The sequence below is a fragment of the Dermacentor silvarum genome, chromosome 4 (assembly GCF_013339745.2).
Source record: "Dermacentor silvarum isolate Dsil-2018 chromosome 4, BIME_Dsil_1.4, whole genome shotgun sequence".
Classification (NCBI taxonomy): domain Eukaryota; kingdom Metazoa; phylum Arthropoda; class Arachnida; order Ixodida; family Ixodidae; genus Dermacentor; species Dermacentor silvarum.
The window spans coordinates 1-59,999 of NC_051157.2; the positions used below are offsets into that span (position 1 = coordinate 1).

Genomic DNA, 59,999 nt, shown 5'->3' on the forward strand with positions numbered 1-59,999 from the left:
TCCACACGACATGCTTCCCCTATGAATCGTGATGTCAGTCCACAAGTTTTACCATTTTTAAAAAGTGAGTTACATTTTCGACTTGGAAGCCACATTACGTTCATAAACCGTTTGATAAGGACTGTGACAGGCGTTTGGAATTTCGCGAGATTATGCTTGGTTGGGGAGCAGATTATCCCGATCTGTACGACAATATCCGGAGGTCGGATGAAGCGGTATTTCACATGGGAGGTTTTGTGAACCGGCACATTGTCACTATTGGTCAGAGTCCAATCCAAATGTAACCGTAGCTAAAATGCAATAACTGCCAAGGTAACAGTCTGGTGAGGAATGACGTCTACGAGATTCATTGGTCCATACGTGCTACGTGACACCATGAATGGTGAACGATACTTGGAGATACTTCGAACGTATAGGTTCTTGACAAGAATCTTGACAAAGCTCCCATATCCCTATTGTGTTTGGCAGTGCAGGGCAGGAAACCAGAGTACATTGGTTATACAGCAGATAATTACAATGTCGTCAAAAAAAAAAACGAATGAAGCAGTACAGTGCGGCCAACAAAAGTAGCAATACAACCATACGAGACACTGTTATTAGTGCAATTTCGCTAACAATATAATATTGCATCAGAAAAAAAAGTTCTCGTATGCTTTTAAAAGAATAAGAAGAGGTGGTTGTATTTTACTGCGTAATTTTAAACTTATTTAAAATATATGGTAATGCATAACTAAGTGCTTGAAATCCATAATTTGTGCGCGGGTGTGGAACGTGCCAGTGTTTATGACATCGTGTTGGGTAATTTGTGGGATTTTCATGTAAGTTAGCGATGTCTCTAAGCAACATATTGTTTTGTTTTACCTGCATTTTATAGGACTTAAGAATACGGAATTCATATATTTTTTCTACTTCCATGATACGGTATTTTGAAAATAGGGAACTTACATGTGATGTAAAAGGTACATTCAGTATAGCTCTCATCTCAGCTTTCTCCAATATTAGAAGTTTGTTTTTACAAGTATTAGTTGTGGTTCCCCACACTAAATGACAGTAGTTAATATGCGATGTGAAAAGAGCATGGTATATTATCATCTTTACTTTAGTTGGTAATGTCTGTTGAAGTTTTTTTAATAGTCCTACAACTCGAGCTAGTTTGGTGGTTATGAAATCAACATGATTGTTCCACAACATGAATTCATTAAAGTAAACACCTAGTGTTTTCACGGTACTCACTATTGCTATAGCGTTTTCACCAAGGGTTAAGCTGAGGTCAGTCATAAAGTGCATATTTTTTGGTCTGAATATAACGGCTTTAGATTTCACTGTGTTAATTGCTAATGCATTTCTTCTGGACCACGCGTGAAGTTTTGCAAAGTACATCATTACCCTTACGAATTAAATAACCTGCATCCGTTCCTGAAAGAAATATTCTTGTGTCATCAGCGAAAATGATATAATCAGCCTGATTATCTATTTCTACCAAATCATTTATGTAGATATTAAACAGTAAGGGCTCCAGTATGCTTCCTTGTGGGACCCCGTGGCTAATTGATTTCCACTGGGAGCGAAAAATTTCCTAGGTGAACTGACTGAGTGCGATCAGTCAAGTAGCTGGAAAGTATACATTAAGCGTTACGTCGCGGACACCATACATTGAGAGCTTCGTAATCAGAGTGATGTGATGTATCCGGTGGAAGGCTTTCGAGAAGTCTACGAATACACCAAGGGTAAGTACTTTGCGTTCAATGTTATGTAATATTAATTCCTCCTGTTTTAGTAGGGCTATTTCTGTTGATAAGTTTTCTCTAAAGCCTAACTGCTTAGATGATATAACATTGTTTCTTTTTAGAAAACTGTTGAGCCCCCCCCCCCCGAATAAAAATTATACTCTCCAGCCCTTTGGAAAAGATTGAAGAATCGACATTGGCCTGTAATTGCTGAGCACGTTTTAGGACCACTTTTATAAATAACAATAACTTTCGCTTTTTTCATCGCTGATAGAAAAACTCCGGAGCTAAGTGACAAATTAAATATATGAGTTAGAAATGGGGATATGACATCAAGTACATGAATAACCGGTAACAATTTTAAGCCAAATGCATCTTCGCTCCTGCTCTTTTTCATATTCTTAAATACTGTTAGTACTTCTTCATTGCTTGTAGGCAATAATACGATGGAGTCGCACACGTGATTGCTAATATAATGTAGCGCACTAGAATCATGTGAACTGTTAACTAATGCAGTAAAATAATGATTAAATTTGTCGGCTAAATGAGCACCGCTATACTGAGTTCTGTCGATTTCGAGAGCTTCAGGTGTTTTATTCGAAGTTCTATGAAGTAGGCGATTAAGCTTAGCCCAGACTTGACTTCGATCGGTTGTGGCATTGAACATAGCGATATGGTTATCATCCTTAACCTTTCTCAAGGCAGAACTCACATTATTGCGGTACGCTTTGAAGGCTGCAAAGTGACTTGGATCACGGCTTTGTAAAAACTTCTGAAATAGTTTATTTTTATAAGGGATCATATGAAGGATGGCCGGTGTCATCCAGGGCTTCCGAGCTTTTTTCGGAGGTTTGACACATTTGTAGGGAATCTTATCTCGATATACAGAAATGAATAATCTCAAGGAATGTGTTAAACGCCTCACCTACTTCTGTTTGCTCGAGTACTGGCTCCCAGTTTTTATCTATGATGGCAGCCCTAAATGACCCAAGTGATTCACAGTTGACAAGCTGTGTCGTCATAAAGGGTGTTTTTTTGCAGTATGTGTTTAAAGCAGGAACTTGACACACCAAAACATAAGAAGGTGGTCACTTAATGCATAGTTTAAAACACAGGTGGACAAAACTTCAGTTGCCATATTAGTGATCAGAAGATCAAGAATTGTTTCTGATGTAGGTGTTACACGGGTGGGAACATTCACTACATTAGTCAAAAGATACAATTCAAGAAGAACAAATAATTCATTAGTTCTATTTGACGGCTCCTTATTATCGATATTAAAATCACCACTGAGTAGTACATGGTAATTATTAACGTTCGCAAACTGAAAAATTTCCTCTAAATAATGGAAAAATGACTGGACACAACCTTGCGGCGGACGATACACCACAATAAATAGGAATTTGCTATTTGACAAACACAACCCCTCATAATCAGGAGTAAGAACACTGAATAGATCAACATATTCGCAGTGCAAACTGTTGCGAACAAACAAACACACACCACCTCAGCGTCTATTTACATGATTGAGAAAAAATGAACTATAACCAGGCAAACTAAAACACTCAGAATGATTAGAAATCCACGTTTCTGTTAACATAGTTCCCGTGAAGTCAAATGTGAATTTTTGTAGAAACACGTGAAAAACATCAAGTTTTCCACGGATTGACTGGGCATTTATATTCAGTAAAGATAAGCAGTCAGAACCACCAGCCACTAGCTTGTTTATGTCGTCAGGCATGAAGTTTATCCCAGTCATACTTTTACAAGCCATTTCTAAAGGGAGCACTTTACTCGGCTAGTGTTCTCAAGTCCTCATTGCTTTGAATCAGATGGGCAGTTTCTCCAGTTTTCTTTCTCACTAGAACCTTGCCATTTCGACACCACACATACTGATGTCCTGAACGCTCCGCCCAGTTTTTGGCAGTTTGCATTAGCTGCCGGTTTAACAGAGTCAGGTTTTCTGTTACTGCTACTTTAGATTTTAGTTTTCTTAGGTCCTTATTTTTCTGCAGCCAAATATCTGGCATATCCTGGCAAACAAAGCGTACTATGATACCTGGGTTTTGTTTGGCATACAGGGAAGTCTGTGCATAGCGGAAACATCACTTGGAAGTTGGTCGGGTAGGCCAACAGACTGGGCAACCTCATTGACTTTGCAAATCAAGTGCTCATTTCGGGATTCTGTGACGCCATGAATAAGTATATTTTGAATGCCGCTTCTATACTCCAAGTCATTAAAAGTCCTTTTCAGGACCTCAACTTCCTCAGTGTCACTGCGGGATTCAACAGCCACAACGCGTTTTCCGCAGCTCTTTCAGTTCTGCGTCATGTCGCGACATGACATTCAACACCTCATAATACTTGTCCGACATCAACGTAATCGACTTCTCAATGTTGTCTACTTTCTCTGGGAGGCTTTCCCAGTTTTCTCTAGTTTAGCTTGGATAGCAATTAGCACTGCATAAATGTCACCGTCTGTTCGGTCGTTGCCTGAGCCTCTCAAACGGGATGAGTAACACTGAGGACAATTCCACATGGAAAAGAATGCTTATGTCTTATTCTTAGCCGCCGCTTCCGTAACACCTGAACATTTGCCCAGGTGATACGATTTATCGCATACCGAGCATTTCATGAGAAGGCTGCTGTCAGACACAGTTTTCATGCACTTAGGGCATGTCTTATCAGATACCGACATTTTCAAGCTCAAAAACGGACACCACTACAACAGTCAAACAAGCAGCACTTTGGCAGGGAGCGGCAGCAGATTAAAGTACGGCTGAGAGGACTAGGACAAGTTAAAAAGACCAACCTGTAACGAGTAGAAAAAGAGCGTTTTGATGCGTGCGCTTTCTGCCGCCGCTGCTGCCAAAGTGAGCAAGGGGGGCGTTGATGACCACGGCGGTGCTGGCTGGAAGAATCGCAGCTTGGTGACGCTAGCAGCGGACGTCAACTCGATGCAAATTCATGAGTAGCAGGATAAGCGTGTCAGCGGAAAGGACGCAGCATGAATTGGTGGTGGGTTCACGGGCAATTTCTTCGACGGGTCCCGCAATACAGACGAAGTCTTGAAAACTTTAACGAGTAGAAAAAGAACTAGAGGGCTGTGGGCGCTGCGGCACTATGTTTACGTTGCGCGCGTTTGCGTTGGGTTGTCTGTGCCATCTGTGCTTTTCGTACTCCATTTCGAGCTCGCGGATTTAGTTCGAGTCCTTCTAGGGGAAAGTTATACTACTCCGTGAAATATGGCAAAGTACAGGACGAAAAGGAAGCGTCAACGCAAGTTCTTAGGGAATCAACATGCCAATCGTGGACCCGCACGTGAGTCAGCTGGAGACGCAAAACGGGCAAGAAAAAGAATGCGTGCTTCATCTCGCTCAAAAGGAGATCGTGCCGCTTCCAAGGAGGGCCCAAGCTGTGAGCCTGGTGCATTTTAGATATATTGAATCTTTTTTTACTACATGGACATTCGGTTCCAATCTTTAAAGCCACTTTTCTCAAAACATGATTTTTTTTCATCCTACAGTTACGCAAATAGTGATAACTTTCCTTCTAATAATTATTTTCGCATAAAACGTTGTGTGCTATTTGTTTATATGCGGAACTGTGCATTCATGCAGAATGACTGAAAACGAGCAGCGACTTTTTACACTGTGGTCAATTGTGTGAAAAACAAACCTGCCGGATATCAACATTATGAGTCTTTTTATGATAACGCCTCTTAGCTTAGAGATGTGGTGATTGTGGTGTTTAGATGCACAGGTTATTGCCCTCATTACATACTTGCCAAGTTGCGTTTGAATCGCACCTACCATTCTGTAGTTATGACTGTTGGTGCAACATGCATATTTTGGCCCATTTTGGTTTACATAATTTTTTTTTACATTTTTAGCAATTTCATCATTTTAAACTTTCATACTACCTAAGCTTTACACGCTAAACATATAATTCTAAGTTTCGGACTACATATGTAAATTTTTTCTCGAAGCTGGTGAACAACCTTAATTTTTCCACTCGCGGCTTTTTCTTCACTTTCTACGGGCTTTCACCACCGTCAACGACGACCACTTCGGCTGCTGCCAATCGTCGTCAGGTAAACCCGGCTCCTTCCCCTGTGCCAACCTATGGCCACAGGTTGTAGAAAGGGGGCCTGAGGGGCAGGTGGTTTCCCGCCTCGTTTCGTCATTTATTTCAGAAAATTTTTTCGCGGTTGTGTAGTGTGAACTCTTCGCGCATTGCAGGAACAAGGGGCGGAATTAACTAAATGAACGCAGGAACAAATTTTGGCGTAAGAAAAATCTTACGAAAAAAAGTTCACAAAGTTAAAACTGTTCGTAAGATCAGCAACCTTGCGATGCCCGCCGCAGAAAAGACGAGTGGTGTAGTCGAAAAAATGCGTATATGTAAGGATAGCACAGGTGCGAACTTCAGTTCTTCCGTCAATAGTAAACATAAGTCCAGTCACAAAGCCTAAACAGCCATCGCAGATGAAGACTTACGAAGATATTTCTGAGTTGGGGGGGGGGGGGGGGGGTAGCAGTCTTACGAACATCAATATGCCTAGCTGCGCCGCTCGAGCTGACGCAGGTAAGCGTTGGAACTCGCTGTTGCGGCTGATTGGCCAGAGGCTACAGGTGATAGCCGAGGATGGCGCGCGCTTACATCTTGGTGGCACGCTCTGATTTATGACCTCAAAGTGCATTCATCTGTTTCAGCGCATAATTGTATTGAGCGTGCGCTGCATTGGAAGGCAGTAATATTAATGCAGTGCGGCGAATTTCTGCTTAATGTTTGATAGGCTGTGTTTCTGTATGCGCGCAGGAGCCTGAATTTTCGTACTCGCCATAACACTCTGTGGGGTGTTAGGGTTCCCGCGGTTCCCAGGGACGGACACACAGTGTCCGTCCCTCGGAACTGTCAAATTTGTCATTTATGTATTTTGAGCACTTCTGTTTTTTTTTTCAAATTTGATTTCAAAAATTATCAAAATGGGTTGCTATTGCACAATTCACTGTCATCTTCTGTGCTGTTAGCCTCAGCCTTCTATAGTTTTATTTCAGCACGAAGTTGAAGCGACGTAACCCGCCGTGGTTGCTTAGTGGCTATGTTGTTGGGCGGCTAAGCACAAGGTCGCGGGATTGAATGCCGGCCACGGCGGCCGCATTTCGGTGGGAGTTAAATGTGAAAACACCCGTGTACTTAGATTAAGGGGCACGTTAAAGAACGCCGGGTGATCCAAATTATCCGGAGACCCCCACTACGGCGTGCCTCATAATGAGATCGTGGTTTTGGCACGTAAAACCCAGTAATTTAATTAATTGAAGCAACGTGGTGTCCGTGCCCATGGTGTTGCACACTATATGGCCTATGGTGTGAACCAACGTATGCGTACGACGGATGGCAATCCTATCTATGTTATGAAGCGGGACGTCAATACGATGACTTAAAAATAAATGGAGAAAAAAATCTCGTACCACTATTGATACAAAACTCACGTGGACTGCTTGAACAAGAGCGATTGAAAAATTATCGCATGAGTCAAAACTCACACACACACGCACGCACGCACAGATTTATATTTATATAACCACACTGACGAGTATTACTGGAGACACTTCGTTTTTCGTAAAAAAATGCGCAGCATAACGCTCATAAAGACACCACTAATGTTTTGTTTTGCAAAGACAAAGCCAGTATTAGGCAACAGGCCATGTGAAGACAGACGACAAAGAAAAGCGACAGCTCACGACAGCCATCGTCGTCTTATGGTTGGCTGAAGATATTTATTCTAAACCCCATGACGTCACTCACGCCTTTCAGTCGCTTCGTGTTGTGTTCTTTCTGCAGTTTCCTCCTCTCACTTACTCTCGCCTAAGAAACTCTTCACAGGCGTTTGTGAATCCACCGCAAGAATTTCCGGCCAGCCGGCAACAGCCTTATGGTGCTCCGTGCCTTCTGCGTAGTGTTCAGGTCAGCGTGACGTCCCAAAAAAAAAAGCCGGCCACAGTGGCCCGGTATCACGAAGTGAAGGATGCGGAGCGTGCCCGACGCTAAGCGCGGTCACTAAAACGCGTCGTACCTGCATGATCGGCATTGACGTCGCTCGAATTATGCGGCCTTGTGTGCTCTCCCGGTGGCGCACAGTTCGATCACTTAATTCTATGCGTTTGGGACATTTGTATGTTTTAGCGGTGTAAGTGCATACCGTATATAGATTGTACTGAAGGACTGAACGAGCTTCACATCAAGGCCGTGAAGCTTGAAGCATAAGGCTGACAACTTAATAATTATTTCATTTATCAGTAAGTTCCATATTTGCGTTCAGCCACTGCGCACGTATCCGCAACTTCCCAGGCTTCGACTCGGCGTCAGTGATAGTTCTGGCTTCACATGTTTTAATTAGCCACAAGACAACTGAAAAAATACTTATCGAGAAAACAGTCAGGCAAGGAGACACAATCTCTCCAGTTATAATAATAGCATGCTTAGAAGAAGTATTCAAGCTATCAGACAGGGAACAATCAAGGGCGATGATCAATGGTGAATATCTCAACAAATTTTAGCTTGCCGATGACATTGTCCTGTTCAGCAACGCTATGGACACATTGCAACAACTGATTGACGACCTCAACCGAAAAAGTGTAACAGTAGGTTGACAAAGGTAATGTTGAATAGCCTTTTAAGCGAACAAGAATTTATGATCGACCTTCAATCTCTAGAGTATGTACATGAGCAAGATTATCTTGGTCAGTTACTCACAGGGAACCCTAATCGTGAGACGGAAATTTACAGAAAGATGAAAATGGGTCGGAGTGCATACGGTTGGCATTCCCAAATCGTGACCAACAGGTCACCGCTGTCGTTGAAAAGAAAAGAGTACAATAATTCCAATATTCATGTGCGATCATATGGGGCTGAAACTTCTAGGTTAACAATGAAGCATAAGAATAAGTTAAGGACCGCTCAAACAAGCGATGGAACGAACGATGTTATGCCTAACGCTAAGAGAGAGGAAGAGAGTGGTGTGGATCAGAGAGCAAATGGCGGTAGCGGTAGTTGATGCTAAGTAGAAAACATAGGAGCTAGCTAAGCCACGTAATTCGTAGGGCATATAATCGGTGGTCCATTAGAAATACAATGTGGTGCTAGGGGAAAGGAAGCGCTGTCGAGCATGGCGGAAAATTAGGTGACGTAATGAAATCCAGAAATTTGCAGGCATAACTTGAAATCAGCTAGCGCGGGTCATGGATAATTAGAGATCGCTGGGAGAGGCCTTCGTCCTGCACTGAACATAAAAGTACGCTGATGACGTTTTAGAACGTACAAAATTCGTGCGGAATTTTAATGGACTGTAGCTCTTGAGCCGCAGTTTGCTTCGTACGGTGAGGCCGCATTAGCATGTTTCCGGATTATTGGCATCGTACTACTCGTATATGTGCAGTGACTGCTCTGAACAAAGTGCGTCAGTGTCGCAAGATCGACGGGTTGAAGCGATTTGATCCGAAACCAGCTAAAATATTGAACCGCTATGTGCTTCGAGCCCGGTGCTTTGCAGAATTCTGACATGGCTTTGAGTGTGAGGCTGGTAAATTTATGGCAACGTGGGCATGGAGCATCGTGGTGACGTTGACTGATTAGCCTTTACTTCGTTGAAGTGCCGCCTGGGCTATGGCAGATAGTGTAGTTAAGGGCTCCAGGCCCTGACATCAGCAACCTATGATTTATCACTGGTCTCCAACAATGATGTGTACGCCCCTTTGTGCATTTCGCGTCTGTCGGGATGAAGCCGTCTGAACCTGCAAGAACAAACTCTTGACCTGGTGCAAGGTATCATCGTGTTTAATCAGCTGAGGAGAAGCCAAGAAGAAGCGATGAACACTGATACGATGTCAAAGTGTGATAGGCAGCGAAACTTACAGGTGTGGATATTACGTAGTGAAGTTTTCTGTCATAATTTGGGAGTGTCGATAGCTACGGATTATTTCTGCATTTCTTTTTTAGGTTTGCTTCAATACCTCATTGTGCCCTCGACAGTGATCTTATGCGAAGGGAGCGCCTGTTTCGTCGTTGGTTGGCGCTTGACGACGTCGTCGATCAGCCCCTTAGACGGTACGGGCTGCCGATCAAGCTGATATTAAGCCTATGCGGGACATTAGAACCGCATTCGCTACAGTGTGCCGCGCACATACCGTCCCGGTGAACTTACGGCTGTACAGTGCCCCATGCCTTGACGCCATACAAACTGTATATTATGGAGATTTTTATTTTCATTTGCGTGATTAGTATCGAAATAAAGACATCTAGTAGCTTTGTAATAGGGTGGTGGTGGTGTATACAGGCAGGGTGAGCTTGCAGACCTGGCCGGCAATTGCTCCGACTGAGCGTCTCTTTCAGCGCCAAATCTGTCACCACGTGTCCATCCGCCTTGTCTCTCGCAGAAATGTCAGAACAATGCGTAACACTTTCACTGCAATTCTTTTGATGGTGGTGCGGTGAACGGGCGAGCGCGGTTGAGCTTGTCGGCGCTGTAGCAGACCCCCGGAAATGGAAGCTGTCGAATAGGAATGTGCAGTGATTCGCAGTAAGAATATAGCCTCATATACATATGCATGATACGGATCATGCTATCATTCGACTGCACTTCTATCGTTTCTTGTTGTTTAATCAAGCTTTGCTTAATCCTCGCTCCCATACGACGCCGTAAGTTTATCAGCGTAAGAACTTTTTGGCTAAGAAATTGCGTACGAACAGCGCAGCTTGGTGAATTCCGCCCCGGATGAATAATTTTTTCTCCCCTCTTTTTTTCTTTGGAAGCCTAAACCAAACGAACGTCGCAAGAGCACTTAAATATAAACCGTCTGTCGTTTACTTCTGCAACAACGTGCGCCACTTATCGTCTGCTCAGTCTCTCTCGTCAACTACGTCCTAACGCTCTCTTGATCCAGTGCCACTCTCCGGGCAACCAATTTCAGTCAGGAAGCGACGAGAAACCAAGCTAGACTTTGGTTTTCTTAATTGCGCAAGAAAACTTCTGCGTTTCTCACCAAACTAACGCTGCAAGACCGCTCAACTATAAGCCGTCGGTGGTCAGGCAGCGTCTCGACAGTTAAGCGTTGCACTATGATTTCTTCCGAGCAAAATAGAAGGGGCGCGTTTTCTGCAAATACAGCTCGTTTAAGCAGAAGTAGAAGAATGCTCTGGAACGCTTTGGCTCCTAACACACTAAGCGAGCGATGAACTTGCCTAACAGGTCAAGTTTACCCCTGAAAGAGGGTGAGTCATCCAAACACCAAGGCGCAGAGAAACAGTTCAACCGCTGCTTTTTATTCTCTGGTGATGGACGGGAAAGAAAAAAAATTGCGCTTGAAGGTCCTGAAGAACTTCATTTTGATGAGTTGTGAAACGTTCACATTCGCAGTTGGCTGATATTTCGTCATTCTAAGTGACAAAATAGTGAGAGGCAATTGATTGCAGTAATCTTTGCTGGTGGCTTAGCCTGCAAACTTGAAAGCTCAACATGCTATAACCATGAAGCTGGTGAGACAACGGCAATGCTAATAACATCCCAAGCGTCGCCTTTTTCATTTCACTACGACTACTCTGTTCCTATGCAGCTAAGTTATGCGGGCGGCCAGCTTAACGGGAAATAGAAGCTAGCTTGATTACTATGTGAAATCGCAGCGTGCGACGTAAGCTAAACGAAGAAAAAGTATTACTACCCCCACCCTAGCCGAAATAAATTTTGTAGAATAGTTGTGGGAAGTTGGTGGGTAAGCGAAGACAAACTTTGAGCGAGAGGGGTTAGGTCGTACGTTGATTTAATGCGACGGTAGTCCCGTATGACGAAACTAATGAGAATGGTACAGTTGTTGACTGGTGATATTATATTTAGCCTGATTGGTTTGGACGGGAAGATTTTGAACTTAACGCGTTGCACCATGACGAACCGCATCGCCACAAGTATGCTTCAATCCTAAAACAGGATCTGCTTACCTTCTCGGTATAACAGTTATAACAAAACAACGACTACATTAGTGAACAAAAACATACAGCCCATATTACCTGCTATAGCATAAGATGCTTACTATCACACACATAGGAAAGCTGTCATAAACTTGAACAAAGTATTTAATTGCTAACGTTACGCGTTTATATGCGCGCCTTAATACCTGTCTTATGACGGCGCATGTCTACGTGATTCCGATGACCCGACTGGCTTAAATAGACTTTTTTATTTTTTGTTTCAAGCCACTAAAATAACCTCTCGCCAAATCTGAAATTCAGGTCCCATCGTGCACACAATGAAACGCTGTTGGAACATGAAAATAACCTGACTTGAATTGAATGTCACAAAAACCTGAGAAGACTGACGCAGTACGCTGGCAGCATAGAAGAGTCGCCCAGACGTTATATTTGATAGTTATCTGCCTGTACCAATAGCGTTTGGTTACTTACGCTTACAGCACCGCCTCCTGTTTACAAAGCACTTCCTGAGTGCATGCTGTCTTCGGCAAAAGTTTATTCACCCGCCGTGGTTGCTTAGTGGCTATGGTGTTGGGCTGCTAAGCACGAGGTCGCGGGATCGAATCCCGGCCACGGCGGCCGCATTTCGATGGGGGCGAAATGCGAAAACACCCGTGTACTTAGATTTAGGTGCACGTTAAAGAACCCCAGGTGGTCCAAATTTCCGGAGTCCCCCACTACGGCGTGCCTCATAATCAGATCGTGGTTTTGGCACGTAAAATCCCATAATTTTAATTTTAAAAGTTCAGTAGGACGAACAAACATGGAAGCGTTTCCTTATTATGAAAGCCAAGTCTTTGAAAGTCGACGTACCGCCGCCACCGCGAATTCTGCGCGAGGGCTCCGAAATGCGTAGCGCGCCGAGCGAACGCTGAGAATTGTTCCGTCGCTTGCCGCCCACTCAGTGCCAAATACTCGGTGACTAAAGTTGGCGAGAGGTTCATTGAAGAGGCGCCCACACCCAACGGCACATACCTTGTCACCCAAGATGCATAAAAGACGTTCATTGAACACCGGCACAGACCGAATGGCACACACCCAGTGCTTCAAGCCGGCGTCAACGACTTTCTTCCACCAGCGGTACCTACGCAGTCCCGCAACTACGGCGACCCATGTCGGCGTGAAAGTGGTTCGTTGAAGAGCGGCACGTACGCAGTGAGCCAAGTTGGTTCGATTGTTGGTTTTGAGCCCCGCCCTTACAAAAAATTTTAATGTGTCTTTTTAGAAAGTCTTTTGAACTTGTTCGATAGAATTCTATTGTGTTTATTTTTACTCCTTATAGAATTTTCCTATAGAGTTCCAACAGTTATTTGGCCACCGCATTCTTATATGAACTCTGAAGACACAATTCTATAGAACATTCCTACCGAGTTCCTTTTAAGATCTTAAAGACGCAATTCTAAAGAACATTCCTACGGAGTTCCTTTAAAGATCCTAAAGACAAATTTCTATAGAACATTGCTATGGAGTTCCTTTTAAGATTGTAAAGACAAATTTCTATGGAGCGTTTCTACGGAGTTCCTTTAAAGATGCTAAAGACCAATTTCTTTAGAACATTTCTCTGCAGTTGCTTTACAGACCCAAAAGACAAATCTCTATAAAACCTATGTCGATGTTTGTAATGTGTTTGTACTTTGCTGAGGTTCTAGAGAACTGTACTGTAGGCATTAACGATTACAGTAAATGCAGTGTCAAAAATAATAGGCACTACAACCACAAAGTGATCTGTTTTAAATGTTTATTGCACTTCAGACTAGATACATGCATCATACATACTACATACACACTTCAGAACAGTCTGCATACATGCTTCAGCCTAGAACTTGCAACTGTAGCTGCCAAGGCGCTTCACGGATCAAGCTGGTGGTGCTAACATACGAATACAGGAAAAGAATTTGTGGCAGACTTGACTGGAGTTGAAATCTGAGAAAATCAGGCTTGTCTAAGACAAGAAAGCTTCGCATTAAAACTGCAGAAGGACCTGCTGTTCCAGCAGTGCACAATAAATGGTTGGATACTAAAGCCTGAAAGTAGATTCATATGAATGTGCACAAATATATGTGCACTGCAATGTTATGCGTCAGCTCCGCAAAACCATACTAAACTTATAAAACACAGCATTCTGGCCTATGTTGAAGTGTAAAAAGAACACTGGCAGTCCTTGTAAAAATGCAGCAAATAGTGGTGCTCCTAGAGAAGTGCATCATATATTGTACAAAGCTTAAAAAGCTTGAATGTTGTTATAAGGGAAGTTTTGAGATCAGGCCCAATATTCAAAAATTATGGTGGGAAATACAAACATGACTGATGCACACAATACCTAAGAAAACGATTTAGCGCAGGAGCTCCTATGCATGTGAATAGTGAAATCGTTTTTCTCGGCAACCACGGTACTAAACTTGATGATGTTTGTTACATTTAAAACATTTTTAATTGTTGTTACTTACATTTAGGCCATCAATTTTTATTAAGAATGGTTGAAAATTGCACAATTTGAAAAAAAACTAGCAACCACAATTCTGTTCTGCAAGTGGGAATTGGCCTCGAGCTTTAGCTAAGGACCAACTCAGATTTCCCTCCTTAAATACGTGTGAAATTCCTAAGTGGCTTTGAGACAACCACAGGGCTATTTTGAATTAAATTTGTAGCATTTGAGAAAGTTAAGGTCTAGCGGTTGTAGGAAGAATTTCAATTCAGAGCCTAAAGTAAAAATTATTGAAAATAGGCAGGTTTAAAGAAAAGTAAAAGCACGAAGTTTAATAATCCCCGACTCCTCAATAAAAACACATATCGCAGTTCTGCAGACTGGATCAGCTATGTCTTAAGTCAAGGAATTTGATATATGAATTTACAGCTTACGTGAAATGCTCCAATGTTTATAAGCATTTTGCACGTCCTACTCACAAATTAATGATTGTATTTTAGAGCAATGTACGATAAGTCAATTTGGCCAAGTTTAGTTATGGATTAGGTGCAACTAACAGAACTGTGATATCGTTTTTTTAGTAAGAGTTGTTAACTTAATGGCTTCGTTTCTTGAAATTTTCGTGGATTTGTATAAAATGTCACCTGAATAAAAAATGTTACATCATGCTTGTGCTATGCGAATGGCGCTTTTTTTAATAACGTGTTTACTTTGATGTAATAATGCTTTCTCATTTTACCTAATTCCTTCCTGGAGGCATAAGGCTTTAGTAAGGTATAAACAAAGAAATGTAAATAATTTATTACGTAAATAAATAAATAATGTCGTTTGTCTCAGCATTCCAGCATACCACCAGCATGACCTGTATGGAGCTTTGGCTACTGCTCACATGTTGCAAGTTCATTCTTACATGATCGCCCACTATTTTCACTTCCCGGTAAAGCAGCGAGGAAAGGCTAGTTTTTAACCTCGTTGGTTCCGCCTGGTACTCCGCCATGGTGAAGCCTGCAAAATACAATTGAAAATCATTTGTTTTTTGGTTTTTTGCACAAAAATGGTGGATAAATATGATGGTGGATTTTTTTAGTTATCGAAACAATCACCAATTTCTAATCTACAATCAGTGTATGCACGCTCGTGAGCAAAAGTATATGGACCACAAGGTCGCCAAGATAACTGAATGTCTTTGTAATTAACAAGCACAAACTTGAATTGATGAGTATACTGAAAAGTGTGAAATGCCAAGTTTGGACTGCGCCCCCCCCCCCCGTTCTCAATTTCCCATTGCTTTCACAGGTAGAGGAAAAAATCGGCTTTATCACTCAACCCCTGGTCCGCATAATTTTGTCTCCAAGGCGCATGTTGAGGCACTGGCCAGTCTGCCCCATGTACGTTTGACCAAATATGCATATGATCACAGAAATAGACAACGCTACCCCTGACAGACACAAGACAAATTTAATGGTATCTTTAATAAAGCAAGTCTCACTGGCCAGGGTGCATTTCTTAGTTCACTTGTAGACTCCTATGCATATATATTTCTAACGAAAAATAAAGCAGGCAGGATATGCATGGCAGTCCGTAAGCGAACTGAGAAAGGCACGCAGGCAAGGGCGGCTTGCCTCGGTGAGAAATACCACCAAATCTGTCTATTATGTGTCACCCCAGGTAGTGTACTGTATTCCTTTCACATGTGGTCAAACTTACATAGGGCAAACTGGCCGGTGCCTAAACATCTGCCTAAGAGATGACCATATTTCACTCAAAAGACCAGTATGCTTGTCCAACTTGGCCATGCATTGTCACAACAGGGCATAATGTAGGATTAAGATTGTTCATCTCTTTTCACCCACACTGAAAAATTAAACAGAGAAATCAGTGAGGCATGCCACATAAATAAGAAGACATGTGTTAGCCAGCTCTCATTAATAATGCAGGAAAAAAAGATATCTTTTCTAGATGACAAGGGATGAAAATCAGTCTGCCTATTTATTACTGAAGTAACTGAGCAGAGCGAATACTCACCTTCATATTTATTTTCAGCGAATTCAAGCTAATCAAATGTGTATTTGCCAGACACAGTTGTTCTGGGAACAAGACAGAAATACCTGGCAAGATATTAATGATAAACAATGGTGTCCACGCTGCGTGCGACTTGTGACATATTTGGCAAACTACACTACAAGGTCTTACATGCACAGGTAACTGCATCAGCTTGTAGCACAAACAGGAAAAAATATGGAAATAAATGCGACAGCATAGGAAACAGTTTTAAGACAATATAACTAAACTAAAAAGCGATAAACATACCGTGTACTAAGCAAAAATAAAATTTATCTTGCAGGCAAGCAATTTATGCAGGAAAAAAATACTAAACACCAGGACATGTTAGGTCTAGTTTTCTACAGAACATGATAATGTGTGCATAATCTTTACGCACTCATGTAAGTTGAATACAGTTGCACAAATATTTATCCTTTTCAGTAAACTGCGTAATAATGTGTCGCTAAACTGAACCATGAATGATACCAAGATACAACTTTGTTGGAACATGTACATTTCATACATACCTGACATGAGCATCCAGCCGTGCTGCTGCAGGCACTCATATGGGGTCTGCATTTCTGGGGGCTCCTCCTTTTAGTGGACACTGTTGCGGGCCACGGCCTCACCACTACAAAATGAGTTCTGTGTTAGCTTATAGCAGCGGAACAATAAAGCTGCCATATCATGAACACATGCAAGGAACACCTAAAATGGTCACGAAAACAATGTCTGCACTAGTACAGGATGGCAAGAGAGCAAAAGGTCGAAATTATTGAATGTCTTGATAATATTTCATCAAAGTAAAATTTTGGGCACGTCGCACCTGCACATTACAATGTATTTTAAAATTTTTAGAGTCGTTTTTTTATTATTTAGATTAAGCAACTTTCCTCTGTCATGTTTATTTATGTCAAAGTTATGTCAACACAGCTTGTCATGAAAAGAAAGCTATACTAGTAAGTAGCAAGCTGTGATTGGCTTACATTTTTTTTCCTGCTGCTCGTAAACCTAAAACCTCGTAAGCAGAGATTATCCACAACGTCGAAGCATTTATAAGCAAGGAAACGTCATTGAAATAATCGGTGAAGACGCAGGTGGATCGTTACTACACAATTGGAGCCGGGAGCTCACGCACAGGTTCGCAATATGAACACGATGATTTCCGAACGTAACCTATCTCAGCGGAAGAAAACGCTTATCAGGATTATCAATTCCGCATTGTGGCAACAAATTTGCGTAACCAAATTCTGACAACCAGCGCGCCGCAAGCATCAGCACAGGTTTCACTGTTGTCGTGGGTGTTCTATTTCCTACGTCCGCAAGGCACTCTATGCACACGATAAGCACGCACAACACACGTGTAGTTACCAAGTACGATTGCTTACCTTTTGAACAGTACGATGAGATCGAAAAGAGCTCTCCGAGTTGCGAGTGCTGCGTCGACGATTTTGATCCCAGCATACATGCCGTTGCGTAATGGACGAGCAGAGGCACGCTAATAATACACATTTCATTGCGACGTCTATAAAACTTTCCACGACCACCCAAGACAAAGGGAACACACTCCACGGCATGAAAATCGTTGGTCCGCATTTGCCTGGCGCGCCACGCATACGGCGAGTTTGGAGCCAGACGCAGGATATCTTCCGGCACTTTCGTGCACGCGAACTACACCACATTTCCTTACGGCAAACCTAAAAAACGTTGCAGTGGCTTAGCTCGGCTATGCCAGGATATACGTAGCGTTAGCAAAGGTTCAGCTGATTATTCTTAGCTTTCCTGGTTGTCTAGATTGTCAATGATTAGCTTGATTGTCATGCTTACTGCTGCTCCAATGACACACACAAACGCCAGTCAGAAGCGCAGCGGCTCCAGCGCAGTGTCAGACGGCGACTGCACAGCGAGCGCGCCGGCGCCAGCAGTGATGTTCCGTACTGCGCCTAAAAATTCCCTTTCCGAGACATGAAAATTCCCTATTTCGGGCATTTTTCCCTGCATATGTCTAAAAAAATCCCCGGATTTTTCCCTGCACTAACGAATTATATCTTATTGCTGCCAGGTGTTTCGTGGTTTTAGCATGCTTCAGAAGATCGCTCTTACCGCACTTGATTGTCACGCCACAGGCTTTGCACTTCGCCCCGGTAGTCGTGTGCTCTACAAGCCATCCTTTAAATTCCGGCATGCTGAGCCACTCCGAGCGAAACAACTTCACGAACTTTTTTCTCGTTTGCTTTGCCTGTTTAGGATTTGATGGTCCGGAGCCGTCATCCATGCTGTCATCGGAGCCCATAGTTTATGACAAAACAACTGACGCAAGCAAAACGTTCAAATAAACATCCGATTGCCGCTCCTCTGCTCCTATTTTGATTATTCTTTGGATTGGATGCTTGTGGCTTGTTGCCCATTCATAACGAAACAATAAGCTCTTCCACTACGATGTCACGTAGCAATCTCGGAGCCCATGTGCTGTGAATACGTTGTGGAAATGTTGGTTCCGAATCAAACACGCAAAGTAAACAAGAAATCGCTTTATATAAGTAACAATAACGAATCTCAAAGGCTATGCTTTTGCCTGCTGCATGCGCCGGAAACAATTGCAGAATCCGAAAGCGCATCGTGTCGCTATGTTTTGGACATTATGGGGGAATTTCACCATTCCAGAAATTCCCTGCAATATTGCGAAGATTCCCTTTTTCCCTTTTATCCAAAATGACGGCTGAAAATTCCCTGAAAAAGGGAAAATTCCCTGCACGGAACATCACTGGGCGCCAGTGCGTCTACCACGGCTACGACGTCACTCCTCTGGAATGCGCAGACCGGCGGCGGTGAGTCACTCGCGGCGGCGGCGGAGTGCGCGAGAGGTGCCGGCTCCGGTGGCACCGGTGCGCAAGCCGTATGACATCACTGATCCTTGCGCATGCGCAGCACGGCTCTTGATGTGCCGCGCGAAACGGGCTTGGCTAGGCCAGTGTAGCTAACGCTACAAAACACACGATCAAACAAACACATCGAAGCAGCGTGCACTACCAACCGGCACATTCAAGACGGAGGAATAACAACACGCCTTATTTTACCGGTCTCGTGGGACCGGCGTCGCCAGCGCCGTCTGTATACTTGTGAGGCTGTTGTGGCATCCGTGATGCAAGCAATAATAACCCCTACAGCACGTTTTTTGCCATTTTGTGCCCAATTACGTATATACGTTGCGAGACAAAAAGAACCATCGACCAGTCTATATCGTACGCTACAGTTTAGCGCAGGAAGAAATTCCGCAACCTGTTCTCGCTTTTGAATCGCTTATGCCGCAAGCAGCCTTCAAAAGCATGGCCTTCGAGATCTGGTTATGTGATCCTGAGGAATCCGTCGCTGGGGCGTGATTTGAACGATTTCAACTCCGATCACCTGTCTTAAAGCACCTAAATGACATTTCCCGCAGCCGTTAGCAGCGCTACCTGCGCCGTAACTTCGTTTTAAGTAGCTTCCTGCGGTCTTCAACATTAAATGTAGCCCAGAAATTTTTGACACAATCTCGGAGGTACACATGGCAGTGTACGATGTTTCCGTGCGCTTTGTAATTGTCCGTCGCAAAGCAACAAATATACGATGGTTCTTAATTTTGCTCGTGTGGCGCAGGTTATACCCATGTCGTCCGTATCTTGCTTTCGTGTCGGTGTGTTTATCGTGCGCGGATTGCACTCATGTCGTTCGTGACTTCTCCGAGTATCGTACGACCTACGAAGATTCCTCGAAAAAACCGCGTGTCTCAGCAGCGTGCATGCGTCGCATTTTAGTGACGTAGGCCAAAATGTGTGGCGGCGTTCAGTGTGTTTTCTGCCAAGTGCTGCAGTCACTGCGTTCCAGCAGATAGACGTGGCTGCTTACGCTTAGTTTTGTTTATGTGTTCCTTGGTCGTCTTAGTGATTTACCTGCATCGGCGATAGAAACCACAATGCGCTTCGTTGACGTTACTTTGTGTAATTTCGCTTTTCGTTTTGTTCGCCTTCTTCAGTGATTGTAAAGATGCTCTTGCTTGATAGTAAAAACCTATGAAATGGGTTTGAAATAATCAGGCTTTTTATTCCTTGGAAATTGGCGCGAGTGGAAATTTTACAAGAGCTTAGCAACAGCTCTGTACATCGAGCGATAAAGCAAAATATCTAAACGTGTTACAGTACGTGAATCTTACTATTATGTGTCAATATCTCAGTACGTTCTCTGCTGAGGGCCTCCCACCACGTTAAAGGCAAATCAAGTTGTCCAATTCTCTCTGAACTAGCGTATATCATTTTTTTCACATCATTTGTTGCAAGCACAAAAATTTGCATGGGTGCACTGTTGTCTTTTCGAGTTAAAAAGACACTTTGAGATGTTATTCAGCAGTATTCGACACCTCCTATTGAAACGTTTATAGAGTGCAAATATAAAGTCATTCTATAGACAGGCCGCACGGTAGCTTCTTTAAGCGTCCTATAAACGTTCCTCTATAGAATTCAGTGCATATGCGAATACACACACTATAGAACGCTTATAGAGTGGGAATTGAGGGCCAGTCTATATGCCACAATAGAAGTGCTACGAACATTCCATAACATTGTTCTATAGAATTTAATACATATGCTGTCAATACACCCTCCATACACGGTGTTTCACGTAACTTGAGCCAAACTTTAAAAATCTGCAAATGCCACGTAGCTGGACCGAACTAACCGAACCAAGGTAATGTTGTTAGCCGTCGCTTGGAGATACTCGCATCATTTTTTTGCATTCCACCTAATTAGATAATTAGTCTTAAATAATTATTCAACTTCTGAAATACTGCCGCGCGACTGGCCGCTCGAGGCACTTTGCGTGTATTCGCGGGCTTCTTTCATACTCGGAACAACACTTTTATACAGCACGTATTGAGCAACAGAAATATGTGTCGGCAGTATTTCATGGTGCTCTGCAATTTTCTGATTGACAATTTTCATCTAATTAAAATATTTGAGAAGTTGATTAATTAATTAAGACTAAATATCGAATTAGGCGGAATGTAAAAATAATTTGAGTATCTGAGGGCGACGGCAAACATTATTTTGGTATCTCTCCAGCTACATTGCATTTGCATATTTTTTATGTTTGGCACAAGGTAATTGAAACACCCTGAAGAATGCTTACAAAGCGGGAAAAGAGAGCCGCTGTATAGACAGAACACATTAGAAGTGCGAGAAATTTTCTATAAACATTCTTCTATAGAATTTAGTACATATGATGTAAATGCAACCTCTATAAAACTTTTATAGAGGGCGAATGGAGAGCCAGTCTATAGACAGGCCGCATTAGAAGGGTTAAAAACGTTCTATAAGCATTCTTCTATAGAATTGAGTACATATGATGTCGACACACCCTCTATAGAACATTTATAGAGAGCGAATGGAGAAGCTGTCTATAGATAGGTGACATTAGAAGTGCTAATAACGTTCTATAAACGTTCTTCTATAGAATTTAGTACATAAGATATCAATACACCCTCTACAGAACGTTTGTAGAGGGCGAATGGAGAGCCAGTCTATAGACAAGCCGCATTAGAAGTGCTAAAAACGTTCCATAAACGTTTTTCTACAGAATTTAGTACATAAGATATCAATAACCCTCTATAGAACGTCTATAGAAAGCCTATAGAAAGCCATTCTATAGAGAGGCCACATTAGAAGTTCTAAAGACGTTCTTTAAAAAATACTTTATAGAATTCAGTACATATAACGTCAATACACCCTTTATTGCACTTTTATTGTGTGTGAAATGACATGTTTCTTAGACAGGTTGCTTTAAACTTCGTATAGAGATTCTATATGGATACGACTCTATAGAGCGCGAGTTCCAATAGAGTCCTTTTGACTTCATAGGAACTCATTAGGAGTTCTAAAGGAACTCTAAATTCATTTTCGTAAGGGCGTTACCTCAACACAGCGGTCTGATGCGCTACTCATTCGACCCCGGACTACCCAGTGACCCAGGAAAACGGTAGGTGGGAAAACCTACATATATACAAACATAGATAGATACTTGGCCCCCGGAAAGCGCACAAGTACCCTATGAATGGTAATGAATTAAAATCCCCCAAAACCCATCTCACTATGAAGGGTAAAACTAATTCGATTATCATTCTATAGTAAGGTATCGACGCAGCGTATTCCAACCGTCGAAACACGGTAAGTATAAGGCGTCTATGCCACCGGAATGCTCTCTCGCATTTTTTTATCTTTCTTTCTGGGGTTTTTACGTGCCAGAACCAGTTATGATTGTGAGGCACGCCATAGTGGAAAGCTCCGGAATAATTTTGACCACCTGGGGTTCTTTAACGTGCACTACAACGCAAGCACACGGGCGTTTTTCGCATTTCGCCTCTATCGAAATACGGCCGCCGCGGCCGGGATTCGATTCCGCAACCTCGTGCTTAGCAGCGCAACGCCTTGACTGACCGAGCCACCGTGGCGGGTGCACTTACCTCTCGGTACGCTACGCCATTCCCGTGGCGCGTGGGCGAATATATCATCACTCAAGTGTGTATGGATATTTATGACGCGGGTGCCACTCCGCCCAACACCGAAAAATATTAAATTATTTTCCTCGTCATTGAAGAGCGACACTACCATATGGCACATATTTACCCCAGTTGTCGTCAACGCGTTACTTTTAAGAACGGCCTATACCCAATGGCGCATAGCCCGTGACTCAAGTTGGCATAAAAGAGGCTCATCTAAGAGGGGCGCATATCTCGTGGCACATACCCAGTGACCCAAGTTGGTCCGGTGGATGGTTTCGATCCCGGTTTCCTCAGAGCAGCAGCTCAATGATCCACACAGTAGAGAATGGACTACCCAGTGAGCCAAGTTGGCGGGAAAACAGTTAGAGACACAGATAGACAGACAGTTAGGTAGATACATTAGATAGAGAGACCGCACCCCCCCCCCCAAAGTGCCTGAAGTACCCGAAGAGTGCTAATCACACCAAAAACCACCTCAAATTTATCTGTTGCTGGGTGGTAGCAAACCCACGTCAGACAAGTGCGTCTTAATGGTGTATTGACAAAAGCGTGGACTTCACCGATGCGCCACTGGATTAGGCAGCTTGTTTATATAGAGAAGCGCCAGAAAGTACCGCGGCTGCACAATCGCTCCATACATGAGGCGTTTCCGCATTGGCTATACTGTGTGGCGCAATACATTGCCTTATTGCTAATCGCATCACATTCATCGTGAAATGTGTTCTGCCACATTTTTGCGTTCTGGAATCACTACAAACCCAAAAAGAATCCCGAGTTGTTATTTAATTTGGAGAAGTGGTGTGCTCCAGGGGCCGTATTCTGTAATGTTTCGGTTTTCGAAGAATTCAGTTTGGTGGTGGCGTCACGTTTTGGCGGTCCGCTGACGTAATTAGAACGTGAGGAAGGGCAGAGGCCAATCGGTGTGCAGTTTTTTTTTCTTGAAGTGAACGTCAAAAACCAAGGTAAAATGTAGCAAATTAGGAACGCTTCTTGGTAAATAAAAAAATATTTGCCTCGTGAATTCTTCGTCTGCCATCTGAAACGCGTCTTTTCGATGTCGAGGTCGTCGTTGTCTCTCACGGATGCTCGCTAAAAGCACGAACGCACGGGCCACAGGGATCACCATCGCCGCCATTTTGCCAGGAACACCGATCTCGCCGGTGCACACGGCACGCACGGGCTCTGCACGCGTCATACAGCGCCTTCGAATCACATCGAAGCACCTCGCACCACTTCGCTTCGTAGCAGACGCTAATTCGGTAGCCGCAAGATTGACATGTGCGTGACGTCGTCATATTATGCGTGTGCGTGCCGAGGCGATGGCGTCACCCAGGTGGCCACCAATCGCTGCTCGCAAAGCGAATTCTTCGAGAACGGAAGCGTCAGAGAATGCGGACCCTGGTTAGAAAATTTTAGAATTTTCGGAAAGGAAAGAGGAGAGAAATCGCAAAGATGAAGACAGGCAAACAGAGCTAAAACACCTCACTCTTCACATTCCAGAGGCCGCGTGTTCAGAAAATACCTTGAACATAAGGAAAACAGTCTCGTCCAAAGTGGTACTAAATATTTACCACTGATCAAATTTTAAACGAAGGCTGTGACAGAATAGGCGAGGAAACGTCGACTGAATTGCGGCTGTTCATATGGGAATGGGCACAGTGTATTCAGCGCTCATTCAGGAACGGCTCAGGCGTGCCAAGTATTCGTGCCTATACTGAGTGGGTTCCGCAATAGGGTGGCTGAAGGGTGAGTTCTTGATTACTGCTTGCATAAGGGTAACTCCCTCAAATGTTTTTGCTGTCTTGGTTCGCCTTTACAAAAAACGTTGACAGTCACTTCAGTACACGATAAAGAGGATGAAGGCAAAAGCCTGCGCACTCACGAGACATTCATTAAATTACTTTGACATTCTCCTTCAAATGTGTTGTTACTTCATATTACTTGTTTTCTCTTTACCTGTTCTCTTCTTCGGTGGCCTTGAGGTCGCCACTGGTTATGCGTGGTTAATGGCACGTTAGAACGGTCGTGGCTTTCTCTTTCTTTTTTTTTCGTCTACATTCTTGTAGCGCCGCCAGAATGACAGGGACACGGAAAGGCACATTAGACAAACACACCGCCCAAACTTTCACCAGCGTATTTGTTTCCAGTTGTCGAAAGTGTACTTATACTCCTCAAAACGTTCTAAGACACGTGTACATTGCTCAACAAATATGAACGAAACCGGGAAAAGCACACGTAGACACTTTTGTGGCCATGCTGATTATTTAGAACGGTGTCCGCTCAACTCGAACAGGGATAATCTAGCTCTTTTATTGTTAAAGAAATAGATGGCTTACTGGCGCATGTGTCACCAAATGTGGCTATGTTGGTAGCCTCCATAGTCATCTCGATCTTGCTTCTACTCATGATAACTGTTTGTTTAATGTGTCTGAGACGTCACCTGATACGTCACTTGAATTTTGGTTACCTGCCGTGGTTGCTTAGTGGCTGTGATGTTAGTCTTCTAAGCACGACGTCGCGGGATCAAATCCCGGCCACGGCGGCCGTATTTCGATGGGGCGAAAACACCCGTGTTCTTAGATTTTGGTGCACGTTAAAGAACCCCAGGTGGTCCAAAATATTCCGGATTCCCCCACTACGGCGTGCCTCATAATGAAATCGTGGTATTGGCAGGTAAAACCCCCGTAATTTAATTAATTAAATTTTGGTGCCACAACGCCTGACGATCGTCGGATTTTCCGACCCATGAGTCATCTAAAGCTTTCGCCTTATAATGTCTGACGGTCACAATAACATCGTCTGTGCTGCACATATGGTTTTAGAACGTGACCCCCCAGACAAAACATAACTTAGTTTCACGTCAAAATAGTTGTGGATGGTGCGCGAACCACGCGTTTCCTATGCCGTCTGTTCAGTTCCCCTCAAAGAAGTGAAAACGTTGTGCATTATTACGCTGGTTGCGTGACTGACGCATAATATCTGCGCATCGGTTCCTCTGATTGGCTCACGCGGCCCCACTTGCAATGCAACAAAATCTGCACTACAAGTACATTTTTTGGCGGAGTACAAATACACGTGTGCTTTTGCATTCCGGGAACATCACCCGCCGTGGTTGCTCAGTGGCTATGGTGTTGGGCTGCTGAGCACAAGGTCGCGGGATCGAATCCCGGCCACGGCGGCCGCATTTTCGATGGGGGCGAAATGCGAAAACACACGTGTACTTAGATTTAGGTGCACGTTAAAGAACCCCAGGTGGTCCAAATTTCCGGAGTCCCCCACTACGGCGTGCCTCATAATCAGAACTGGTTTTGGCACGTAAAACCCCATAATTTTTTTTTCCGGGAACACCGAAATGCGGGCGCCGCAGCGGGGAAGCGAACGTAGAACGTTGTGATTAGAAGCAGAGCGCCACAGAAACTACGGAACCGTGGCATGTCGGTTGTTTTCCAAACACCTGTATTTTGTTAGAGGTTCCGTCCAGTTCACTGAAAACTAACGCACCCAGCTTGCGTAGCATTACTGATCTACATACGTTCTTGTTCGCGTCGCAATTGTAGCTGAGCTCGGGTGAACGTTGCAAGTGTTTTCAGCTACAAAGATCGAACACTTTGTTTCACACAACATTGCCAGCCTGAATGACCGGTGGCGCTTAAAACCCTCCTGTGGAACATGTGGAACTTTGGTTGCACGTGGGAAATGCTTGGGTGCGGGAGATTTGAATTGAAATAAAGGTAGTCGGACCCTTCAAATGAAATTTCACAAACTGTCTTTTATTGACACAAAACGAGCGTTGCGAGGTTTCTGGAATGGCATATGAATAGTCCACGTCGACTAAGTGTTTGCCTTTAGTGTCCTTTAAAGGGCTACCATAGATCAACAGTGAGTCAGTTTAGACTATTACAGTAACCTTTCAAAACATTATTTTGCTTCATCGGGCGCGGGAAGAACGGTTGCTCACTTGAGATAAAAAAGGCTAAACTCTCCTTTATTGAATTTCGTGCCGTAAACTCATTGTCGATAGGTCAGTTTGACCTCATAAATCTGAAATATATATATATATATATATATATATATATATATATATTTTGTATTTTTCGCGGTTTTGGCTCAGGGTGAGTTCGCAAAACTGGCTTGATTTTATTGTTGGTTCCTTCAAAATGAAATGCATAGTCCTTGTGTACCAATAAACAATTAAGAAGGCTCAAGTAGACGTTGTCAAAATCAGTTGCGTTACGACAAGCTGGTGCGGGAAGCTCAGTCTATTGTCTTCCCACACGGTGTCTAAAATCATTCCAGCATCATCGTTCGAAAGAATCGAACGCTGCCACATTACCCCTATCACATTACCGATTACGTCGCTGCCATCGCAACGTATCAGCTGTGGTCACTGTTGAGACGCGAAACGGACTTATGCGATTATCAACGATACAAGTGGTGTGGTAATGGTACTGCGATGACGTGCAAAGAAGTGTAACCAAATCTCTTTCCGCTGTTGAATGAGCCAAAACTATGTAACGCTATCGCCGCAATTTGCGGTAACTCGTAGAGAATGCGTTACTTCGTATCTATGTTACCATGCTTAGGCACTATATGAGCATTGGTAGCATTGTTCGGATGCATTAGTATTAGGTGCAGCATCTTAGATGCATTAGTACCTAATGCTGTAGCCATTGCAGTTTGTATCTAAACACGAGCTGAACAGTACAGTAACTCTCCTTAGATGCATTAGCATTAGATGTAATGTAATGTACGAATAATTTCATTAGTCTACGTGTACTAGCATGTAAGTAGTGCCGAATGCTGTAGCCGTTGTAATTTGTATGTCAGCATGAGTGCCACAATACCCCTGCTTATGTGCATTAGCAGTAAGCGAATCAGCGTAGATGCATTGCCACTTAAGTATACCGTCGCATGCCGTAGCCGCTGCAGATTGGGACTCAACACTGCTGCAACGAACTGAACATTGGCACTCAAAAAAAAACAAAAAAAAACAGAGTAGACAGTTCAAGTGGCTGCCTGTGTAACTGCGATCGCGTTTCATATATGAAGGGACCGCGCAGCAGCGCTTTCAAGGGCGCCATGCAACCGAATGCTGGAATTAATTGTACGCGGGAAAGAGCATCTGCGACCCTATACGTGCGCGTGGAACTGTAAATTGAAGCAACGAGAAAGAGAAAAATTGCTGCAGATAAGTCGCGTCTGTAGACTATCCATGATAATCGGGTAGCATTTCAGCGTTACGGTGCAATAAGACAGGACTCGTAAGTTTGCTTATATGTTTATTGCTAAGACGTTCAAGCCTACTGTGGTGCGCCGTAGATGATACGGCGCACGACTGCGGGTAGGGAACCATCTACGCTTAAGTGAGATTCATAAATCTTCTCAATTTCAAATTTTGTATTTGTTTTACGAATGCGTGATCAATTAGAGCTCCGGTCCTTGTCGTGGACATTCAGACTGAGGTATAATTTACATCAAAAAAGAAGGGAATTTCATATTCTGTTGTACTACGGCAAATGTGCGATGTTAAACTGTTTGGAGAACTAGAAGAAATATAATTAATTCTTTCTATTGGGGGGGGGGGGCGCAATGTATTGCGATTGTAGAGTAGTGATACAGAGCCCCTATCAAAACTGGAGACTTGCGTTCTTATTTTGCTTTAGAGCTACGAGGGTGACGTAGCTACAGCTAGATACAGGATGGTGCTGGGGCTACGAAAAGCAATACTATTACATTTACTATATATCCTTCTGCACAATCGTATTGGACTGTATATGGAGGTGAACTCTATTTTGACAAAGTGCCTACACCATCGGTTACAGTGATGCAGCTTCTGGACCAGAAAGCCAGATTCAGGAAAGCATGTTGCTGATACGCAAATGCATGAAGTGCATTATATTGCATAAAAAATTTATCCGAGGAAATGCTTCGGTTCGCGAACGTGAGAGAGAATGCATTTCCGCCAACAGTTTCGGCTCGTGACTCTACACTAAGACTTGCGGATGTTTTATTGGGAGCGACTAAATAAATCTCCACCAGAACACTCTAGTGTTGTCAGATTTCGTCTTGTGCAATTCCCTAGATTTGCGAGGCGGATATGTCCCTAGTGAAGTCACGTGACTGCGTGCCGCACTCGCCTTCTTTTCACCTCCCCCTCCTTGTGCGTGCGCGCGCACGCACGTAGCCGTGCATGCGAGTCCGCACTCTTGCATGCCAGATTTCAACGTGTGCGCACTCAGGAGATAAACGTGGGCGCCGGGTTTAAACTTGCACCTTATTCTTAAAAGAAAGTGAATAAATAAATGAAACTATGTTATTGTGTATTATATGAATTGAACCCTGAATAAATAATTCGCGCCTAAATGAACCGTTCAATTTACGATTTCCGAGAAATCTAAGTTAGCACGTGTTACGACGGGGTAGGTGAACCTCAGCTAAGCGACTGGCGACGACCATCTGGTGTTGAGCGATCGGGCTGAGACGAGACGCTCTATGCCCATAATTATCCACCGACTCGTCCTTGGCGCCATATTTGCGCCCCTCCCCCCCTCCTCGTATCCATCACTCCACTCCCGTTCTTAAAATTCTTTTCTGTTACGTTAGTTACTGTCGCTCTCTTTAACATTCCCCGGAGTTTTGAACGACGTGGCGGCCCCTAGCAATCCCATAGTTCTGTTTCTGCGTGGACTTCGAGGCCATTCATCTACCCGCCTGCCTGCCTGCCTACCCACCTGTTTGTTGTGGCGGTTTCTTAGCTTCCCTGGCCCAGCACACCCGTCCTTGATATATCTTGCCGTGCGCAAATCAGCACTCTGTAGGTCTTTCTTGTCCCGTTTATTGCCCTGTTTTCATTCTTAACAGCGTGTACAAACTAGCCTGAGATAGCAAAAGCTCTTCTCAAGTTTATTAACATAATGATACTCAGCGGCAAGGAAAGAAAAAGAAGGAATGAAAAAAAGGGGGGGGGGGAGAGGCGTGGTTATTTTGTGTTTCCTATACAAAAAAGTCACATTCTTTGCGGAATACTTTCTTTTTCCCGCGCAGCGGGGTCGCCAATTCGGTCAAGTACCAGAAACGAGAAGCTCTCCGACTTCGGGAGCAAGAATGCCCCGAAGTTTTATGTACGTGCTCGTGCCATCTTGATCTGCGTGTGGAATTTTTAGCGCTGGTCCCCCCTCAGCAGTTATGGTTAACACAATTCGGAATGAGGAATAGGCCGCAGTGTTCTTTGCTGGGGGAGAGTATCACCACCATTACAACTTGCCCCCCCCCCCCTTCCGGACCACCAGAATAGCCCTCGCCTTGCTTTCACAGTGAAGCTTTCCCTTTCATTCATGTCGCTCTTTCGGAGCCCACCTCTTGAAACTTTTTGTTCCGTTGGAAGGGGTGAAGGGGGTTCAACCCTCCAAACACCCCGCTCTGGCTATGCCAATGGTCCGCATCCGCTTCGGTGGAGGAGTTATAAGCCCACTTGTACTTTCTCGCTTTGCTTTCGGTGTTCACGGCGCACATCGTCATGGCAAGTTTTGACCAACCGCCTGCTAACTGTTCGGGGTAAATCCCATGTCCGCTGTGTAATCTGCAATATCAGTGAAAGTCAGCTCGAATGAGGCACTTGAAGACAAAGCACGGTGAACAGTCAAGTTCTTTTGCTAAAGGCGCGCCGATAAATTTTGAATGCGACATTTGCATTGAGCCTAACCTATTTGCTCATCGCGGGGATTTGATGCGGCACCACCAGGAAAATCACGAGTTTGTTTCGAGGCTTACCCCCCTACAGTTCAAGACAGTCAAAGGTGAGATGATCTTGTTTTGAGCATTGCAGCTGCTGGAATGTATAGCCCAGTCAGCTATTGTAAAGCTTTTGCGACGTTTGACAGATATATGATCAGTTTATCCCTACACTACCTTCTGGGCCAGTTTTAGGTTAGATTCACTGCAGCACAGCGTTCTTATGCGATGAAGGATACCACGAAAAGAAAGGGGCCACTGTCACGGTACATATTTTATTTTTTTTATTTATTACATACTGCAGTCCGAAGACCAAGCAGGAGGGGCAAAAAGGGAACATATTGAAAGAAATAAACAAGTTATACAAAAGGTTATAATAAACATTGCTACTGAACGACAAGTATACACTAACAAAGGTGATAAAACATAGTGCGTGTTCCTTAATTATGCACGCGCAGACACGCCGTCTCCGCTCGGAGTACGAGCATCGATTTAACTGTACTGACAAGCCTTCAGATCGGTTGCTGACATGGCTGTGGCGATTTAACTACTTGTTTCGCCCACCTGGCTAGCTCGGTATTATACTCGCACGCGCAGCCTCCGGTCGCAGTACAATACTCAGACGTCTAATAACTGTAGTGACAGCCCTTCAGAGCTGTTTCTGACATTGCCGTACGAATTTAAGCCCCTTTTTGGGAGGCCATGGCCGGAGAGCATGGCACGAACCCTGCCGATGCATCACTTCGGTGGCCCCGAAAGGGAGCCGTTAAAAGGAGGGAGGGAAAGAAAGAAGAAGAAGAAGCTAATGGGCAATGGTGACGCCTACGAAGTCTACATACGAGGTTCCTCCGTGTAATGGCTTCAAAAATATTCTGGGTGTAACAGCCCAGAATATTGAAACGAGTCGTGTGCGCGCGTTAAATTGAGGAGCGCCTTTTAGGCCCCATCTCAAATAAAGGGTGTCCTGGGTGGCTAAAACAAAGAATTAAATCACCACGTCCGAAGTTCTGCCAGTACCCTTATTAGGTCTCTCAGTGCTTGTACTATGACTGAAGACGGCGCGTGCGCGCATGTACAATGGGGAACCAGCTCTGGTCAGGAGGCGCTACGGCAGTTCGGGTGCGCAGCTGAAATATGCAGACACCATCCGATAGGGAGGCCACGAAAATGGTACCACATTTTGGATAACAGACGCGCGGCTGTGTCAACGTTTACTTTAGCTCCATGTATTTCGCCAAGCTCTGGCCATAGGGCCATACCGACGTGCGCTGGAAAAGCGCATCCGCTCATGCGTTCTAGCACGCCGGTTTCCAGCCAGGCCAAAATCTGGACACATGTACCTCAAGAAGAGTGGTGAAATTGATGATGCGAAATCGCAGCATGTGCAGCTGAAAACTGTTTCCACCACTCGCTAGGCTGTGTGTTATGGCGCTGCTGCTAGCACGCGAAGTTTCAGCGCTGGTTGCCCATACAGGAACACATACTATTTCCCGTAACAGTGGCCCCTCTCCACTCTTAATTTGCTGCACCGCAATTGATTTTATATACTTCACCGCATAACTTAAGTCTGTTGCGGTGAAGCCGGCTAAGCTCTCGCCAGAGAGAGGACGATTCGGCGCGGCGAAGTAATGGGAGCGCAATGGTGCAGAACATCTCCTTTCTTTCCTATAGGCTCCGTCCAGTGAACAGAGGGCGCCACAACGAAATACGGCAAAACGCCGTGCAGCGCCAATGGTGGTGGGAATGTGAAACACTGAGACGGCCGCTCCGACCCCCGCGGCAGCGACTGAACGTGTTCCAACGCGCGCGTGACGTTGAAAATGTCGCGTGTGTTGTTTTGCGGTTTTAAGCCGATTAGCTGTATTGAAAATTACTTTCGTGCGCCTATACTCGACAAAGGAGAGAAGCTGTATGTGGCGGGCCACGTTTACGACGTGAAGGTGACCGACGGCACCAACTTCAAGGCGAAGTGTCACTCGCAGCAAGGGAAACAAGTGTACAGAGGTCAACACTCATGTCTAGAACGACGAAACATCACGCTCGAGACTGCACGAGCGACATCTGCAGTTTGAAATAGGCCACATATGAGCATGCGCGGCGCCAATGATGCGCCGGCCTTGCATTTTTATCCTTGTTTATCGCCGCGGCTGCAACAACTGCTTTGGCCGTTAAAAGCGCTGTCACCGGTGTAGCGCAAGAACAAAAACAAACAAACAAACAAGCAAGCAAGCAAACAAACAAACAAACAAAAACGCAGCGAATCGTGCTGGGCGCCCAGTGCAAGCTATGCTTTAAGCTTATTCTTATTGACAATGTTATCATTGACAATGTTCGCTCACGAAACGCACCAGGAAATGCCTCAGCTTACTACACATGTATGTACATGTATGTACGCTTAATGCTCATGTATTACATTTGACAGCGTTCTTGAGGTACCTACATGTGTAGATTTCAGTAAATCTCATAAGTTCACGATATCTAGGCAACATTTTTCTGTATGTGTGATCGAAACCTACAATTATTAGGAATTAACGTTGGCGGGTTGACGACCAATAAACGATGAAAGTTGGTTTGTAAAATTCCCTACTAACAGACGGCAATAAACGCAATGTGTTATGCAAAATCCATGGCGCGATGCGCGAGATATAGGTGCAACGCAATGGCGGTATACCACGAACTGAGAATAAGCCTGCAGTATAAGGGCGCTGAGCCGAGCGATTCCGCGCGTTTTTATTTTTTGACGGCGCTACACCGTCGACAGCGCTTCTGCCGGCCAAAGAAGTTGTTGCAGCCGCGGCAATAAACAAGAAGAGAAAATGCGAGGCAGGCGCGTCATTGGCACCGCGCATGCTCAGATGTGGCCTATTTCAAACTAGATGTCGCTCGTGCAGTCCCGAGCACGACGCTCCGTTGTTCTAGACATGAGTGTTGACCTCTGTACGACGTTTCCTTGCTATCCTGCTTTTTGTGCCGTTCACGAAGTGTTTGGAGCAGATCCTGCTCGTCTGCTTCGGCATTCACGGCGAGCCGTCGTTTTCGCTGAAGAAAACAAGAGGAGCATGGTTGCCAATACTACGCAGTCCATATTGACGACCCAGTGACCTATGCATGCGGCCGCAAGCAAGAGCGCACATGCAGTAACCGAATGACTTCTTCACTAGACGGTAAAAGAGGCAAACACGCCACGAAGCGCTGACGAGAGCGAGCAGTCTCACGGCGGGCACCACTTTGTCAAGGCATTTGAAGTTTAGATGTTACACGCACCACCACTACACAGTAAAGGTTTTTACACCCAGAAGGGTGTAAATAGGCTTGTCGCAGAGACGACACCCTAAGGGTGTAAGTTAGCACCTATTTTACAAGGTGCCTTTTCGGCACACCCTAAAACAAGGGTGCCCATGTAAAGAAACTGTAGGGTGTTGTGAAAACACCCCAACCGAAGGGTGGCAGCTACACCCTTCATTTATTTTTCCTTATTTAACACCCACTGTGGAGGGTGCCAGATGGGTGTACTGCCCCTGTACCAGATGTCAAATAGCTTGAACCGAACTTTAATGTGGAACACTTTATAGATGAATGAGACCTATGGTATATTGCTTACAGTTGCCTGAACTTAAATGTTTTTTTAAAGTTAAATTATAGTTAAACAATATATATGTATAATGCATATGGAGATTTAAAATATTATTCCATGAGCCGTGCTTTGAAAAGTGCATGTTGTCTCATGCAGGAGTTCAATATGCATCATGGTCTCAGTCATCGGAGATGTATCACTTTTTTTAAAAATCTGCTCAAGCTATACAATTCAAACACAAGTTATACGTATCGTACACATGCACTATACACACACAAAAACATCACATTTAGCATGTCTTAGATCTCTGGCTAATATGTATTCTGCTTCACTCCATGGACATGCAAAAGAAGTCACTGCTGCATTCGTACAAAAATGCAAAGCTTAACTAAATGGTGAAGCATATATATGAGACCTATATGTAACAATTTGAAAAGAAAATGTGAATGAACTTTATTGTATTTCATACAAGGAGCAATAAAATACAAACATTATTTGTAAAGTATCACTGCAGTTAACAATATATAGTTTGCAACTGATCACAGTAATTCACATGGATCACAGTATATCTGTGGTATAATATACGTGTATACTGAGTACAAGTGAGAGAGTACGAGTGAGTAAAAGCAGAGCAGCCATTTGCAAAAAAACTGTGTGGTGGCCTTCACACAAAAAAATTATAGTACATTAACAGAGGTGACATCACGTATATATCTGCTCTTCATCTGTGCATATTTCACCTGAGTACACAATAAGATTTGTTCAAGGGTAATATCACACAACTCTGTAAGGGTGTTTCTACAAACACATTGCTGATATGTAAAAACAGCCGTTCTGAAATAAAACAACGGTTCCTTTGGAGACATGCCACCAGCAGTGTCGACCACGAGGTTATGGGTGATACATGGTAATTAGTTGCTAAATAACAAAAATAAAATACATTTTATTTTTAGTTTGAGTGGACTCATCGTAATCGGGAAATTATATAGACTTTAGAATCTGGAAAAAATGCAATTACCCACACAACTGCAGCACGATGAACTTTGGCTATCACAGCACGCGAAACTGTACCCGAGGCTACAGTGAAGCACAGACGCGCCCTTCGAGGGGCGTTCTGCTCGCATCACCCAACAGTGGGCAGCAATAGGGATTCGTGCAGTGTGCTGGTAGCCCGCTTCTGGGCGACGTAAGCAAAATGTTGCCTTGAGTTTCAGCAGCATCTCAGTTTCAGTTTCGCGTGCTCAGACAGCCTAAATTCATCACGCCACAGTTCTGCGAGTAATTGTATTTTTCCAGATCCAAAAGTTCACATGTCTTGTGCAGAGAGCCTTGCTTTAATTTCCTGGTTACAATGAGTCTGCTGAAACTAAAAGTAAGATATATTAGATTGTTAATTAGCAACTAATTACCAGATATCAGCCATCCACCCATGGTCGGCACCACTGACAGCATTGCTGTCTTCTAACGAGCCGTCCTTGTACTTCAGAACGGCTATTTTTAAATATTACGTAAATTCTTTGTAGAAACACCAGTATATGTAGTATATAAGCGACTAGCTTTCACTCGGATGAGGCATTGGCAACACATGTACAAAAAATAAACGAGCTAAAGATACTACAGCCTGCCAGCAGATTCATAAAGGTTAAGCAAAGGCTGCCGGTATTCATGACAATGTAACAGTACTTCAGCCTGATAATTGTTCCACGCAACATTGTTTTACAATCCAAAACTTGTAAAAACCTTGTAAAACCTTATAAAAATTGGATACTCTGTTGCGTTTTGACTAGTATGTCAGGCCTCAGCTGCTAAGTTATACATAATAAACATAAAACATAGTTCATAAAAGGACAGTCAAACCACAAAAACTTTCACTTGTATTGCAACACATGCGCAAAATATAAAATATTGACCAAGCAGCATGTTACGAAAAGTTGAGCACTGGCTGCCAGTGTTGATGTGCCCTATAAGGGAATACAAACGTTAACAGTTGTATCATGCAGTACTTATAAGCTGGGACATTGTTCCCTGGCTGGCAAATAGGTTTCATAAACAAACTATGTTAAGGAAGAGCAAGCAAGCTATAATCTTTGTATAAAACTGCTGACAATTGTTTCACACACATTAATGTTAAGGCAGACCTCATTAGAACTAGACGTATTGTAATCTTCTTTTCAGCACATAGCAACACCCAGCAACGTTTTCGATAAGTACGTGCAGACTACAGTACACCACGTTTGTTTTTTGCTGACCTACACTTGGGCACTATTACATTGTCTGTCAAGTCATCAGAACAAAAAAAGGTGCAGTCTATAGGTGGTTGGCACAAGCAGCGGAAGAAGTTACTGGATCATGCTATTATCGTGATCAAAAAGAAAGAAAATGATACATTAAAAATTGCACAAAACTATTGCTCAAGCTATTGCACAAAATTGTCAGGCTAGCATTCGTATGGTAACGTACATGAACCTCGGTGTCGCATTGCCTGCACAACTCTGTTCACAAACTTTGTAACAACCACTTGGCATTATTACATTCAAACCAAAAAACAATCGTTCCAGTACTGCACTGGTGCTGAAGTATTTAGGCCCATATACTATGTTCAATACAAAAAATGCACTCATGATTGCGATGACCCCTTCCTCCGCATTTTTGACCATGAACAGCCGCTCCTTGTCGACACAGAGGTGGAGAAACTCTGCCTGTTCCAGGTTGTGGCCAGAATACACCACACAGGGGGTGAGTGGAACCCTCTCGTCCTGCAATGACAACAAAGAAAGCTTACTGATCATGAAAGTATATTAATGCTTTTGTGTAAGCACAATATAAAGGGGTTGCTATGCTTGTCACGGAGCGGCATATTTTCGAGAGATTTCGAGTGGTTTTGACGCCAATTAACGGCCGGCCAAAAAAAAACGTCGTGTCCTCACTGTGCGGCGTATAATTTCGAGAAGGCGACAGGCCGATTAACGGGCGTCAAAAATGTCGTGGCCCCACGGGGTGGCATCTCGTTTCGAGACATCGACACGCCGATTAACGGACCTAGAGGTGTGCGTCCGTGTGGTGCATGCAGTGCCGGGGCTCGACCTTGGAGAGAGGGCAATCTACCATCCTTCGTCCATGCTGAAAGGGGCACGGCCAAGACTTTTGGGGGGAGTCATGAATTAATTAGGTGAACTCTGCATACCGGCAGTTCCCCTACATAGGGAACTAGAGAAAGGAGAGGCTATTTAAGTGCACGTTTTGGTCCCAGCTAATTAGTCTAGAAGCTGAACCTATGTGCTGCTGAGAAGCCATCAGGGGGCTAGTGCCAGTCCAGTATCTCCTGGGCTGCCTGGCCACGTCGGAATTCCGAGGAACTAGTTGACGAACGAGACTACAAACCAACGTCTGCAACGAAGCTCACGGTAGATCGCCTTAAGTTAGCTCAACCTGCTTAAGAGAAGACGTCAAATCTAGACTCCCGGGAAATCCAGCCCAGCAATTGCAGCCACCTCAGCAAGATCGGCCCGCCAGCATTCTTCCGGAAAGCTTCGCGCGCCGACTTCACGGTTTATGGTCTTGCTGCTGCCCGGCCACGCGTATGACATCGTTGTTTTCTTTTGAACATTATTTTAGTGAAATGCTGTTATGTGTTATTCTTGTATATTTGATCCGCGCCCTGTTTCATATGTATATGTATTGTTAATTGCTCATCACATTTCTCCGTCATCATTGTGTTTCGGGGCGCTATAACGTAAAAAGATTCCAAACTGTTTTGATTCCAATTTCTGCAATCAGCCTCCACGATTGGTCAAAACATTTTCAAGCCACTCCCAACTTCGCCTGTCTGTCACGTCACGTCACGAAAACCGCGACAGCTCCCCATCTGATATAACGTGTACACACTGATTATGCATGATTAAACCGCACAAAAGAAAAATAATCATTCCTGATTCGACGCCTTTTCACCATTAGCCCTCTGCTATTATCCAATGTTTTCTGGATACGCCCACTTCGCCTATCTGTCACGCGACCTCACAAAACTGCGAAAACTCACCACGTCAAAGTGACGTGTATGCGAAAAAAATGAATTATGCCGAATAAAACGGAAAATTTCTCTTAATAGCCACAGACTGCCCCATTCCGAAAGGAATAAAAGATGGCTGCCCGCGGATCACTCAGGCTCTCGCTACTCGTACCTGCCGGTGAGCATGTAATTATTTGCGCATGATAAACATTTTTGTGTATGAGTAAAACGTTATCGAGCCTTTTCGCCATGCATACAACATCGCTCTGCCAACTCTTCCTTGCTGAGGATCCGTTTTAGCGGCATTCTTATTCTTCCATTGCACGCTGCCGCGATTTTCGACCAGCCACCGCAAGCTAAGTAAGGCGAAGCGGACCAATCGGAGAAGCTGGCACCACCCTCTTCATGCGGTTATCTATTTTCACTGTGCTGGCTCGGCCCCATCGAAACCCTCTCCACTAGAGCGTGCTCCTCTTGTCAGCCAATTAGATAAGAAAAACCGCTGAGTATAAGCAATGTTATTGGTTTTCAAAGCGAACAAAGGTGACCTCCTATAAACGAGGAGAGTGCTTGATTGAGTTGTTCAGACAACGCCGCCGGTCACCGCCCGATGCTTGCATCGGTGGTTATGTAAATTTGACATCAGGAGTTTGCAATCAAAACTGTTTGGAATCATTTTATGTTATAGCACCCCAGGTGTGTTTGTATTGTGTCTTTTTTATTATTTTATTTTATTAATTGTGTATACTTATCTGGCGATAAATATCTGTCTTTTTTTGTTTACTCCCGACTCTGACTCTTCACTCTACTTCCGCTTGAGTACGGAAGACCAACCGGCTTGTATACCCCATCGATTGACTTCACGCCGACGATGAACGGGTGACAGCTATGACACTTATGCAAGCAAGTATAATGCCATGCAGCCTTAAGTGCAAACAATGTAGGCTGTAGAGAAGCTTAACACAACCCAGCATTATTCGAATAACCTGTGTAATCCAAGCAAGGTCATTTTTGCAGCATAGATGCGCCTCACATCGAGTGCAAGAGCAGTTCAAAATTGTTCGTTTGTTCATCCTTACGTTTTGTATATTGACTTATGATTTAATTGCTGTTTTTTATTATTTATACATGTATTGTTGTTGTTCTTCCTAATATGTACAGCACTTATTAATGATTATATCGACCCCCCCCCCCCATGTAATACACTCTCTGTGAGGGCCTTTACCGGTAGCATGAATAAATAAAAATGAATAAATAGCTGGTGAAATTAGGTAGCATGTTCACATTAAAAAAAAGGCATCTGGATCTTTATACAGTTGCCAAACTGTTTCTACGATTGAAGCCATTTGAGGAATTACAGCATTGTTTAGATCCGATTTCATTAACAAAAATGTGAAGGAACATACGTCCTCATGTACAAATAGCGCTGGCAGTGCTGGTTGTTCCTTCCCATTTGAAGCAATTGTCCTCAGAGTTGCAACAGCAAGGAGGTCTGTAAACAGATGACAATTCGTGTTAGCTTCAATGATCACACAGATATGTGCAATACAATTGCACAAAATTCTTGTTCTTTTTTACTTGTAAAACCTCTGTTTACCCTTTGATTCAACAATATCTTTGTTTTATAAAAGTGCTGAATATAGCAATCACAAACCAAGAGGTTATAATCGTCACACAGAAAATTTCGATCGCGATCGAGGGGACCGCACTACCATGTAGATCAAACGTGGTAAATTCCTCGTTGGCGTAACCTATTCTCCGCGCACAGGCGCGGTATTTCGGACAGCCATTCCCGCGCCTGCGGGTCAGCCATGCCAGATTATACCTTTCTCACGCCTTACGGCGCTCTACCTTAAAAATACCATCACTGATTTTCCCGGGGGAGCAGTTTAGGCATTTTCTTTGAGTTAATATGTTTTGAAAAGTCACGGAGAGCATACGGAACGACCAACCGGCTTGTATACCCCGTCGATTGACTTCGCGCCGACGACGAACGGGTGACAGCTGTGACACTTATGCAAGCAAGTATAATGTCATGCAGAGTTAACTGCAAACAATTTAGGCTGCAGAGAAGCTTAACACATACGAAAAGGCTGGCATGAGCGAAAATACTGCTCCAGGACAGTAGCCCCGGTCTCCACTACGGCCCCTACTGCTCCCCCGGGAAAATCAGTGATGTTATTTTGAAGGTAGAGGCGCGAGAAAGCTATATAATCCGGCATGACTGATACAGCACGAGCGCCGCAGGCGTGAGTATGTCCATCCGAGGTAACGCGCCCGTGCGAGAATAGGTGACGCCAACGAATAATCTACCCCGAACGTAATCCTTTTTCCCATTCACGCGTCCTTTTTGCCGTAAGACGCCGTTTACTGGCATTTTCTAAACAATATTTCTGATCGCGACGCCGGCTTACCACATACAAACAAGATGACAACGGGCTTACCTCGTGAGCAAGTTACGAGCACGTAGACTGTTGAACATCCGTTGAGGGGGTAGCGCTGAGCCAACACGGCTGAGCTTAGCGCTACCGCTGAGGGCAGGCTTTCCGTATCCAAGCATGCACATACGTGCACCTGAACACACGACTTCTTCGATGCCATTGCGTGCAGAGTTTTGTAGACGAAGTGAAACACATTCAGCACAAATATCCCCGCGCTATGACGGCACACCACGACCACACACGCGCACGTCACACAGCGACAAATTCGGAACTTCGCCATTTTGAACATGCCGAGAGTCAACCAGCGTAACCATCCATCGCTTCTGTTCTTCGCTCCCGTTGCGTCAATCTCTGTTCCTTGGGGCCTTGCTCCACTCTTGAGTACAAATCAAGACATATTTACGGTGAACTAACAATCTGCACAACATAAAACGATAAAAGCCGACTGACTACACATTCGCAGCTGCATCACCGCTTGTTAGATCCTTCGAGACTGGAGGCGCAGCGCACGGTGCCACCTGGTGCCGCGCTCGGTGAGCACGGAGAACAAATCAGATTCGGTTTCGTTTTCCAGTTTATGCTGTAGTTGCTGGAACTGTAAAATTATTACTCGACAAATTATTTAACTCTGAAAGAGGATAACGCTTCCTCTTCGACAAGGTAGTGCAGTTTGTTCAAAGAGATAGAAAAAGCAAGGAGAGGAAAGGCAAGCAAGTCAACCAGACAAGCGTCCGATTTCCTACTGGGGATGGCAAACCCCAGTGCCTCTGTGTTGCAATGCAGTGCACTGCAATCTATCTAGTGTAGTGCTAATTTGGGGTGGTTGGTGCATGTAATGAACGGGTAAATAATGAGTTGTGTCATAACTTTTTATCAATGTTAGAACGTATATTTTACGAGGACTGATAGTCCATAAAAATACTATTTCATTAATACTTTGATAGGTCATATTGTTATTTCAATATTGAATGCGAGACAATATGTGAAGTTTAGCCATTTGACAGGAATGCTATCAGCGGCACCAGCCTCGCAAAATATACACCTGAATAGTGTCGCATAATGCACTGGTGTTCCACATATATGCACCAAAAAGCTTTTCTCGAAAAATAGAAAGGAGAACGTCATGCAAGCACTTTTCGAAGGAATATCTTAAAAACTTGATTCGCTCACCAAGTTCGCACTTACTGGGTGCATTTTGCGTACAGGCTGACTTGAATTTTGTAATTACCGCATGCTCTTTAAATTGAAAATGAAAGCTAGCCGATTGCAATAAGTACATATGGATTTTAATACTTTACGATAGATACACTTAACATGAATTGCCTTGAACACTGTATTACCGAATAAAGCGCCTTTATTATCAACAATGCTCTGGGCATGTTATATATAGCCTTTGTCGAAGACGCATGCGCACACATGTGTGTACGCATACATATTTGTGCGTGACTTACACCCTTCTTGAGCATAAAGAAACACCCTTGGTGCCAATCGGAGGGTGCAAAAGATGTACGCACCCTACATATAGGGTGTAGTATTGTAAAATAATGACAAAGGGGTGTGAAAGGGTGTAAGCAAGGGTGTTAAAATTAAAATACACCCTTTTTACACCCTTTTGGGTGTAAAAACTTTTTTTTGTGTATTCACGTGAGGCAGGTGTAAGGGGGCGCAGTGCTTCTTTTCTGCAGAATTTTGACTGCTTCCACCGATATTCGGCCTCTCGTGTAATTGCGTACTGCGGATTGGGAGTCCGTGAAGACTGCGACCGCACACTAAACATTTTCACACCCTGAAGGGTGTTAAAAAAGGGTGTTTTCCGCATTTACATCCCCGTGCACACCCTTTTAGCACCCATTTTGTTAAAAACACCTTATCATATGGGTGTATACGGCACATAAGGTGTGAAGTTGCTCAAAGAAGGGTGTTAAATCGACGTCTGAAGGGTGTTGAACACAAGGATGCATGCATAAATCTGGCCATAAGAATGCGCATACGTCCGCGCAATGAGCCATGTGGTTATGTATGTCATTTTTTTCTAAGATACTGATGTTACTGGCATGACGGGCACTCCAAAACGTATTACCTTGAAAAGTAGACACATTCACTTGCAATTTCATGAAATATCATTAGATTTAGTTCTCACTGTGATACTACAGTGCAATTAGACACTTTTAATACAAACTGCAGTAAATGAATGAAAACGCGCAAGCAACTCGCAAAATTTTGCAGGAATTTAGCGGTGCCCTTAACAGCCCAACAAAAAGTTGCGAACCCCGGTGAGATGTCTTTTTAAGCGATTCAAGGTAGGAATTAGACACGCAGGCATAAAAATTAGGCTAATTCACTTGTCAACCAACCAAGTCAGACAATCCTGCTTACGTAATTGAAGCCCATCAGCGATATAGTTCATAAATGGTTCTTTGAATGCCAAGAACTGATGCCGCTAATTGCTTCAGTGTAATGAATTCCGGACTATGGAAATATGGAAAACCGATACATGTACTGCGGAAGAGCTCAACTGTGACTCCTTTGGCAGGCGCCACGAGTGATGTGAATGCTTGCGCCTCACACGTGGCACGACCAATAATGTAGCGCTCTTATCGAGCCACGATCTCGCTGAAACTTTATGCTGTGACCTGGCATGGTCTCCTTGAGCGGACGCAGCTGGTATTTTGATCGTACCTGTAGAAGCGCGCTGATCGGCTCACTCACGGTCAAGATTACTGCGATGCACTCAAAGTCATGCAGCCCAGACATCGTAAAAAAGAAAAAAAAACGTAACGCTCGACACGAAACGTATTCGCCACTCCCAGCTCACCGGTACAGCTAGAGACCACAACGAAGTGGCAGCAAGCACGCGGCCACGCCAACCAGCAAAGCTGTGAGAATAAAGGGGCAACAGCAGATAATTTTTATAGTTCGACTGAGTTCGGCGCAGCGCGATTTACGGGCTGCGCCCTCCCGACTGAAAAGCGACCGGAACTGACGCTACGACGCTTTCCCGTTGCCTAGACAACCCGGGGCGCGGCAGGGTGGGAAGGCGGAAGCTGCTACGTCACCTCAGTGACTCTTGCTTCAAAAGATGCGTTGTGTCTTTTTTGTCTGTGTCCGCGTCTCGCGCTCTGGGAAATAATTTTAAACGTGTGATTGGTTTTATGTGCGGTCTAATCAGAGACGTGGTCCGTGCGTTGTGTATTAATCGTGCCCCACCTCAACTCAAAGCCTTGGCACGCGCTGGAAGATGGATCCACGGAAGCAGATACGAGCAGTTGCAACGTGCCCGGTGTCGGCGGTCGGTATACTACTGTCAGTATGGAAAGTTTCAGGCAAGTGTCCGTTCATTTGGTGTTTCTTTATTTGATTACTTGTTATTGTTGGCTGTAGAAGTATCTCATTGTGATCCGATAGCATATTTCACTAATGTAAGCGCAAAAGCAGTTGCACGCAGTACTACGGCAAGATGGCTACCTCGATTGCCCCCGTGTGACTAACGTTTCTGTGGCCACGTCGGGCGTGGTGCGCCTGCATAATCGCCGCTTTGTTTCTGAGCGCTTGAACTATCGGAAATGTGGTGTTCTTGCGAGTTCAGCGCGACATGGTCGTTCGTTTTGTGTCGAGTAGAAAAAGAAGTGACGACTGGCTTCGCCTTTCGCAAGTACCGGCGCAATATTGGCTCTCCCTCGCGCGCCCGCGTACTGCTGCTGCTGCTGCTTGCCGGACGCCTTCTTCAGCGTGTTTTGGGCTATCTTACTCTCTCCGTTTGTGTGTGTGTGTGTGGTGTGTGTTCGCGCGCGCGTACGTGTTTTGTAAGCGCTTTACGTGTGCGTGCGTGCGTCCGTGCGTTTTTTCTGAGCGCTGTGTACGTGCGTTCGTGCATATTTTTTGAGTGTTTTGTATGTGTGCGTGCGCGCGCGCGTGTGCTTGTATGCGGGTCTCTATGTGCTTGCGCGTGCGTGCGTTCGTGCGTGTTTTGTGAGCGCTTTGTATGTGCGCGCGTGCCTGTTGTGTGAGTGCTTTGCATGTGCGTACGCGCGCGCGCGCGTTGCTGCTTTGCGAGCGTTTTGCTTGTGCGCGCGTGCTTGTATGTGGGTCTCTATGTGCTTGCGCGTGCGTGCGTTCGTGCGTGTTTTGTGAGTACTTAGCGTGTGTGCGTGCGTGCGCGCGCGCGTACGTGTTTTGTGAACGCTTTGCGAGTGCGCGTGCTTGTATGCGGGTCTCTATGTGCTTGCGCGTGCGTTCGTGCGTGCGTGTTTTGTGAGTGCTATGTATGTGCGTGCGCGCGCGCGTGCGCGCGTACGTGTTTTGTGAGTTTTCTGCGGGGGCGCGCGTGCTTGTGTGTGTGTGTGTGTGTGTGTGTGTGTGTGTGTGTGTGTGTGTGTGTGTGTGTGTATTGAATAAAGTCGGTAGTTTTACACGCAATAAACCTCTTCAAAATTGGTGCAGCGGCTGTCCCCGCCCTGAAAACCGAGTTTGGTGTCGAGCCACTCTGGAATATATGGAGGCGCCGGAGGACCAGTGGAAGGTGTAAGTTTCCTCCTTTTTCCCCCCTCTACCCTGATGAATCCACTTCCTTGATTGTTATTGTGAAATAAACGTTTCATCAACAGATGAAACGTTTATTTCACAATAACAATGAATCAAATACATGAATCAGAAATCCGGAAAGTGTGTTTCACGATTGCACTAATTTCGATCGTGAAACGTGTACCTTGGGTTAGCCCACATTTCCTTGAAGTGGGCAACTGCTTATGAGGCGGCGGCGAGCGAAATGCTGCCGCCCTTTTCGCCCGCACAAAAAATGTTTTGCCTACAAATGCAAAAACGCCCGTGTCTCGTGCATTGGGGGCACGTTGAAAAACCCCTAGGGGTCAGGATCAATCCAGAGTCACCCGCTATCCCGTGCCCTTTAATCAAATTGTCGTTCTGACACGTAACACTCCCGAATTCAAGGAGACAACTGCTTAAATTGTGAATAGCTGGTTATTTGCGATATTCCGCATATAGCAATTGGTTTAAGCAGCTTTTATTGAAGATATGAAGTGCTAAGATTTAGGTCTCTCTGGGGTGGTTCTCATGCCCTTCGAAAATTATCCTCTATAGCCCAATTATAATTCGTAAAAATGGAATTTATAAGGCATGCCCTCGGACTCGAGAATGTGTTTGATTGAGCTGTAGGTTTAATTGAGAAGGTTGCAGTGAGTCCAATAAATTTTTTAATGCTTTCTCAGTAGGAGTGTCAAAGTGTAAAAAAAAGCATATGTGTGTGTGTAAATTGTTGAAAGCGAGTCATGTGGTGCAGGTGTGCGTGCGTGTGTGTAAGACTTCGCTCCTCGAAAGGGCAGGACTTGTGTAAAGTGACTTGTTGAACAACACTTTGCAAATGTGGTGAACATGGTTTATATAATGGATTTGAGACCTGCAAGGAGTTGCGACATTCTAACGCATTCCTCTTACATTTACCACGGATTTGCCACTGAATTGTACAACTCTCTGGTGCTGTTTGGCCAGAAAAGGCAAGGAAACAATAATTAATCAAATTTGCTTCATTCACACTATTTATAGCCAACATAGTAGCCCAAGTCACTAGTGTGATCGAGTATATATTTGCAACGTGGCACTAAGATTACTCATTACATTCAACTTAGCCGCTTTCATAGCTGGTAATAAACTTAGTGAGCACTAAAAGAAATATTAAACAATAGAAATACCGCTGGCACAGCACTGGCAACAGTGTATGAGCAGGCAAACGTATATGTGTGTGGAAATTTCAATGCAATAAACTTTCACTACAACATCTATGGTATGAGGCTTTTTTTTTCTCAGTAAGCTGTACCGAGTCCATACTTTGATTTTTCTCTTGCCAACCAAAATCACCTTTATTGCCAGTGATCTTGTCTCGTTCTGGTAGCATTTTTTATGTGGAACTAAACATGTCATTTCTTGCAGGTCATCCAGATGACAGCCTCACAATGCGCAGCCTTTGTGCTCTCCATCAGAAACCCATCAGGGGCAAGTCACTTATGTTTGCCTTCAGACAAGACAACATTGTAAGTAGATATAGGCGTGTAGTCGAACATTCTGAAACAAGTTTCCATTTAATACTGTGAGGCTCCTTTGATAGCCTTAGGTTCATATTTTGTGCAGTTCTGTGTATGTAGTTTTTAGATATTGCCGATGGCACAGTGCACATTGCAGATATGACGACTATGAAGCATATACTTGCAATTTCATCATTGCCTTTCATAATGTTTTTCTTTTGTGCAAGGATATTCAGAGATTGGGGCATTTCAGCATCATATTCTGTATTGTGCATTCAGTGCTCATTTCAAGTTACCCTCCGCCTACCAATTTATTTGCGGGAAAAGAGTATTTGTTTACCCTCTGCAATGCGATTCTTATTTGCTCATTGCGTCAAACTCCTCTACCTTTAATTATCACATAATTATTACAACCTCAAAATTTTGGCTGTTATTGTTTTGAAAACAGTATCAAAATCAAAATGTGCTAGATTGCTATCAAGACTGCAAGGGAATTGATGAAATTGCAAGAAACCGTGGCTTCTTATGGTAGTTGAAAACCTCTTTTCAGCAAACCATGTGCCTATTTCGTTTACTGAGCTGCTCATGAAATTCGCAAGCATGTTTGATTTAACACAGTCGTTACAGGAGAAGAGAGAAAAAAAAAGATTAACAGGAGCACTTTTCATGAGGATGCAATGCTTTTGGATATTCTCCAGGTGGCAAAATGTACATTTAGGAGAGAGAGTGACCTGGAATCGGAGAGGGTGGGGCAGGGAGCCAATTTGCAGCCATTGTGACTCATGCATGTAGTGGCAACACAGGATGAGAAATAGTTGTGGCGCTGCGGTCTAGTAAATAGGTCAGCACTTACATAAACTCCCCCACAGTGAGGGTGAAACGTAGGATATGATGTCCAATAAAGATGGTGCTTTTAGGAGACGGCAGGGAAATTTTAGGCTCTAGTTGAGCAGCTACAATATGAAGGACCACGTAAATTGTAGGAAGCCAACATAAACTGAGTAGAAGGACATACGTCACTGTTCAGAGCACGAAGTAGAAATTCGGAGCATCAGGAAGGATTGTAAGTATAAATAAGGGAATAGTACTTGTCAGCGTAATCGCCTAGCTAACAAGGGCAAAAATAGTTGGCAGGACGTTCTATATTTTCCAGGGAAATGTGCTGAAACACTGATTCTTACTCAGTCAGTAAAGAAATATACAACAAAAATAAAATAACTACGTATACAGAAAAGGCCTTATAGACTGCAGTGGAGAGTTGGACATTGTTGAGCTAGATGCAAGTACTGCTTTGCTACTGTAATGCAGGGCAGGTGAGATTGCAGTTGGGGGTTTTGTCAATTTCGTCTGTTGTGCACTCTCTCTGTACAATAGTGCTCTTCGTCTCGGAGTGTATAAATGTTGCATTCAAAACAATTCTCATGCCTTGAGCACAGCAGTCTTATTGTGTCTTCTTCCATGAAGTCTTCTGCTGCAGTGCTTCTGAAGTGTAATGCACAACTACATTGCAGATTTTATATTGTGAGTTTTATATTGCGGTCACATCCATGCTCCTGGAGAAATGGCCATTGCTGAGAGATGTCGTTGGTAGAGTCTACATTTTATGCTCTTATTTTCCATAGTGAAAAGGCTACTGTATATTCATTTTTGCTTCTATGCCATTTTGTATTTACAATGACTTAGTGATCGCGGTTTGTAAATTTGAAAACTGGAACTTTTGCCCAATTGAGCTGTGCCTTGTGTTCGGTCACAATAATTAGGGGTGTTGTTTTCAGAAGCTTGTTGCCTTATCAAATTCCCCGCAGGTATAGGATCGTAATGAAATGTAGAGTCAACTCTCATGATTCTGTTATTTTGCTAATGCAGGAAGCATGATTCCAGCACAGCCATCTCCTGCACTTATGGTCAAGATGCTCAGACAATGGAAGTCCCTGTTCCTTGTGGTTAACCGTGAACAGTATTCTCGCTTTTATGAAAGCTAAAGGTGATTTCCTGCATAAATTAGGATTTTGCAGCTCAAATGTATACACCTTATTCTAATTTGAAGCAACTAATATATGCTGTTTAATACTTTTATACTGTTTGATACAATCATTTCTTGTTGGAAAATATTAAGCATGATGTTTAACATTTATTTATGCATCACTGGCCGATGCATGATGGCCTGTGTTTAAAAAATGTGAACTCACACATTTGAAGCTTCATTCAGTAACCAGAGTATGGCTGATTTAATAAACATTATTTGCTCATTTATGTACAAGCCCTAATCTTCCATTATCGCACCAAGTACAAATAATTTAGAAATCGGCAATGTATCATCCGCATGTGGCCAGTAGAGTACCTTTATAACAGTGGTTTGTTTTTATAAGGCCGCCATTGATACGGCACTTCGCACCTAACAGTAATAAATCTGGCATATTTAGGCTGTCTTGCAGTAGAAAAAAATATTTTCAAGAAACATATTTTACACCAGATCCATGCATTGCCTTCGCATTACAAAATTTAAGGAAACCAGAATTGTAATCGGAAAATCTGCTACACAGCATTTTTAGCTCAGAGAAATCTATTTACATTTGAAAAAAAATGATTTAGGTGTCAAAAAATTTTGTTGCTCAAGGAATCTTGTTGAGGAGCGAAAATTCATCTTGATGCTCCTGGATCAAACCTTATTTAAAGCAAGTTCATGTGTGAAACATACGGTGTTTCAGTATATCAAAAATGTGCGCCAGTCATGCTTTATATCGACTTTCCCAATCAGCTTTTCACAATGATTTTCCATGACATTGGTGTAAAAAATAACAGGGTGTGTTTCTTGTGTGCGTGCTCTACTTCCCTAATTGACCTTTGCAATATATATTTTTTCAAGGCCACCAAAACTAGAATTTTTGTACCTGAAGTTTAATATTGAAAATTTATTCCTTTAAGTGGCACCAAACAGGCTGTTTTAGGGTTACCATATATACAGGTTGTTTCAGTTAACTTAAGCTAAACATTAAATAAATGCAAATGCTACGTAGCTGGACAGAACCAAGGTAATGTTTGCCGTCGCTTGGAGATACTCAGACTATTTTTTGTACTCGGCTTATTCGATATTTAGACCTAATTATTTATTCAACTTCTCAATTATAATTAGATGAAAAGTGTCAATGAGTAAATTGTAGAGCAACATGAGAAACTCCCAATACTGTTGCTCAATACGTGCAACACAAAATGGTTTTTCCGAGCGTGAAAGAAGCCCGTGAATATACGCAAAATTTTCGTCCGGCTGGCGCCTCGAGGCACTTTATGTGTACTCGCGGGCATCTTTCACGCTCGGAAAAACACTTTTGTGTTGCACGTATTGAGCAACAGAAAGCTGTATCGGGAGTTTCTCATGTTGCTCTATACAATCTTCTAATTGACACTTGTCATCTAATTATAATAGTTGAGAAGTTGAATAAATAATTAAGTCTAATTAGGTGGAGTACAAAATATAGTCTGAGTATCCCCAAGCGACGGCAAACAATATTACTTTAGTTCTGTCCACCTACGGAGCATTTGCATATTTTTAAAGTTTGTCCCAAGTTAACTGAAACACCCTGTATATAGGACAGATTTGATCAGTTATATTTAAAAAAACATTTTTGTAGGAAATGTAAATTTTCATGTACTTACAAATGTATTTGGTGATTGCACATTTTAGGTTATGTATACGTATTATGTAGTTATGTATTCTAGCATGGAATAAATATATTTACTTTCCTTGAAAATGAAGTATCATATATGTCTTGCTGGTTCGTATTACATTTTATATGGATATGTAAAGCGTAATAACCATTGATGTGAATATACACGCTCAGAAGTTATAGTTTGCTACGTTGCATTTGTGCAGTGAAGACAGGTTTGGCCCTGAATTACTAATATTTGTTGTCATCCACACGTATAAATGTTGTGTACGCCTATCGAAACTTCAAGCTTGGCTATCGGACGCCGTTCTTGGTAGCTGAACTTGAACCTTCTGGCACACACGAGTTATGCCTGGATCGCTCTATATAGTCATAATTCAAGGTATGTACAGCTGAGCCTGCCTTCCCTATACTGTAGAAATAAAGGGTGTACACCCTTTCAACACCTATGAAAATGGGTGTTAATGAGGACGAACACCCTAACACCCTTCATAATTTTTGCTGGACACCCTTCCTCTAGGGTGCTATATTAGCACCCCAACTGTAGGGTGTAGGAAACAGCACCCTTAGGGTGTCCGTCTGGCGACAAACTGATTTACACCCTTAAGGGTGTTAAAATGTTTAGTGTGTATGTAGCTCATGCTAGAAGTTGCTGCAAGCGCTTCAAATTTTGAGCGAGACAGCAACTTTCGTCTCTCCTTGACCAACATTCAGAAACTTGCTTCTTTAGCTAACCTCGAAGGCCACTCGCTTGCTATGTACAGATCTGCCGTCTTCACTTATCGAGACCTGAACACCGCAGTAAGGTAGCAATGAAGCACAAGGCACGTAACCCGCAATATTTGCGCGAAGCGCAGTTTAACTCTGGCAATAACGTGACATGTGTATTTGCAAGCTTTTCCCACCCTTTGAATGTACACCTACGTATTCAGGATGGCTAGCAACTAGCATTGTCACTAAACTGAACTAAACTAGCAATGTCAGCTACAAAAAAGGTTCATCATAAGGCTACACCACTGCGTATGTTGGACTGCGAATGCCCGTAACGAACAGTCCGCGTTTTACGCCTGCAGTTTCTGGAAGTTCGAAGTGCAAAAACGTGGCGCTGAGGCCGATGTCAAAGGCTGTGTATGGTTGGTTGGGATTTGCATACACGATGTTTCTTTTTTACAACTGAAAGCACGGGATTATTTTTTCCTTCCGTTGTTTACTTTTGCAACAAACGATGGCTTTCTATACTGCATCCGGAGAACGGCCTTCAATAGTGTTCACTCTTTGAACGGAAATGCGTCGCACGTTTTGATTCAAATACAGGCACAAGTATAGCCTTTGTGGGGTATTGCCGAACCTTATTGAGAATTCTGGTTAACTTGCAACCTATTTTTCTCTTTATATGTTTACGAGGTGCGCCGCTTTGCTCTTTGTGCAATTTTACTGAGGACTTGCAGCGTGTTTTATGTGACGGCTTTTATTACACATCAAACAGAAAAATCTCCAAAGACACCATTGCGTTTGTACGGGGACTTAAAATTGGAAGCGCTGGACATTACTGGCACGTGTAGAAACACTGATCGCCGCCGCAAAAGCACTTCCGATATTTTTTTGACGGGAAACGTTTCTAAGAAGTCCAAGAAGGTAGTTTACTGAAACCGAGGCAGCAAACACATGTTACAGCCTTATCACACATATCTCTTTGCAGCCATACTGCCCACGCACACTACTGTAGTGTCATGCTGAGAAAAAAAAGCCATAACTTCACCGCCGACGGCGCGGTTGTCGCTTCACGCATGAAGCAATCGGAGCTAAATTAGTCTCACGTGTACCGTTCGTAAAGGTGTATCTGAGCAGTGTGCTTTCCCATCCGAGCAGAAATTGTCATGGTCGAGTTCGCGATAGCTCACTATGCAATAGTCGGTACAGTTTATCTAACTTAGACTGCTTTATCAAAAGCTGCAAGGCCAATAAACGTGCACTGTGTTGCAAAACGTCTACGCTTGTTGGACTATGCCGCCCCCTTCACCCATCCTTTGCGTTCGACACGTCCTATTAAAAATGGCACGAAGAGGTTTGGGGCATGAAGACACATGGAAATCCGAACCTTTCGACTATAGCGGAACCTGTCCGTCTCCCCGGTGATCGCCAAGGCAGCATATTGAGGAAATTAAGCGCGGCATCTCCAGACATCTACGAGTATGACGGGCTCGAGTGGCACACGACCGTCTCGAGTGCCACTAGTTGGGGGCAGGGAAGGGGAGGGGGGGGGTAATCTTTTTAACACGAAAGTGTTTTATGCCGGGGACCACCAAGACTTCACTGACGTATTTCCGTCACGGAAATACGTCACACGAACATAATACAAAGAAAGAAACCAGAAGAAAAGTTCCACAAACATGCAAAATTTGGGAATCGAACCCACGACCTCTCGGTCCGCGACGATAGATCGCCGAGCGTTTAAACCATTGCGCCACAAACGCATTTGCAGAGAGCTACACAGACGCGCCTTATATATCTAACACTCCTCCGTGTACCCGCGCTCTTGCTCGGGGCGGTGCCGCCGCCTACGAGCAGAAAAGAGAAGTACTGCATTATGACACTAACGCGCACCGACAGTGAACGCTTCGGTGGTCTCAGCACTACAATAGTGCCTAGAATATACTTACTAGTGTGTCGACCGCCGGGCATTTCCAATGGGAGACGCTGGCACCGCCGGTGATGCCTTCCGCCGGAGACCACCAGACGGCGACACTGTTTGGGACCGTGCTAACCGAGCGGCGCATCACGCGTCGCTTGCGCTTCGGATGCACTTCGGATGCGCGTTCGTAAGCGCAGTCGGTTGCGGCGCGTTGTAACTTGCATGCGAGCAAGTAGCATGTGGTGCCTCCGCATGCCATTGCTGGGTTTCTTTTCTGTGCGCGTTGTTCGCACTTGTGTCTGTTCACGGACGGAACCGAGATGTCGTCGCAGAAAACGAGGCGTAAAGACAGCACCTGTTTTGTCCCATATTGTACAACTGGATACCGCTCAAACAACGAGCATGTCTCATTATTCAGCGCGCCTGCGGACCCAGAACGTTTTGCCGAGTGGGAGAAGAATATAAGAGGGCAGATCGAAGGCTATAGCTCTGGTGGCTGTCGCTTGTGACAAACACTTTAATAATTGCTACATTGAGCGCTCGTTTAAAATTAGTCGATGGTGTTTCGCCCATGAAAATGTGCCCTGTTTAATTACCGTCATTTCTGGTAATTAATTTATTTATGGTAATTAGATACAACTTGGTGTATCTGTGTGCAGCGTAGTGCAGCTTCCATATGCACGACGGTTGCTCATGGTCATCGACGTTGGTAGTCGTGATGGAGGAGACGTGCCACCAGGCGTCAGCGTGGGTGCATCAACGCCTAAGGGCGCTTTAGCCACAAAACACCAATAGACATTATATATCAATGTGCAATAAACATTACACTACTTCTGTGAAGACACGTTTCACTTTCGTGTTCTATACCGATTCCTATATAAGAGGGATCAACCACATTTTTTTATCTTTGTGCCCAAACACCCACTGCAAAACAAACGGGCCCGCTACGAATACGGAGCTAGTGCAATTGACAAATGAGGCCGTAAGACCCCCACTAGGTTTAACATTTAGGCAGGTAACCTTCTTAATCCGTGAATTAATGCAACTAGTGTGCTTGTTACTTTCAGATATAGCACAAATAAGTACACATACACATATAGAAGACATGACAGACGAGGACCAGCGCTACTATAAACTGTTTATTGCAGTCGACACACCCTCCGATTTATAAAGTGAACCACGTACACAAGTGTCGACGAACTACCGACGCAAGGACGCGTCTCTGACAGCACAACACAACAACGCCACATGGCTGAAAGCCAGAACGCGTCTGTGGTAACAAAACAGTAAGTTTCAATAGAATCCCGAGAGGATTTCTTAGAGAAACTATCGAATTTCATTGTTCTACTTTTTTTAAAGCAAGTGATCGCCAGAAATGCTTCATGTGTTGACACCCTTGCTGAGCGGAGAGAAACTGTGATTTTCCTGCTGCAAACAATCTGAGACACAAACACAAAAAAAGGAAGCCACCCAAGCTCTCGCGTTTGTGAAAATGTCATAGGCCTGCACCCAATCACTCATCACAAAAGCAGTGACAGGGGCTTTTGGGAGAACGTCTTTCTGCGGCGGTCATTATAGGCATCGACCCAGGAAATGTAGCTGCAACACGAGCACGACTATACAGACACAGATAGAGCAGGTCTTTTTGCTTTGTGCTTAGAGCCAGGAGCCACTAACAAGCGAAGTGTTTTGGTGAGCTTCCATAGGATCAATAAAGTTTTATAGGAGAAACTATTCAGTTTTTGTACTTTTTTAGAGGAAATGATGGCCATAAATACTTCATGCGTTCACACCCTTTGCCTTGCGGAGAGAACCTGCTGTTTTCCTGCTGCTTTCCTGCTGCAAACGGAGTCTGAGACAAAAAAAGAAAACGAAAGGTAGCCGCCCAAGTTCTCGCGTTTGTGAAAATGTCGTAAGCCTGCAGCCAATCACTCATCACAAAAGCAGTGACAGGGGCTTTCGGGAGAACGCCTTTGTGCGACGGTCATTATAGGCATCAACCCAGGAAACAGAACGCGAGCACGACTATACAGACACAGATAGAGCAGGTCGTTTTCGCTTTGTACCTAGAGTCACGAGCCACCGCCAAGCGAAGTTTTTGGTTAGTTTCCATAGGATTCAGTAAAGTTTTGTTGGAGAAACTATTGCGTTTTCATACTTTTTTTAGAGTAAATGATGGCCAATAATGCTTCATACGTTGACACTCTTTGCCGAGCAGAAAGAATCTGCGATTTTCCTGTTGAGACAAAAAAAAGTTGTCGCAGTTTCACCTGAAAGGCGAAGCATCAATTGCGATAGCAAATTTGTAGAGAGCTATACGGAGTAATGATAGTAGCTTTATCAGCTGTATAAACTTGTACATGCAGCAGCACCGGCAACACGCAGAACTGTTGTTCACGCCGTCGGCGTAGGGAATCATCGATCTCCCGCTTAAGGGGACGCTAGCACAAACGCGTTAGAAACGTGCAGTACTCTCTAGTAAGGGGGAGCGGCCACAGCGTCTTACGCAGCCATTTACACATGCCGGAACGTGCACCGCGTTTGCCGACGCCATGACATGACTGCCGAGAGAGTATACCCCCCGTATTCATAAACGCTCCTCGACTTGAACTTGACTTGCCACCGCTTTGGGCAGCGCGTTCGAAACGCGTTGAAGGTAAGGCGGAGAGGCCACAGCGTCTTACACCAGCTTCTTACACGGGCCGTAACGCGCTAGCACAAACGCGTTAGAAACGCGCTAGAAACGCGGCCTTTCGTTAATGTTGGGTATTTATTGCCATCGTGGTGCGTGTGTCCATGTCCGCTTCGTGGCGTAGTGGGCTAACGCCGCGCGCTCGGAAGCGAGGGGTCCCTGGTTCGATTCCGCGCTACGGACACAACTTCGGAATTTTTTTTCTCATTTTTCTCAAACTGCTTACACAGTACTACTACTACGACGACGACGGGGACGAACGGGTGCCGCTATAAGGAGCTTCGCCCCTAAAAAATTACACAATCTTCCCGTAGGGGAACCCTGAGTAGTATCGAAGCAGCCATGGGGTCGACTCAAGGTATATTTTATCAGCTGTATAAACTTGGACATGCAGCAGCACCAGCAACGCGCAGAACTGTTGTCGCGCGTTCGCACCGAATGGGCGCGGCGTTGGTGACTGTTGCCGGTGCCTCTGGGGCGCCTACCGTCACGTCTCTAACCTAAGCTACTTCGCATTATCGCGCGCGGAGCCGCAGGTGTTGCCATTCGTTGCGCAATCCGGAGAGGAGAGGAGCGTCGGAGAGGAGGAGGAATGCCGAGACGAGAGGAGATGAGACAAGGAGAGGAGGGGGAGGAGGATGCGCATGCGCAGTAGGGGTGTAGACGCCACACGGCGGAGGGAGGGAGGGTGGGAGTGGCATAGCCCCGACCATAAGATGCTTCGCATATAAAATAAAAAGGCTACCGCCGAAGCTTTCCCGTTTTTAAGAATGTCGTAAGCGTAACAGCCTATCACTCATCTCCCTATGGACACCGCTCAGGCACACCAAGAATACCACATTTCCACATCTCGGTAGGCCTCTCGACACTCCTATAGGAGTGTCGGGCTTGAGCTATTCCGGACTGAGAAAAGTCATTTTTGTAGTGGAACGAGTAAAGAAGCCGACAGGAAAATAAAGGAACGAGCAAGCGCTACAATTTCTGTTAGAGGCTAACTTCAAACATCGAGACACCGTGTATGAATTAACGTGAAGAAAAGCTAGAAAAGCAGCTCAGACACTATATACAGCACGCGCAACAGCCAGAGCTCGCTGCAGATATTCTGCCAGTATTTCGTTTTGTGACGCCGACAGAGACGCGGTGCTCACACAGTTATCGCCTTTTCGTGTTACGCAGTACAACTCATAAATCTGCCTAATTGATGACTCGAGAATATATCTTCGAAGTACGTGCGTCGCAGCGAAATCCTTTTTTTTTTTTTTTGCAACGAAATACTATCTATAGTCTGTAGCGTTTTGTTTGGTTCTTCCTGTCCCTGGCTCGGTCATTTATCATTCCGCTAAAATACAATTTCCTTATCACGATTAGTGCGCCAACTTTTTTACTCTTACGTCACTGACCTGTACAGCGAAGATTGTTCCATGCCCAGTTTAACCAAATGGAAGAAAAAAAAAAGAAAGCAGACTTATGCCACTGTTCAGAATCGCAGTCCGATTTCCAGCATAGCTGATGCTTTCCAGCAGCGACAATAGTAATTTCCTATGGCTGAGTAAACCACATACTTTAAAACGTTGCCAGCATATTCCAGGCTCGTTTGACCCCTTGTGCGCATATAATGCTTTCGAGCACTTGTTCACGAATTTTGCAAGGGCTGTAATTCATCCAAACCCATTTTTGTTCACCGGCAAATACCATTCCATTTCTGTTTCGCTAAATTTAATCTACAATGCGGTCATCCCTCTCTCATCCCAATGGGATAACTTACGGTTTGTCTGTACAACACACAACGCTCCCCATCGCTTACATACATAATTTACTGCTACGTTTGTAATTTGTCGACACACTTTGAGCGTCGCAAGTATATTATACCGAACGTACCTCTATTTAAGAAAAAAACATATCAACAACTTTGCTTGGTTATTTCTCCAAGGACACCGGCGAAACAAACTATTAACTTTGTTCGGGAAGCTGGGTAACATTGTAAGCGTTCCATAAGACACCTCTAAGCAGGCCGGAAACGGAGGCATGGCAATTTTTGAAGCGAAAGCTTCATTACGCTACCTCGGGCAGCCGATGGCGACTCGACAGTTTTCACTTTGAGAGCTAGGGGTCAAACTACAAGAGAGAATGCAGACGCGTTTATAGTCCGACGTTATCGGCACGCGGGCGAGCGCCACCAGACAGCGGGCGCGTCGGAGCTCATTGGCCGCGCGTCCGGTTACGTTGACGGCGCCAGTACGTCTAACCACCGGTCCAACTATATTTAGGCCTTTACGGAGCCCTGAAAGGAGACATTGCCGCCGTTGCCCGAGTAGAGTTGGGCTCGGCTGCCAGTTGCAACCAAGTCTCACTACTTTAGTGATCACCGCAGTGTCTTCACAGGCATAAACAAAATGATGAATAAACACTGTATTCATTGCAAACATGTCTCTATATCATTGCGAGACCACACCTCAGCCACAGCTCGACAATGGGCCTAGCCACGGCAGTGAAGCTTTCTCTGTCAACCAGGGTTAACCAAAGCTAAACCACACAATTTTTTTTTATTTAACCCCTAATTGAGACCAAAATTTGCCTGCACATCGCCTGTAACATTACCCTCATTGCTTACGATTCTAAAATTCGTCGAGTTATCTCGTTTTTCAGAAAGCCATCAAAACAGCCACATTACCTTCTAAAGTGCTTTTTCACGCTTTAACGGCTTCGCTGTAACACAAGTGGCGCAATAACGCTTTGATTTTTGATACTGGGATTCCTAGAGCACGGAAAAACGGTCTTTGAGCACGGAAAAACAGCCCAACTTCGTTGGGCCGGATGACCGGCGCGCTTTTGTTGGCCTCAGAAGGGCTGGCTGGGACGGGCCGGCTGGCAGAAGGGCTCAGAAGTTCTTATGAGATACATTGTTGCTTTGTATTGATCGAATTCTGTACGCGCCTCAGGGGTCTCTTTTAACATGGCTGGCGGAACAAGGAATGTGACAGCAGGACAAGAGAGACCCATAAGACGCTACACGCGTCGATACTCCGTCTGCCTTTGTTCCACCGTCATCGCATAACCGCGCCCTCGCACCCAACAATGGCACACCGATACCGTCCAACCTCATGCTCCGGCACCGTTCCACGCTTCGCGAACCCTACAAGCGCATTGTCGACCCTGTAGCAAGTTTTACGTTCTTGACCCCACGGAATCGTGTTTATTCCTGATTTCTGCGCCGGGAAAGCGTAAGTCGTAATTCGCGTCCTTACGAAGTTTTCTCTTTTTTTTTTTCTTTTTCCAGTCGCCTAAATGTCCCGATACCAACGGGGTTTTCAGCCCTTTATGCCAGATGTGAAGCGCGGTCTATTTTTACTCACCAGTTACCTCTGCAACGTACAATTCCCTAAGCACTTGCAATTTTCCTTTACTTCATCCTAAGCAATCGATAATAGATAGCTAATTAGGGACTGGCATTGCTGCGCTAGCAAAGTATTTAGATTACCCAATTTACAGTCTTAAGTCTCGTTCGACATAGCTTCCCTTGGTAAGTGCAGCCTATTAAAACGTTTTCTCGCTATTTAGTTGACCCCATCTCAAATGGAAACGCGGAAAAAGTACCCGATTCCTGCCGGGATCGTACCCACGCCCGCTGCGTAGGAACCGGAAACTCTACCACTGAGCCACGCAAGCGCTTGCTATCGAGCCGCGGAAAATACCCTAAGGCGAACGCAGAGTGAGACGACTCGAGCCTCCGCCAGTATGCTGGTGCCATCTAGGTAAGATGCCTGCAAACGTAGCATCCGCAGGCGCAGACGACGATATGCGATTCAGACGAGGCGCGTAATCAACGCGCTCCCGAGCTGCCGATCCTCCGCCAGTATGGTGGCGCCATCTAGTTAAGGTGCCTGCAAACGCGGCGCGCCCGATATGTAAGTTGTAGTTGTAAGGCTTGATCGGGCTCCGCAGACTGCTGTGAAGAGAGCATTACAAGCCGCAGCTCGCCGTCGACGCCGGGCGGACAGTTCAGATCGTTCCTCTCAAAACGAGGCGAAAAGACTGCCGCGAAGACCCTGTTGTGCGTGGTGCCCAAATTGGAGCTACTCTTGAGCCGCTCCACCAGCTTACGCTGTGACAGTGCTGCGTGTGCCGCGCAGGCCTGTGACTTTTTTGGTAGGAATAGGCCCACATGGTTGCCGGACCATTCGTGATTGTTTGGTACGTGGTAACGATTAGTGGTACCTGCCGTCAATGGCATGGAGGCACGTAGGAAGTAGTATATCGCGTGGGTTTCTGCTACCGCGGGCGTCGTTCTTCGCTTCGAATGTGTTGCCTTGAAACGTGGAGAAAGACTGGGGATCCAGGCCCATTACGGCATAATTTTCAAAGCATCACTTGCGCTTACCACCGCAGTTAGTCAGCGCTCTCACCTCGAAACCCGTCCAGAGTATGCCCGAGCTTGGTCAATTGTTTCGTCAAATCAGTTGTTTCGGACGAAACTGC

At 44.4% G+C, this 59,999-nt stretch overlaps 1 protein-coding gene and 1 long non-coding RNA gene across 2 annotated transcripts; both read right to left on the bottom strand.

The window, feature by feature from the left end:
• Positions 1-13,640: 13,640 nt before the first annotated feature.
• On the bottom strand, positions 13,641-17,918 carry LOC119448021 (uncharacterized). Its single transcript, XR_005190916.2, has 3 exons — positions 17,607-17,918; positions 16,746-16,849; positions 13,641-15,180 (listed from the first exon to the last, which is right to left on the bottom strand). It is a non-coding gene; the product is annotated as an uncharacterized LOC119448021 (long non-coding RNA).
• Positions 17,919-35,386: 17,468 nt separating this feature from the next.
• Positions 35,387-40,964, bottom strand: LOC125944635 (uncharacterized). Its single transcript, XM_049665173.1, has 3 exons — positions 40,503-40,964; positions 39,465-39,550; positions 35,387-36,808 (listed from the first exon to the last, which is right to left on the bottom strand). The coding sequence occupies exons 1-3, from the start codon at positions 40,786-40,788 to the stop codon at positions 36,485-36,487; spliced, it is 696 nt and encodes a 231-aa protein (XP_049521130.1). The 5' UTR covers positions 40,789-40,964; the 3' UTR covers positions 35,387-36,484.
• Positions 40,965-59,999: the final 19,035 nt, after the last annotated feature.

Bases quoted from the DNA above. Each gene is read 5' to 3' on its own strand.
- LOC125944635 (XM_049665173.1), bottom strand. From the start codon at position 40,788: ATGTTCAAAATGGCGAAGTTCCGAATTTGTCGCTGTGTGACGTGCGCG. The intron at 39,551-40,502 runs GTAAGCCCGTTG...ATCTGTTTACAG, and splicing joins GCTCGTAACTTGCTCACGAG to ACCTCCTTGCTGTTGCAACT. The intron at 36,809-39,464 runs GTATGTTCCTTC...TTGTCATTGCAG, and splicing joins CGCTATTTGTACATGAGGAC to GACGAGAGGGTTCCACTCAC.